This window comes from Erpetoichthys calabaricus, chromosome 12 (assembly GCF_900747795.2).
Source record: "Erpetoichthys calabaricus chromosome 12, fErpCal1.3, whole genome shotgun sequence".
Taxonomy (NCBI): domain Eukaryota; kingdom Metazoa; phylum Chordata; class Cladistia; order Polypteriformes; family Polypteridae; genus Erpetoichthys; species Erpetoichthys calabaricus.
The window spans coordinates 110707671-110772183 of record NC_041405.2 but is presented as its reverse complement, the minus strand read 5'-3'; the positions used below and the strand labels follow the sequence as shown (position 1 = coordinate 110772183).

Genomic DNA, 64513 nt, shown 5'->3' with positions numbered 1-64513 from the left:
TATTGGGAGAAGGATGTTAAATATAGAGCTGCCAGGGAAGAGGAAAAGAGGAAGGCCTAAGAGAAGGTTTATGGATGTGGTAAGAGAGGACATGCAGGTGGTGGAGGTAACAGAACAAGATGCAGAGGACAGAAAGATATAGAAGAAGATGATCCACTGGGGTAACCCCTAACAGTAGCAGCCGAAATAAGAAGATGATTTGGGGTTGTAAATAAAGTTTGAAAAAGTAAGTTTTTAACCTGCTTTGAGTGCTGTTAAAGGTGCTAATGCATATGTTATAAATGACAATGTAAAGAAGGAAAGTCTACAGCCAGAGACAACAGATGGAAGGAAAGTGCAATTCCACATATCTGACTTCAGGGGGTTAACAGAAACCAGTCACCAAAGAGCGATGTGGCCTGGTGGCATCAGTTTCTTACAGGGCATCCACTTACCCAGAAAACTACATTTGGATGACCTGGAAGTAAATCCATAGGGAGTAAAGATATACAAATGACTGAACAGAGCATGCCATTGTTTCCAGGCTACCGAAATGAAGAAAAGATAAGGGGAGAGAAAAAATTACAGTATAAAATTGCTAGGTAGGTGAAGAAGATGAAAGAGTCGGAGTAAAGCAGGATAGCCATCCCCTTCATTGGACAGTAGCCCTAGTATGATAGGTTAATTTGGTAAAGGCCATTGAATATGTTTTTCTGTTACCAGATTTAGAAGTTTCTTTGTTATTATCCCACTCCTGACACCATTTTGTCATGCCCCAGAGTCCCTATCATAGGCTTTATAAGGAACTTGGGGACATGAAGTATCAGGACCTAGAGTCAGTGGGACAATAAGGGAGGCAGACACGGCTGAGGAAACAACTAAAAAGGTGTAGTTATTGAAGAAAATTAAAAGTCCATGAAGAAATTAAAAAAAGCACACAAACACTGGAATAAAAAAATTTTTAGCCTTCTTTCTCCCCCTAACCAAAAACGCAGGGTTAAAGCTGAATTGTCAAGGCAAATCAGAATACCAGTCTATTCCCTGCCAAAACATCACCCTGCAGCATGCGTATTGACCACCTCCTGGTCTGAACTGAACTCCCCCGTTTCTGGCGTAAAGACTGGCTTTAATCCTGGGTCAACCATCACCTGACTCGGGTCTAACAGGCCTTGCACTCCCTAGTCACGCGCCTAGCCTAAGCGTTACCTGTGCCGACTGTGCCGCCTGCACCTATGTTGCTGACACTTTGTACCATGTCCTTCTCTTATGCTGTCAACCGTCTTCGTTGTGATTATAAATTAAAATCATTTTGTTGCTTTAAATACTGCAGTCTGAGTTTGGGGAAGAATTAGTAGCCAAATATGTGAAATCAATTGGGTTAGTTAGAGCAAAAATGTTTATCGAAAGCTGGCATTTCCAGATATGTGCGGTAGTTGGGTTAATGTTTTGTCTGCCTTTGGGTCATGTATTAAAAGGCTATGCAGACCTGATGATTGGCTTCAGTTAAGGCTATAATAGCATGGGTTCTTAAATGTTTTAATTGAAAGATCCAAAAATGAAAACTGATACCATACTGGGACTCAAGAAGAGAATCCTTAATACTACAATAATCATTCAAAACAAGGAGTAGGTTACTGAGATGTGTCACTGCCAGTGCCAGTTCTGGGTTAACTTTTGACTTAATGGAGTATCTTGGAACCTCTCAACAGCATGACTCCAGTTTATGCTCCTGTTTGACAAAGCTGCTGGGCAGAAACCAACAAAAACAGGTGAGCAGTTTATTATAAAGGACAGAATTCTTTATCATAAGGATGAGTGTGGAAAAAGGATAGTTTTACCTGTATGCTTGAGAGTGCAGGTACTTCAAATGGGTCACGGTATACCTTGAGTGGGTCTTTTTGGAACAGCAAAGACAATAGCCAGGGTGTCCAAATATTTTTACTGGCCAGGTTCGTCTAGGGATGTGACTACATTTTGCAAAGCTTGCCCCGAATGTCAAAAGGTAGGAAAGGTGAAGAAGGGGTATAGAGAACCATTGCCCATCTATGAAGAGCCATTTTCCTGAATTGCCATGAATATTGTTGGTCCCATAGTGAGGAGCACAACAGGTTATAAGTACATCACAGTTGTGTATGACTATGCCACCAGGTGCCTGGAAACATTTCCCATTATAAAGACAAATGTCACCCACATAGTAAGGGCCCTGATTCAATTATTTTCTAGGGTAGGGATACCAAAAGCAATATTAAATTTTCAGGGAAGTAATTTTGCATCAAAATTGTTGAAATAGGTCTATGAGGTGTTAGGCGTAAAGGGGTTGAGAATCACACCCTACCACCCGCAGACGGATGGTCTGATGGAATGTTTTATTGGAACACTCAAGCAAATGCTTTGGAAATTTGTAACAGAGTCTGGAAAGGACTGGGACCTTTGGCTTCCACTTTTACTATTTGCTTATTGGGAAATGCCATAGGTTTCAGCTGGGTTTTCACCCTTTGAATTGTTGTATGGACGTCACATAAGAGGACCATTGGGGCTGCTAAAGGAGACTCTTGAAATGGAAAATGAAATATTCTGACCTTTATTTTGAGCATGCAAGACAAATTGTCTGAGCTGGCTGAAAAATTGTAGGTCAATATGAAGAATGCCCAACAGTTGCAGAAGGCCTGATGTGATAAGGCTGCAAGGAAATGAGTCCTGCAGGTAGGACAGAAGGTACTTTTGCTATTGCCCCCTTAATGAAAATAGCTTATTGGCCAAGTGGCAAGGGCCATATGAGGTAGTGGCTCAGAAAGGTCCTGTCACTTATGAAATCTATATGCCAGACAAGCCTAGGACACAGAGGCAAGTCTTTCATATACAGTATGCTGAAGGGATGCCATGAAAGAACTGAACCTTCTCTACAGTTTTTAATCCGTAGAGCAGCGTTTCTCAACCTTTAAGTATTTGCGACCCGAGTTTTCCTAAGTATTAATCTCGCCCCCCCTAACGTTTTTTTGAAACCCTCATAAAATTTATTCCTATATTTTTTGCTGCCGATACACTGCTACAAGTTTAAAATTTCCCTACGAACAACAAAATCACGCCACATATGGCAACACTGCCCACCTCTTCTTATTTCTCGCGCTTTCACGGAAAGTTTCAATCTTTGCCGAATTTACTAGAGATGCACCTGCCAGTATAAATGTGAGCTTCGTCTCGCTGAGGCCATATTTCAGTCTGGTTGTTTGACTTAAGTACTCGATAGTGTTCATAGCAACTCGAATATACGTTGAAAAAAACAAATATTTTTAAGCTCACCACCATGGATAAATTTTTAATTGGGCGCAAACGAGCATCAGACAATTGTGAAGCATCAACAAGCGTGGAAAAGAGCGTCGTTCCCAGGGTTAAATCAAGAAAATATTCTAAAGAGTATTTAAATTTTGGATTCACGAGAACCGAAGTAGCTGGCGAGGAGAGGCCCCTTTGTGTTATTTGTTCGAAAATTTTGGCGGCGGACAGCATGAAACCCAACAAGCTTAAGCGCCATTTGGAAACAATTCATAGTGAGTACGTAATAAACCTCGAGAGCTTTTTGCTGATAAACTAAAATCGCATGAAAAGCAAAAATCTGTTTTTTTTAAAAAAGCTTTGTCTGTCAATGAAAAAGCTTTACTAGCTTTTTACAAAGTTTCGTATAAAATAGCTAGATCCAAAAAGCCGCACACTACTGAGAAGAACTCATTCTGCCAGCTGCAATTCAAATTGTGGAAATTATGCTTGGAGATAATTTTACCAAACAACTGCAGTCCATCCCTTTATCAAATGATACTGTTGCTTGTCGAGTTGGTGATATATCTGAAGATATACAGGAGCAGCTATTGTCAAAACTGTGTGGAAGATTAAGGCGCGCTTCAAAAGGGCGACCTCAATTGGGCGCGGCGAATAAAGGCATACGCAACAAAATTATTACAGAAAATTTATTAGATAAAATCTACTATTATTATCTATCTATTATTATCTAAATTATCAACGAACGCCTTTATTCGCCGTGCCCAATTGAGGTCGCCCTTTTGAAGCTCGCCTTTTTGTGCGCGCCCTTATTGAAGGATACCAACAGATAGCAACAAGGATTGTCATTTAATTGCATATGTTCGATTTTGTGATGGATTGTCTGCAGTGGAGGAGATTTTATTTTGTAAACCAGTATAAGACAGAGCGGCATCACTTGCTTTATTCAATATATTGGATAATTTCATTACTGAGGCTAACATACAATGGGAAAACTGTGTTGAAATATGTATAGATGGTGCTCGAGCAATGTCTGGAAAATTCCAAAGTTTACAAACATTAGTAAGACGGTGGCGCAGTGGTAGTGCTGCTGTAAGGAGATTGTGGAAGATTGTGGGTTCCCTTCCCGTTTCCTCCCTGTGTGGATAGCGCTTTGAGTACTGAGAAAAGCGCTATATAAATGTAATGAATTATTATTATTATTATTATTATTATTATTATTATTATTAAGACAAAAATCTCCACAGTGTATCTGGACACATTGCATGATTCACAGGGAAGCCCTAGCTGCCAAAGAACTAAGTTGTGGTCTGAACAATGTGTTGACCACAGTTTATATCTGTATTGAATTATATAAAAATGAGGCCCTTAAAATCAGACTTTTTTCTGCTCTTTGCAAAGATATGGGTACAGAACATACAGTTTTACTTTTTTACTGTGAAACAAGGTGGTTATCATGTGGCTCATAGCATCATGAAGAAGGAGGCACCTATGGCTTTCAGGCTGCAGTTCTTGGCAGTCGCATCTATAATCAAGGCTTTGAACAAGGCCCATTCTGACTCAATGTCCCCAGCCTCCACAGGATGTGGGAAAGCCTCTTCTGACTTGGGAGACAATGATTATCTCAGCACCGCTGGGTGTAAGGCAAGAAGCATATGTGATGGATGGTCCTGTGCAGAGCTTAATCACACAACCAAGCTAAAAAGAGTATGCTGCGAGAAATCCAGTAACAGAAACCTATAAAATAAAGCATCAGTTTAATTTTATTTCAGCTATTTGCATAGATATGTTGAAACAGTGGAATCGGGTGACACAGCAGCCAGTGTACATACCATACATCTTCAGGGGTTCATATTGGGGAAGGATTGTCTTTTTGTGGGGGAGTTAAATCATAACCAAATGAAACAAAAATATCCTTTAGATCATATCATTATTTTTAAAGACTCACATAAAATCTTTGAAAAGTCTTATATGAACCACATATCCTAACTTTGTATTTTACAGTGTTCACACATTATTCAGAAATGGCATGACTCTGTATTGAAGGACTAAATGCACTTATAAAACACAAGAAAATGGTCAGATTTGACTGTTTCTGGTCAGTTACATTGGTTTAGAATTTAACAAAGGCAGGCCAGTGAAATGTGCAGTTTTCATGCAAAAAAAGAAAAAAATAAAGCAATGTTTGCAATGTGTTACATTTTATAATATAATAAAATAGAATATATACACTTAATAAGCAATGAGTTATGTAATTAAGTTACTTTTTACAAGAAATGTTCCCCAACACTGCTTGTCTATCCAAAATATTATGTTTGTGATATAAAAACAGAATGGAAAAAGAAAAGGATGGATTAAAACGTTCTAGTTATGCTGGCTGAATTAACCATAACTAGAAAGCACCGTCGGCCATCAGATTAATTGGCGGTCAAAATGAGAAACGCTTAAGATAATTTTATGGCTCAATACAAAATTTAAATTGCATCAAAAAGTTGTGAAAAACCATCATCTCCTGTGATTCCCAGTAATGTAATCTGATTTGCAGAAGGCACTGAGATACAGCAACTGTAGTCATTAAGTGTGACATGTTCTCTGATTCACTGTCACGGTGTATTGTCTTATTATCTAGATTTGTTTCATTTTTGCAAAATACTAATTTCTTTTTAATCCTTCATTTGAGGAAAAAATATTACACTAGAATACAATTTAATCAAACAAATAAGATTAAACTGGCAAACATGCTCCAGAATTAATTCAATGAAAACCATTCAGCTTTCAGCTCCCACCAAATACAATATTTGTTTCTTAGGCCAAATAGAGTAGGCTAATAAGTGCTCAGAATGCAAGCATTCACTGATAGAGTTGAGTCAAGGAGTTTAAGGTGGGCAGAAATAAGAAATGACTGTTTCACTTAAGTGGTCATGAGGCCCTAAAACAAATTGTTAAATCATAAACGGAGAAAGGTTGTATAATCCATCAAAAAAATGGCTTCAGCTAAGGAGCCTGCTATTCCAAATAGTCTCCTTTTGCTGGCAAGTCATTTCTTTTTCTATTTTTCTTGGATATTTTGGGGTCCATCCCAATGTTCTTTATAGATTTATTACTGAATAAATATTTACATCTTTTTTTTTATCCCTGGAGCACTGTCGTCTGAATGAAGGTTATTAAATCGGCTCGTACGCCTTCAGGGAGTAGGCTACCTTGCTTCCTGCAAATGGCCTTTTCCAGATCAGTTTTAAGATAAGATTTATCCATTATTAAGGAGAAAAACAAAAACGACGTATCTTAAGTTTGCATCATATTCTAGATATACAAATAAAAATCTCTACAAAAGGAAGGTGTCCTATTTTTTTTCGCTCATTTTCAGTTTTAAGACTTTCTTTCATCAGACACACCCAAAGAGTATCGTCCGACAGAAAGCGCTTACAACGAGGCGACATTAAATGATTGACAGGGTCCTCTACAAATCGACATGGAGGTAATGAACGGTGCAACCAATCAGATGTCTAAAGGCGAACTCCTAGTGAAGCAACATTACCGGGATGATAGGATGCTTAGATACAGACTGCATCTTGTGAAAGAAACGGACAGCGAAAGGTGCTAGAAACATTTGTGGAATTAAGTGACAAAACAGCCCAGCTAAAGAACGCGAATTTATTTCATCGTTGTACTTACTACTCAAGCAGAAGTGGTGAGTAGACAAGGAGGTACCCTAACGGAACCGGACCTCTTCGCAGGTGAGAAAGTGCTGCTTTCGATTATTAAGCAAACAAATGAAGCAATGTTGTGCATACATTTTGTATGCGTTTTATTATCGCCTTTGAATGTGTAATGAACGGTTAGCCCCGCAGCGTTTAGGCTCGCGGAGGTTCAATCTTGGCCGCTTTCTCCCCTCCCCCCTCCCCTCTTCAGCGAACCTCCAGTCAGTGTTGTGCACCACGTATGGCGCCGTCCACGAGCACAACCCTAGCCCATTTACCCATCCAAAGCAGAGTGATATTCATTGTTCTTTAAGCAATCATTTTGTCCTGGATACTGGTAGAGATTTTTTTATTTGTTTTGGTAGGCGTCTTGTGTTTTAAACTTCTCTCTGTCTGCTTGTAAGAAACCATTGCAATAGTAAGAAGGTGTTATGTGAGCTGCTATACAATTTATTTCAACTATTATTTTAAACAGAACCTTTCACAATATGAGGGATTTTTTTTGTCATTGATGGAGTGAATATTTTGTACGAAACGCCGAATTCATTTCTGTGATTAGCTGCTGTACCTTCAATTTGTCAACTGAGGCGAATCTGTCAGAGCTTTTCCTGTAAGGTGCGCATCACGCTGAAGCAAATACAAAAAGTGACCCTGCGCGTCAGTAAAGTAGTTACGCTTTTCAGTAAATCCTTTTTTAAAAAATATATATATTGTGCTTTAAAACGCACTTTGCGTTGCAATGCAAGGTCAAAAAGTCATAATATTTATTGACAGTAAACTCGGTAAGTCATGACCTTAACATTGCAAACGATGTCAAATGGGTGTGACTAAACATGTAAGAATGTCAGTCTTAGAAAGTAATGGAAGGCAAATCTGTTATAAGGTTATATTGGTAGCAAAGCCGTTTTCAATAGGATCTGGTTTCAGTGTCTTAAGTAGCAAAGATTTTTTTTTTCTTTTTTTTTTTATGAAAGGCACCATGTAGGTAGTACAGTACTGTATTTGTCCTTAGGGGAAATGTTGCTTTTTACTGAAGCTTATTTTAGAAATATCACAAATGATCCGCTCAAACACATTCAAGAATGACAAAAAAGAATAGAAAACATCTGATGAGGAGAGAGTATCCACATTAGCAGTATGTATAATCTCATATAGCACTAATAAAGTTTAGTAAAATTGAATCATAGGCCAGTATGCAAGAGAATGCAAAAAACCTTGCAATACATACCTAGAAATCATCATCTTTTGTAGGCATCAGCTGTCCACTGCTGAACAGAGGCCTCTATCAGCTTTCATATTAGGAACAGCTTGCTCTTCTGCAACTAGATTGTTCCGGCTAAACTTCTCATCTCGTCCACCCATCTAGAATGTGTATATAAATATGCAATTAAATAAATAAATATTCACTTTTTAATATTTAGTTCAAAATGACTCTATAATTATATAAAGAATTATGCATATTTCAAGTTAACACTAAACAGCAATATTATCACCAATTTAACTGTGTACCCAGCTAAGTCTTTTGGTGAGACCCATCCTTTTTATATTATCTGCCACCATCTGTTATAGTGGGTCCGCAGCTCAGAGAAAGTGGCCTGTTTTAATAAATTAATAATTAATTGTCTGTTTCATTCTCCGTGGGTGCATGCTTACGCAGCTGCGGGGAATTGGTAGAGTAATTGGTGCAAGACGCACCTGTACAGAAGGTGTGGTTTTCTCAATTGCTTCATTGGCTTCCTGTGATGTGCGATTGAGACACTGCGCCCACAGAGCCTTACAAGAACGGGATGTCATGAGAAAACAAAGGGAATAATCGATAGGAAAAAGGCTGAGCGGAAGAAATGAATGAAGGTTAAGAGATAGAGAGAGAAGGCAGGAGTGAATGAGCGTGCCGGTGCTGGGGTGAGTGAGCAAACGAGCTTGATAGAGAGAGAGAAGGCAGGCAGCATGGATGAGGCTCTGGAATTGAGCATACGGCTGTCATTCTGGGTTGGTGAAGTGGGTTAATCTGGCTGAGAGATTTTCTGGAGCTAGAGGGCTAGCGGTAGTGGTGACTCACCGCGAGTCAGTGGGAGTCAAAGGATCAGATGGTGAGCCTCTCTGGAGCCATGGTCCAGGGAGGACCTGAGCCTGAGTTTGGATTGGGAGCCCTACTGGGAGCCATGGATCAGTAGGAACCCTGACTAATAGTGGACAGTTAGCTGCATTTGACGGTAGGACGACTCCTCCTTTGCGAGGTCCCTTCAAGGATGAACAGAGGACACTTCAGTTTAAGAAGAGGCACCAAGCATTTAACAGAAGACAGTTTCCTGCCAGTTGTTTTAACCTAATTTTTATGGATTCTTTATTTATTTGATTATTTTAACTTCCATCAGTTCATGTTTTATGGGATTATTTATTTTTTGACAATTTTTGGATCACTGCACTTTTTGGACACTATTTTTTTGATTTGTTTTAATAAAAGGACTTATACTTTTTCACCATCCATTTTGCTTGGTGTGTTTGGCCTCATCTGCTCAGCTCATCCCGATCATGACTATCGATGGTGGTGGGTTGAAGAGGCGCCCCGTGGGTCCCGGTAGCATGGGGCCGACCCACACCATCTCTAACCACATCTTCTTCAGCATTCTTCTCAACTTCAACTCATCTACCTCCGTCTTTACCCAATTACCCTCTGCCTTCTGTTCCACATACCCAGCACAACAACAATTTCCTCCACATCCAATCAGGCTTCACCTTGGTCTCAATCCATGACTTTCCACACATCCATCTGATTATTCTTCTCTCTTCTTTATAGCTTTGCTAAAAAATATGGCCTTCATCTGCCATGTCTCACTCTTGCTGCACGTACTACACCTCAAACAGCTTTCATAAACATTTTCCTTCAATGCAAGGAGGCTACTTTAGAAGTCAAAACTGCGAGCAACTACTTGAATGTCTTCTATGTAACTCTTACCTTCACCATCACAGCTGTGCCTGTACCTCCATCTTTACTCTACATATCATCTAAGTAGCAGAACTTCCCATCTTTCTCCAAAACAACTTCAATGCAGATGTTTTCATTTATGCTTACTACATCAGCATCCTACACCCTACCAAGGTTATTATAGTTAACGAAAACTAAAATCAAAACTGAAACTATTATTAAAAAAACATTTTCGTAAACTGAAATAAAATAATTAACAGAACCGAAATGAAAAACTAAAACTAAACGAAACTATTAAAGTAGCTGGAAAGACTAACTGAAATAAAATAATAATTTACCAAAATATTTTTAGTTTTCGTTTTTGCCGTTAGTCTTTAACCCTTGTAAGCTTTCTCTAAAACAGAAAGTCGTCCACCACGAGCTGCCCGCATATATTCATCCAGTGAACGGGGGCTGGTGACGGAGGGTGGCTGTTCACACAGCATTTGCGGTGACAGAGCAAGCTGAGTGCGGGTGCGTCAAGCGTGAGAAATAGAAAGCGATTTGCGTGTTGCCTTTCTTTGTGCTCATTGTATATCAAGATGTAATTCATACGGCTGAAATCAGAATTTACTGGTCAACAAAACGTTTACCATATGGACAAAAAAATCACGAGTGAGTAACGTTCCAGTTTATTTCTCAGGTGTCTGCTTTTTATTGACAGCAATTCACCTGCCACTTCGCACTGGAGAAATCGTTTTTACTTTCTCATATATGAAGTATAGAGAAAGTATAGTAATCATGAAAAAATTCGACCTCGATATTTTGATGAATCTTGACGTTATAGACTAACCAGTGTCCAACAATACTGTTTTTTGGAATTGTGTGTGTACGTGCGCACATGTATGTGTGTGTCTGTTTGTGTGTAAACACGATAATTAAAAAACGCAACTAGATAGATGGATGAAATTCGGCATGTGGTTGTTACACCACAATTATAGATCTGTATTAACTTTTGGGCCAATCCATCAACCGGAAGTGGTACTTTACCTGAACACATACTCAATTTTTTTTTTATTTATACAGCTGCAGAGTTCAATTTATTTAACTTTATAATAATTGTCCATCTATCCATTATCCAACCCGCTATATCCTAACTACAGGGTCACGGGGGTCTGCTGGAGCAAATCCCAACCAATACAGGGCGCAAGGCAGGAAACAAACCCCAGGCAGGGTGCCCGCCCACCGCAGTATAATAATTGTTCAATATATTATTAATTTGATTTGTTGTTGATAGTTCCTTAATGTACATAATATAAAAATATAATCATTGTCTTGCGGTTTACTCCTCAAATATCCATCCCCATATCTGAGTATACAAGAAAGTCAAGGGGAGAGCACTCCTGGTTTTTGAAAATAAAATGGCACTGATTGAGAGACTGACTAGGTCATCATATACAGGTAAGATCAGCATATTGTTGCTGACCAATCACTTTTGCTTTAAAAACATCGTTTAACAACGAAGCAATACAAACAAAGGTAGAGAGTCTGACAAGTGATGAAAAACCAAACATGCTAATGGGTTTTTGTATTTATTCCATATTTATTAATTTATCTTTTTTAGTTCATATTCACAACTGAAAATACCTGATACTGTGAAAGTAATCCATTAGCAGAATTATATTTTAAAATATTTGTCTCCCTTTATTCAATGTTTTTCTCTCTCTCTCAAAGTAGATAGTTGAAATATCATATTCTTTTTGTTCTTAACATCAGCCTTATCATACATATTGCATACCAGGGATTTTTCCTGCCTTGCATCGAAACCTGCTGCAGTAGGCTCCAGATTTCCATCAATCCTACTCTGGATAAACAGGTTTAGATAATGCATATATTGTTCTTAACTTCAGACGCGGTCTCTGTTGTTTTATGCCTGTCCGTACTCCTATTACCTGCTCTTGCTCTGCTCATTATGGGTTTACTGTCCTTTATGGTGGTCTATTCAAGACTCACTGCCCCTAACCTTGACACTACATGCTTGTTGTTCTTTGTTTCCGTCAATACAGCTAGGTGGGGTCTGCACACTCATTCAAGTCTAAGAGCTCTGTTCGTCCGAAGCCCCTGTGATTTTCATGAGAAAATATTTTAAAAATTATAAAATGGTGTAAAATTGTTCATATTCAGTGTCTAGTTTTGATTATGCTTGTTTTTATCAGACAAAAACAAAACCAGATAGTAAACCAGGCAGTGTAGTAAGCTTCCACTAACATTAAACTCATATCCAAATCTGTTAAGTGTACAGTTCTGACTGATTGTGACACAAAACTAACTCCGTAGGCACTCCATGCCATAATTACTAAAACTAAAACTGAAACTAATATATATAAAAATAAAATAGAAATGTCTTTGTGAAACAAAAACTAAACTAAAACTAAAAATACACGATGAAGGAAAACTAAAACTAAACTGAATTTCCAAGTAAGGTCAGAAAAAATATAGAAATAAAAACTAACAGAAAAAGGCAAAACTATAATAACCTTGCACCCTACAGACTCCTTTTCTATAAACAAAGTTCACATTTGCTGCCTACAGACTACACTTCATACCACTGTATCTTTTATGTGCCCACACTTTTAATAATCATGCATTAGGCTGAGTTTCTCCTAACACATCTACTGCATATACCATGCGGCCATGCACTCACCTCTTCCATGCATCCTGCCCTACTCACCTCCCACAGTCACCTTGTTCTTTTCTGGATTTACTCCCAGGCTTTTAGCATCCAAACTAGTTTTTTATTTCTGTAGCTTTCTTTTGCTTTTTTGCTGTCATTTGGCATGTAACAGCTTCCATGACAAATCTTCACTCAGTTCTCTGGTCACCAGAAAGCTCAGAACAAATTCCTTGTGCATTTTCACCTTCACCTAGACATCTACACTATTCTTGAAATTGCAATTGATAAGAGAAAATTAAACAATAAGATTCTCAGGCCTGTTTTGGAGAGAGATGTAAAAGACTCTGTCTGAATCTGGAAGTACAATGATGGTAGAATTTCCTTCATTAAAGGATATGACATTTTTGTTTTTGGTTTACTAACACACTAGAATTGGTTCAGTTGATAAAATCCCCTATAATTTTAATTCAGCTGTCAGTAGATCAACACTTTTTCCATTAATATAAACACAATACACTTGATTTTTCATGTTTGCCAAAGTGGCAAAGACATCTGTCTAAACTCTATTAAGAATAGCCCTCATGAATCTTTGATTTTACACAGAGCTCTTGCAGCAAACACTAGCAATCAAAACATTTAACTTAAGTCATTACAATCTGAACTCAGTTAACACTCCTTTAATCAGGTGTAAAATCTAATCATCAAATCTTTTTACTCAGCAGTCAGAACTTGAGAATATAGATAGGGTCAAAGATATTTCAGTGTTTACGAACAATGAATCCAAACTTTGAGAGAGAAGAGAGTCTATGGAATACAATGTCAAAGAAAGAGATAATGAGGAGGAAAAGGAGAAGGTGGTAGCACACAGTTTATGTCAGATAAATTTCATTCTACATTGGCACACAATGTATTTATTTAGACACACACAAGCATATTTTCCTCACATATTTTCCTCATCTGGAAAAGGTTAACATTCAGTGTGATGTGGATAAGGTTTTGTGGCCTCACCCTACCCAAAGAAGAGATGGACATGAAGCTGGCTAGTTTGCATAGCCCACATTAGTCTTTGACCTTCTGTGTTTTTGGAATAGTGCAATGCTTTGTGTATTGTATTTTGTTCACAGTGAGGCTTGGAATACTGTAATAATAATAATAATTCATTACATTTGTATTGCACTTTTCAAGGTACTCAAAGCTCTTTACACAGTAAGTGGGGAGCCATCATCACTAATATGCAGCCTCCCCCAGATGAGGCAGCCATTTTGCATCAGTTCGCTCACCACACATTAGCTGTTAGGGGGCAAAGGGGTGAAAGGTGGACAGTTTAGCCAGGACATTGGGATATACCCTACTATTTACATAGGAGGCCCAGGGATCTTTAATGACAGAGAGTCAGGACCTCAATTTTATGTCTTATCTGAAGGACAGTGCCATTTTTATAGTACAGGGTCCCCATCACTGCACTGGGGCATTGGGATCCACATTCAGAGGTTTTTTATTTTTGATTCAATAGTTCAAATAAAACATGTACCCTAAAAGATGATTTGTTGTATTTTTGCCATACATGCAATTTTATGTCAGTTACAAATAATTTCATAATAATCTGAAAAATAGGCATTGATTCCTGAACATGAATAGTTTTTGTTGTAGTGTTATTTTTTTTCTCTCTAGTGTGTTGTGGTTATTACTAGCATTTGTGTATTTGACTTTTTGTATGTGTCATATGATGACAAATTTTGATTTTAATGGAAAAGTGAATGTTTTCAGTGGCTATATTTAATTTTAACATGAAGACACAAGTGTGTGGTTTTGAAACTGTGTTGACAGATTTTGGAATGGGGGAATTATTTCCTGAATAATATCTTAGCTCATCAAACAAACTATATAACGTCATTCATAACACAAGTTAATGCTGAAAGGAATAGTATATTTGAAATCCATCTATAGTTAGAGCTATAGCTTGTGTAGGTATGTGAAACAGCAAAGTTTACCTAATTCCTATAGTGCCACAAGAAAAATCTGATATAAAGTAAAAAGTGAAAAACCATATAAATGTGGTATATCATGGTACAACTTAACAAAAGTAAGCATGAATGTGCTGATGATGGACAGTTGTAATGAATTCCTGTCTTTTAGGAACTGTTAGTAATAATGTGCTAAAAATAAAAAAAAATCTCATTTGTAGAGGTTCAGGCAAAATTGAGATTTGAATCAGAAAAAATATTTTGCTTCAGGAAGTGTATGTATAGGGTTTTGAGTAAAATGAGCGGATACATATACTACATGTTTAAGATATGATCAGTATCAAAAGAAATAAGTCAGACACTGTCATCTTGGCTACAGACACCACAGCCTGTTATATCTTAGAAGATTTTAACAAAACTGCAACATTTTTTGAATTTTTTGAATTAAGTACTACATTGATAATATTGCACAGAAAATGGAGAGACTCTCTGCCAAACACTGGTTTATGTAGACTGCTAGCTGCAAAACCTCTGAACTATAAACATATAATGGCTATCAGATGTACAGTATTTGCTGTCAAAAAGGACTGTGAGCGTTATTTCAGCTGGTCTAAATGTATGGCTCAGCAAAACCCTCACTAGCACAAACGCAAATGGATTAGCAGTCAAACTAACGGACATTAAAAGAACTTTTTTTACATTGTATGTTATCACTTTTTATATAATTGTTATTTGTATATTATAGGTTGGCAAAAAAGAAGTGGGATAATCAGAGAAATGAAGAAACTAGACGAGTACAAGGAGAAAAGACATTGGGTGAAGAGAGATGTGGCAAAGGCTAAATATAAGGTGTATGATGAGTTGTATGAGAGGTTGGACATTAAGCAGGGAGAGAAGGACAGTTACCAATTGGCAATGCACACGGACTGAGCTGAGAAAGGTGAGAAGCAGGTTAGGGTGATAAAGGATAATGATGGAAACATACTCACTAGCGAGGAGAGTGTGATGAATAGTTGGAAAGAGTACTTTGAGAGGTTGATAAATGGAAAGAATGAGAGAGAGAGAAAGTTGGATGATGTGGAGATAGTGAACCAGGAAGTGCAATGGATTAGAAAGGAGGAAGTAAGGGCAGCTGTGAGGAGGATGAAGAATGGGAAGGCTATAGGTCCAGATTACATAACTGTGGAGAATGGAGGTGTTAAGGAGAGTTGGCAGTGGAGGTTTTAGCCATAATGTTTAATGCAATCTTGGAAAGTGAGAGGATGCCTAAGGAATGGAGAAAAGTGTACTTGTACTGATTTTTAAGAAAGGGGTGAACTGCAGAGCTGTAGTAACTACAGAGGGGTAAAACTGGTTAGCCACAGTATGACATTATGGGAAAGAGTAGTGGAAGCTACGTTAAGAAGGGAGGGGATGATTAGCGAGCAGCAGTATGGTTTCATGCCAGGAAAGAGCACTATAGATGTAGTGTTAGCTCTGAGGCTGTTTGATAGAGAAGTATAGAGAAGGCCAGAAGAAGTTTCATTGTGTCTTTGTGGACTTGGAGAAAGCATATGACAGGGTGCTTGGAGAGGAGTTGTGGTATTGTATGTGGAAGTTGGGAGTGGCAGAGAAGTATGTAAAAGTGGTTCAGGATATATACAAGGGAAGTTTGACAGTGGTGAAGTCTGCAGTAGGTGTGGGTGGGATTATACCCTGGATCATCTTTGAGCCCTCTCTTATTTGCAACGGCGATGGACAGGTTGACAGACGAGATTAGACAGGAGTCCCCATGGACTATAATGTTTACAGATGACATTGTGATATGTAACAAGAGTAGGGAGTAGGTTGAGGAGATCCTGGAGGGGTGGAGATATGCCCTAGGAAGGAGAGAAATGAAGGTCAGTTGGACCAAGACAGAATACATGTGTGTAAAAGAGAGTGAGGTAAGAGGAATGGTGAGGATGCAGGGAGTAGAGTTAGCAAAGGTGGATGAGTTTAAATACTTCCGATCAACAGTACAAATTAATGGGGAGTATAGAAGAAAGGTAAAGAAGAGAGTGCAGGCAGGGTTGAGTGGGTGGATAAGAGTGTCAGGAGTGATTTGTGACAGACGGATACCAGCAAAAGTGAAAGTGAAGGTCTACAAGATGGTAGTGAGACCAGCTACTGTATGTTATATGGCTTGGAAACGCTGGCACTAACGAAAAGACAGGAGGCAAAGCTGGAGGCGACAAAGTTAAAAATGTTAAGACCAAAGTAATGTAACAAATTGTACCTCAGATGTTGCAAGTTGCTGGAATAAAGGCATAAGTCAAATAGATAAATATGTATTATACACATAGGAACTATTCATTTATTTTCAGTTAAGTCATCTGCAGCAAACCTTTATAAATGAGGGTTTCTCCTTTTTAGATAGTGCAAACTGTTTCTTCTTCATTGAGGTTTTCTCTTGGAGAGCTTTTTCCATTTCATTGAAAATTAAAGCAGCAGCTGCTAAAATATGTAGCTTTCTTATTAATTTTTCAACATTGTGTAAAATAACTTTATAAAGTAACATAAAAGGTTTAAATACTCGTTATCCTTTTACACTAAAATATTACTAAAGAGATACAAAAAAAGTAAAATGCATATGTTGTTTTTCTTTAAGGAGATTAAATATTACTGAAGAAAAAAAAAAAAAACTTAAACAGCCAAATGGGGTATGCATACGAACTTAAAAGGTTTAAATAAAACAGAAATATATACCTGTTATTTTTACTTCCTTAACTTGTGGAGGGTGTATCTTGTAGCAAAGCCCTAAGTTTTTTCATGAAAGCCCGTTTCAGTCAATAAGTCTTAAAAAGAGGTGTAAAGATATTGACAATAAGCTATGCAAACCCACCAAGACATGCAATCGTTTAAATCAAGGCGCGAGTCGAAAAACACCATCCGATACTATTAGTTAACGATTAACACATTTCTATATGTATTGTAAGCATACAATACAACTGATAATATGTTGCGCTTATTTATCTGGTGTACCGACATTTTTGCGCGTTTAACAGCTGAAATCTAACATGGTTTGTGCCCTTCCGAATGAAAACAGTTAGCATTTACCTTTTTAATAAAAAGCGAACTTTTAAGCCTGAGAAATCACTCCGTAAATGCACACGTTTAATTCTTGATCACTTCAAACAACTGAACTATCCAGAACATTTCAGGCATACATCCAGCATTCAAACTATGTATAAAAAGCACAACTGTTAAAGGAATTCAGCATTTCTTAATTGAAAATGTTCCTTTAATCCTCAACATGTCTCAATGAGTCGTTCTGGTGGTTTTACTTGACATTTTGATATTCTGGTTAATTGTGTTTGCAGTTGAGATGTTCTTTCCTGATTTATACTTGTTTTCTCGTTAATATTTGTTTCGCTGGTGTTAGTGTTCTGATTAGAGGTTATTGGTCCTTTGATGTCTTGACGGTTTCTTCTTAGAACAGCTCCTATTACGCAATTCCGTCACATACTGGTCTATTGTTTCTCCGCTTTTCTGGAAACATGTAAAAAAACTTGTGCCGCTCAAACGTCACATTGCGCTTTGGGTTGCAATACGTTTCGAATTTTTCAACTATTTTGTTCAATTTCATATTGTCTCCATCTTCTTCAAACTGAAAATTGTTATACACCTCTAGCGCCTCTTCACCAATTACATGTAGAAGCATAGACGCTTTCATTTTTTCACTTTTCCTATCCGCTTCAATCGCAGCAAGATACAACTCGAATCTCTGTTTAAATCTTTTCCAATTTTCAGCTACATTTCCCTTTAACTGGAGATTTGGTGGGGGCTGTAATCGTAACATATTTTTTTTTCTCTTTTGCTAGAACGTCTTAGCGCTTTCTGATCACGTTTTCGGGTTACTAACAGACACGCGACTCGTTCAAAAGCTGAACCTCTTCTTCACATTCCTCTTCCAATCCGCCACTTCTGACACCATGTAGTGATCTTGTTAGGTACGTAGTTTAATCAATACACAGGATTGAAAGATATAATAACTTTTTAATAGACAGACTTTAGAGACATTTACTGTACAAGTTACTAATCGTTCTTTAGTTCACGCCCGTTCTCCTACTTGCATCGGCATTCACAGGCATTACTAATCATTCTGTAAGTATCCCTTAATAGACCTTACTAATCAACTATCATTACAAAATCCAACGTGGTTTGTGCCCTTCAGAATGAAAACAGTTAGCATTTACCTTTTTAGTAAAAGGCGAGCTTTTAAGCCTGAGAAATCACCCCGTAAATGCACACGTTTAATTGCACATGTTTTAATATGTATGCTTACACAGTATTAAAAGACACTCAAAAATTAACGTCATTTACCTTCGTTCCCGCTTTTGACTTGTGCTGTAAATCTCTTCCTTGTTTTTAGTTCAAGTGATTACGTAGGAGGTGTGATGACGCGATACGTGACTCCGCCTCCTCCATTAGAGTATATGGACAAAAAACAGGTTCCAGTTATGACCATTACACGTAGAATTTCGAAATGAAACCTGCCTAACTTTTGTAAGTAAGCTGTAAGGAATGAGCCTGCCAAATTTCAGCCTTCCACCTACACGGGAAGTTGGAGAATTAGTGATGAGTCAGTCAGTCAGTCAGTGAGTCAGTCAGTGAGTCAGTGAGGGCTTTGCCTTTTATTAATTAGTATAGATTATCCTAACCTGCTGCACATCTTTCCCAGCTCAGTCCCTCTGTCCAGTTAATCGGTACAGGTCCTTTTCTTCCTCCTTAGGGCTCATTTATACTTCACGCTTAGAACACGTACGCTCCCGCATCATGGCCACCACACATTCTGAGCGTTCATTTGATGCGTCCTCTGAGCAGGTCCTCAGAAATTAACGTGATGCGTGCGCGAGTTGCAGTACCAGCAAAAAATTAGGGGGCGCAGTGTGCTAAAAGTTGGAATGTGACGTCAGAGTCTCTGTTTACTATCTACATGTGACAGAAAGCCGCTTTGCGGATGCTACGAGATCGGTGTGCGCGCTTCAATATTTGATTACTAGTTCGATGTGGTGAAGCAAACTGCCGAAATACAGATGTATTCATGGTGCTTTTATATTCAAGCGTCGCGTATTCTCGATCGTAATGAGACGATACGTTTTAAAATTCTCACACTGTGCCATCTTTTTTCTAGGGCTTCCTCTGCTCCTGACAGCAGCGAATCACCAGCAATAGATCGCCACACTGAGCACATTAAATATATGATATTCCAACTCTCTGCACATTTAGAATCCTTAGATTTATACTTGATTTCACTTTCATGATGAAAAGCATTAAAGTATGTAAATTACATTTTACAGATAAATTGGTAATTTCGTTTAAATAATGAATACTGTTAATAGGATGGAGTGGTGGCTCTGAGGCTAGGGATATGCACTGGCAATCGGAAGGTTGCCAGTTCGAATCCCGTAAATGCCAAAAGGGACTCTGCTCTGTTGGGCCCTTCAGCAAGGCCCTTAACCTGCAATTGCGAGCGCTTTGAGTAGTGAGAAAAGCGCTATATAAATGCAAATTATTATTATAATTACACACATGGGGTGACACAGTGGCGGAGCGTTAGCGCTGCTGTCTTGCAGGGAGTCACGTCGCTGATATTCCCTGCCTGGAGTTTACACGTTTTCCTGCTGGGTTTCCTCAGTGTGCTCCAGTTTCCTTCCAAAGATATGCAGATTTGGGGATTTGGTGCCGCTAAAATGACGCTAGTGTATGTGTGTGCTTGTATTCACCTTGCGATGAGCCGAGGCATCGTCCAGGGATTGTTTCTCACTCATGCCCAATGCTTGTTGGAATGGACACATCCCTGGATTTAATCAATAAACATCCTGTTCAGAGATATTGCGGTAAGGTGTCATCGGAATTTAATGGGTGTTCTAGGCAATTCACAACACAGAGTAGCCGAACATGTTCTCACCGTGATAATATCTCGCACTGCCACCTGGCAGATTCCTCCAGATTTACGTAAAGTATGCGCGCAAGTATAAACACTTCAACGCTTGCGTAGCAGGAGCGTCCGCTGCAGCATGCGTCGCGTGAAGTATAACTCCGGCCTTAGTGTCCAACCTCTCATACAACTCATCATACGCCTTTTCTTTAGCCTTGCCACCTCTTTCTTCACCTTGTGCCTTATCTCCTTGTACTTGTGTCTACTTTCTGCATCTCTCTGACTATCCCACTTCTTCTTTGCCATCCTCTTCCCCTGTATACTCTCTTGTATTTCCTCATTCCACCACCAGGTTTCCTTTTCTTCCTTCCTCTTTCCAGATGTCACGCCAAGCACCCTTCTTGCTGTCACCCTTACTACATCTGCCGTAGTTTCCCAGCTGTCTGGTAACTCTTCACTGCCACCCAGTGCCTATCTCACCTCCTCCCTAAACTCAACTTTGCAGTCTTCCTTTTTCAACTTCCACCATTTGATCCTTGGCTCTGCCCTCACTCTCCTCCTCTTCTTGATCTCCAACGTCATCCTACAGACCACCATCCTATGCTGTTTAACTACACTTTCCCCTGCCACCACTTTGCAGTCTTCAATCTCCTTCAGATCAACTCTTCTGAACAGGATGTAATCTACCTGTGTGCATCTTCCTCCACTCTTGTATGTAACCCTATGTTCCTCCCTCTTCTTAAAATATGTATTCACCACAGCCTTGTCCATCCTTTTGGCAAAATCCACTATCCTCTGACCTTCTTCATTCCTCTCCTTGACACCATACCTACCTATCACCTCCTCATCTCCACTGTTCCCTTCACCAACATGCCCATTGAATCCGCTCCATTCACCACTTTCTCTCTCTTGGGTACACTGTTCATCACTTCATCCAACTCACTCCAAAAATCTTCTTTCTCACCCACTGCACACCCAACTTGCAGTGCATATGACCTAACAACATTCATCATCACACCTCCAATTTCCAGCTTCATAATCATTACTCTGCCTGACACTCTTTTCACCTCCAAAACACTCTTGACATACTGTTCCTTCAGAATAACTCCTACCCCATTTCTCCTCCCATCCACACCATGATAGAACAATTTGAATCCACCTCCCATCCACCTGGCCTTACTCCCCTTCCATTTAGTCTCTTGCATGCACAATATATCAATCTTCCTTCTCTCCATCATATTTGCTAACTCTCTCCCCTTACCAGTCATACTGCCAACATCCAAAGTTCCTACCCTCAGTTCCACTGTCTTTACTTTCCTCCTCTCCTCCTGCCTCCGGACACGTCTCCCTCCTTCTTCTTACGTCTCCCTGCTTCTTCTTCTTCGGCCAACAGTAGCCCAATTTCCGCCAGCACCCTGTTGGCTAACAGTACTGGTGTCGGTCGTTGTTAACCAGGGGCTCGACCGATCCGGTATGGAAATTTGTATTGTTGTCCACATATTGATTTGGCAAAATTTTACACCAGATGTCCTTCCTGACGTAACCCTTCCCATTTATCCGGGCTTGGGACCGGCACAAAGAAACACACTGGTTTGTGCATTCCCTGTGGCTGGGTTTCTTTTGTGGTCTAACTATGCTGGTGCAATTACCCACTTGAACTACTTAGAGTGGATTACAGAGAGTTCCAAGTAAAGTGGATTTGTGTGAAATACACTGCTTTTCTTTTTCAAGAAAAAGAAATTGATGTAGCAGAAGAATAGAGTTGGAGATACTGGATAGTGCATATCCTGTATACCATCCATCCATTCATTTTCCAACCCGTTGAATCCGAACACAGGGTCACGGGGGTCTGCTGGAGCCAATCCCAGCCAACACAGGGCAGGAACCAATCCCAGGCAGGGTGCCAACCCACTGCAGGACACACACAAACACACCCACACACCAAGCACACTCTAGGGCCAATTTAGAATCGCCAATCCACCTAACCTGCATGTCTTTGGACTGTGGGAGGAAACCGGAGCGCCCGGAGGAAACCCACGCAGACACGGGGAGAACAATGCAAACTCCACGCAGAGAGGACCCGGGAAGCGAACCCAGGTCCCCAGGTCTCCCAACTGCGAGGCAGCAGCGCTACCCACTGCGCCACCGTGCCGCCCTGTGCTAATATTATTTTTATTTTATTTAAATATATTTTTTCTTGTATATTGCAATGTATTTAATGTTCAAAAGGCAGATGTGTGACCAAAGAAAGTGAAAATTCAAGATCAGTTTGAATCCAGCAGATATAAAAGTTAAATGCTGCCCATGTTACGTATTTTCAAATCATCACTTTCAACATGTGTGGTAATATATAAAGAATTCAATTGTTTTGAACAAGGTTAGTAGTCTTTATAGATGAAGAGAAATAAGCCACTGGTTATATGTTAATAGCTGATCTCCTGGACCAAAAAAGAACCTGGGTAAGCATTGAGGATCAGTAATTTTTTGGGAAATTTCAGAAACAGCTGTTGGGGGCAGAAGAGGTAGTGCATGAAATTAAGGCCATTAATGAAATCACCATGTTAACCTGAAATGTGTGTCCTTATGTCTATAGAGCCTCTGCTGTGATGTGTCATTAGTAACCAAGGTAAAGCGCCATCCCCAGAAATAAAGTAGATACAAAGCAACTCAATTTCCCATTAAATAGACAGATACAAGTTATCAAGAGCAGAAAAATGATGTTCAAGCTGTAGTAATTTCCTACTCAAGGGCATACTCAGATGCTCCTGCTGGTCAAAAACTTAACACAAAATCATTTCAAGTGTACTTGTAGCCTTTTTCTGTCCAGTTCAGTGTTGCCAAGAGAGATAAAATGTTAATGTTGGTATTTTGCTGGTATTTTGTGGTTTGTCACACTGAAAGTTGCTTTGTCAAACATTGAGACAAGCTGAAGTGGAAGAGATTGGGAAACCACAGGTCTTGCTCCTGTAGGATGCTATTATAGTGAGAAAGCACATCTTAAATATTGTTGGTGGTTCTACTACAATTCTTATCCGTCATATTATGACAAATCTTTTGTTAGTGCCTGTTTCTTTAATGTGAGTGGTATTTCTCCAGCCATAGTTTTCTGTCTTTCAGATGTTTGTTAAGTATGGATGGAGCTTTTCAGCTTCATTGCTAGGTGTAGTAATGTTTCATTTAATTTAATACTAGAATCCCTGAAGCCTACGAAAAAAGTTGAAATCCCGGACCACCTTAAATTCCTTCTCACCTCTCCATCAGTGTCTTTTGTTTTGCAAATGTGTTAATCAGCACAAACAACAAGCAGCCTGCTATCCTGTTCCCTACCGGCGCAGCAGAAGTTCTCCCAGCTCAAGTCTCTTTATCTGGGTGTGAAGTGCCTGGAGTTGTATAGGGTAAATAATATATTGTTATTTGGAACACATGCATTTCATGTGTGTTCCGTGTCTACAACGATCTGGATAAATGTAGGATGACAGGAAATGTGAGGCAAGAAATGCAGAATACATACCTAAAACAAACTTTTTTAATGTTATAGTAATAATGATGTGAAGTGTACAATGTGTGAAGACTTTAGTCTAAATATTAAATAAACACGTGTGCTTTTATACAAGAATAAAACAAACTTAAAAAAAAAATCATTCAATTTACATGTTTCTGTCAATGAGTTAACCCAAGCCCAAATGTCAATCGACAGAAAGTTGATATGTCTTCTTGGATGGTGCAGGGGTAAGAACTGCTGTTTTATAATGAAAAGTTTGCGGGTTCGAGTCTGGGTGCTCCTCGGTTTGAGTAGTGAGCTGCTATTATTATTAGAATAATATAATTTATTATAGCATTTATTATAGGACTATTACAATAACATACATTTAATTTGAATCTGTAACACCCGGTGTAAATTTTGGCTACTTGTAAAGTTACAGCTTTTCTTTTTATTATTCAGTTTTATTCAGTCAGTGACGTTCATGTGGAACAACAAACTTGCCTGTCCCTCTCTGAGCTGATGGTGTTTATCTCCATTCTTTAGTGTGGTTGATGCCTGTTGTTTGTTGTAAAGAAGAAGTCTGTCTGCATTCTCAGTACCATGCACCATAACGTGGAGTACGAGCAAGATCGAAAAAAAAAACTTTCCTTCTATATTGATACTGTTTACAATCTCTACCTGAACGATTTGTCACATCTTCTTAAACTGTACAGTAAATCATTTTAACATTTTGTGTTTGGTCACTGAGTGTTTGGTCTTGTTTGTACTCTGCATATTAACATCATTGTTTAAGAACATTAACATTCAATACGACTGTTCTACTTTGAGCCACACAATAAACTGTCATTTGCTATATCTACAGACTCTTGTTAAACTTATTTTTATCACTAAAATAACCTGTTAGAAAGACACATTTCACTTTTAGATTTACTTTATTGGTAATATCATTGTCATTTCTACTGGTTCTGACATGTTGCTTTTCTTAACTAACAGTCCTCATTCAAACAAGAGGAGTCATGTCTATGCAAAACATATAACTCTAAATAGACGGGGCTAATATCAACGCATTGTTCATGTTTGTGCATATGGTTTGAAATAAGAGGCAGAAGCAGTGTCATAAGTACAGTTTAGGCCATTGCTAAGTCACAACTGTGGGAAATGAATGTCTAGTCCAAAAAAGTGTACTGCTGTTGGTCAGAAAGCAATAATAATAAAACTTTCCTATTGAACCATTGAATCTACAGTACATACCTTTCTGTATAAATGGAGTAACATTTTAGTAGAGGTAGAAGTCTCAGTTCTTGCTATTAGGTATACAGTACATATTATCCAGTTTTAGAACTGCTTCAACTCTTTGCTGCCTCTGAACAAATGTAAATTTTTTTATGAAATTTAGGAAAAGTAGTTTTTGTAGTAATAGCTTGTAGTGCCCTGAACTGGGGTCTTTTTATTAGGATCTTTTTTTTTTTTTTTTTTTTATTTTAGTTTGATTGACTGCTTCCTATTGTCTTACATAGTGTGGTGCATAGAATAAGGAAAGGTTTAATATGTTTGGGACGTAGAGTGATTAAAGCAGAAAACATGTTTCATGGGTAATGAGAGAGAATCATCAGTACCAAGCTGGGTTGTTTACCAAGAAGGCTATATTAAGCTATCTAATCAAAAGGGTATGTTGGAGTCTTTCCGTTTTGAGAGTAGTAAAGTGGAGATGTTTTTTGTTCACATAGCTCACATATAAATAAAATGGTGCCCATTATGCCATATGCATGCACAAAAGCATCTGACAAGTTTCTGGTAACATTACTTGGTGACATCAGCAACTAGTGAGCAACTATTGGTAAAAGTAAATACAGTCATGTGAAGTCAAGTTAACGTCATTGACTTTTTCAACATCAGGCAAATATTTGATCTTCCTTCAAATAGTGTCTACAGATAAAAGTGATATACTTGAACAAATGATACATGAAATTGTCATGATGTGTTTATTCTCATAATTTAAATTAATTTAAACCATAGATATCTAGAGTCACATATTCTCTTTGTTATGATGTGTGTGGTATCATCATGCCAAAATCGAAAAAGCTCTCTAAGGCATTCAGAAAAATGGTTGTGGAATGCATATGAATGCATACAAGTCTGGCAAGGGATTTAAAAAGATTTCCAAATTATTTGAAATAAATCATTCAATTGTAAGGAAAATCATCTACATGTGGCATACATTTCAAACAACTGCAAATTCAGCCCAAGAACTGACCATTTGATGCTAAAAGAAGTCTCCAAGAACCCCAGATTTCATTGTGGGATCTGCAGGTAACTCTTGCAAATGTTCCTATCAAAGTGCATGCATCTAAAATTAGAAAGATATTGCACAAATATGACCTACATGTGAGGTTTGTCAGTAAAAAGCATTTGCTGTCTAAAAAGAACATTAGGACAAAACTACAGCTTACCAGTGAACAAGCCTTCTGGAACAGTGTGCTCTGGACAGGTGAATCAAATTTAGAGTAGTTTTGCCACAGTAACAGTATACAGTGGAACCTGGGGTCACGACCGTAATTCATTCCAAAACTCTGGTCGTAACCCGATTTGGTCGTGTCCCGGAGTAATTTCCCCCATACGAACTGTATGTAACTATATTTTTTTAAAGATTTTTAAGCACAAAAATAGTTAATTATACCATAGAATGCACAATGTAATAGTAAACTAAATGTAAAAACATTGAATAACACTGAGAAATCCTTGAACAGAGAAAAGTAACATTGTAAGAATTCAGGCTATAGCCTTACGAACCACTCGCTGTAAACACTTTTTTTAATGAGTTTTAAGCACAGGGAAAAACATGAACATTTGAAAAATCCGTAATTTAATAAACAACCAAGAAAAGTAACATTGCAACAATGCATGCTACGAAGAGATCGCTGTAAATAGAAGTGAAGTGGAGGTTAAAATCCAATAGAAAAAAGTCTTCATTAAAAACAACAAGGTTAAAACAATGCCCAAATCAGTCTCTTTAAAAACAAGCCCGGTGCATTCTTTAACTGCCTTCACAGCCTTATACAGCCAGCCCTCTCTCTCTCTCTCTCTCTCACTCTCTCTCTCGCTCGCTCACTCTCTCACGCTCTCTGTCGCTGCACAGGGAATGCACAGGAAGAGATGAACACGTGCAGAAATCATCAGCGTGTACGAACCGGAAGGGAAACTGGCTTGTTCATCACCCAAGTGTCTGGTCGTGAACAGATGCAAAAGTTTGGCCAACTTTTTGGTCGTAACCTGATTTGTACGTGGTCCGAGATGTTCGTGACCCAAGGTTCCACTGTACATGTTTGGTGCAAACTGAAGACAGCATTTTGTGAGAAGAACCTTATAACAGTTGTGAAGCATGATGAGGGAAATGTTAGGGTTTGGGGTTGTTTTGCTGCCTCGGGTCTTTGGCAGCTTACAGTCATCGAGGCAACTATTAATTCAGCATCATATCAAAGTGTGCTTGAGGAGATTGTGAGGTCACCTTCCTGAAAGTTGATGCTGAACTACTAAAGGACCTTTAAACATGATAGTGATTCAAAGCACACTTGCAAATCCACCAAGGCATGCCTCAAAAACAAGAAAATGAGGGTTATGGACTGGCCTAGTCAAGCCCTGATTTGCTTCCATTGAAATGTTGTGTAGGGATTTGAAATGGGCAGTACATGCTAGAAAACAAGTGAAGGAGCATTACATAAAGGAGTGAACACAGGTGATGTCAGTAACTGTGGACAGTTATGTAAAACACTTCCAAGAAGTCATTTCAGAAGGGAGCAATACCTGAATTTCCACGGACTGTACTTAATTATTTAACTTAACATGACTATACATGTTATACATATTCATCATAGATTAATTGTTCGCATACAATATTTAGAAAGAATCCCCACCAAAGTAAAGTGTAAGGTGTAATCCACTCTGGTTTACTAAATATTTTACTGATTTTTCTCAGATACAACATAAAAGAGGAGGAACAAATGACCTAATTAATTGACACTTTTAATTGACAGTAACAAGTACCTGGAAAGATACTTGAAGAAAAATATGCAACCATTGTTATCACCCAGGTCTGGGATTGCCATCCTATGATCTGTCTATTCATCAATTGTTAACCCATTTCTTATAGTCCTTGCTGTTGATCAAAGCAAAGCTGGGATTGTTTGGTAAATTGATGACTCTCAATTGTGTAGTAGTATAAGTGAATCTAGGTGAGTTTGTGAATTCCATTTATGTGCCCTATGCTTCCTGAATAGGAACCAGCTATCAATGATGCCAATTTGTTTTAAGTTTTATGATTGCAAAGTCATTCCATTTTTATTCACGTAGAAAATTTTTTATAACTTATCTACTTATATGTTTCAAGTTTTTAAACGTCGTAGATCATTTTTGTATGATTGTTTTGTTACTGTTATTTATCTACAATTTTATTTATTAATTTTTTTTGTATTGACATTCATCAAAATGACATTTTGCTTTGTTTATGGGCACTGGCTTTTTAGGACTCCCATCATTAAATTGCAACACCTGGTAGCTTGGGGGCATAGTCTCATAAGTTGCACTCTGCTTTATAAAGCAATATGCTTTATAAAGCAATGTCACAGATATGGATTCATCTGAGATTGTGGATAAAACTTAATATAGTGAGTTCTGTTGTTGAAAACTTTACTGAATTTCGGCCAGTTTTAATCCGACTGCCAAAATAAATCTCAATACGGGGAGCTTTGTTCAACAATGGTGTAATCCTGCAGCAGAGTGCCCATGTTCATTTGACCTTGGCTTCAACTAGTCTTAAAGGCAGAGCACTGTGCTGTGTGTGTTCGAGCTACCCAAAAGCCATCATGAAGTTGTTGTTGTTATGTCAGCATCTATCTGTTGCAGTTACTGTGTAATTTTCAAATTGTCTTTACTTTTTGATTTATACTCATACCTATATAAATATAATATTTACTTACTGTAAATGTTTGTTACAATGGCTAATAGCTGATGAAGTGTCAACTACTGAATATGAAATTTGCATCCCTACTTACCTCCAACAGGTACTTTTGTGTTACCTCCAGGAATGTTTGAAGAGGGCACATATCAGTAAATCAACATATGCTTCACTGACAGTAATACTCACAAAACACTGATGTAAGGTAAAGAGGAAATCTGTTCATAATCAGAATTAAATTTCTTGTATTCTAATTATAGTGTCTGACTTTCACTTGAAACTCACCAGATTAAAAGGCGGATTGTTTTTATTCTTTACCCTTAATCATGAAATGTTTTTTTTTTTTCCTAATAGGCTTTCTGAAGGAAAAAAGAATGCAGGATCGATCAAACCGCCAAGGGCTAGACAGGGGAGTAGGACTTGTTGATTTATTTCGCAATAGTTCCTTTAGTGGAGCGGCCTCCAGCTTGGTAACAACTTTGATAACTTTCCCAATCTACAAGACCACCTTCAGGCAACAGCTTCATGCCTTGGTAATACGAGAAGCCTTAAAGCAGCTCTACAAAGAAGGACCACTGAAGTTCTACAGAGGTGTTCTACCTCCAATGTTGGCTAAAACAGTTCAGGGAACAGTATTATTTGGCACCTATGAAACTGCCCTACATTGGCTGTCATCTAGAAGTGATGGTAGATCACAGTCCATCCTTCTGTGCTGTATCTCAGGATTTTTCTCTGGAACCATTGAGGCTCTCATCCTCGCTCCTTTCGAGAGGGTCCAAAATATACTGCAGGATAGCCGCAAGGACTCCAAGTTGCCCAATGTCCGTAGAATCCTGCAACAATTTAATAGCTGTAGTGGATATCAGGTTCTGACTAATGGCTACTATAGAGGATTTCTTCCCACAGTGTTAAGAAATGGTGTTGGAAGTGCCATGTTCTTTAGCTCTAAAGATCCAATTCGTGACCACTTGACACAAAGAGGCCTAAGTGCACATGTGTCGTCCTTTGTTTCAGGAAGTGTGAACAGCATAGTCATCAGCTTATTGTTGTACCCATTATCTGTTCTGATTGTCAACATGCAGTCCCAGGTTGGCGGGGAGGTACGGAACTTAAAGGACTCCATCACTGCTGTCTGGCGTTCCCGTCAAAGTCGAGTCCATCTCATCTACCGAGGAGTTTTGTTGGTCATTCTTCGATCTTGTATAACATGGGGACTCACAACCACTATGTATGAGTCCATGAAGGGGAAGTCTTTCAAAAGTGATTAAACCAGAGAAACTGGATTTAACCAGTGCCACTCAGATAATCCATGGGAGAGCCACAACAGTTGTAGGTTTACATTGTATTCATACTCCTTATTCAAAGGTTCACGGATTACTGTTTGCTAATCTATTTTTTCTTAGTACTTGAACTGTTTGATTTTCACTATGAGGCATAAGAACAGAAGAACCAATATGTCTCTCTGTGGTGTTGAAGTCTCAGGTATAATTAAATAATAAACAACATTTCTATTATAGCATTATTGTAGCCTAAAGTTTAGTAAATGGAATTGTGAAGAATGTTCATTAAAACAAGGTATTTTTTCCTTAGGTTTTTTCAAGATGATATCAATAAACCCCCAAAGCCCAAATTCATTACTTGGTGATGTTAAAGATGTTACGTTAAGCACTAAAGCATTATTTCATTTGAAAGCTTTATTGTTTTAAATACATGTTTAGCTAATATCAATGAGTTGCCTTCTTTTTAGCTTATCTGTCAGGTTAACACTATAACAAGAATGCTGCTAATGGTTATAGGAACCTGAAACCAAGTCAGGACATTGTCTGACATGACCCATGGGCAGGGTAGTCTCAAAGAAAAGTGCAAAGTGGAAGACCACTCAGGGAACCACATTTTGGGGGACCCACGCAGGAAACATCCACAATCCCTTCAATCCCTTTACAAATACACATAAAAATATAAATATATGCATGTTAAATATTTTAATAAAGCAGCACAGAAAACTATTTATGATGGAATCTAAAATTAGTGGAACATCAGGTGCATTATTCAAAACTGAAGGTTCTGTCCTGCATTATCTACATCAACAGTTAGAAGCTGAATAAAAAAGGTAGTGGAAAAATGGCAAGCTCAAGCAGAGATAGTGACAAATTATTACAGCAAGTGAAAGCAGAGAAAAACAAAGCAGAAGTGGAACGTTTCAAATGTGCCAACTAAGGAGTCTTTTTAAAACTTTGTTATTAAAAATTGGAAGCAAAAAAGAAATGGAAATGAATGGTATTTTCGATGAGTGATGGCCATGATTATAGTGAGACAGCTGAAGGTTACCACTAGCATTAGTATCAACTGTGCAGGCCAGTTAGGTATCAGTTTCATCACCTCAGAAATATTCTCTGCTTCTGCTGCTCCACTCACTTGCCACATGATAACACCCTGTCCCTCCCAAAACTAATTCCATCATAGGCCCAATTTCCCTTTGAGACAACCCTGCCCACAGGGGTTTCAGCACTAAAAATGACTATTGCTTGACCCCATTGTCAGCAATTCAGAATCTTATTTTGCATCACTGCCGTAATCAGAGTTTAGTTCAAGAAAACAGACGGAAAAGTACATTTTTCTAAAAAATAACAGAAATATGACTGCAGTATTTGGGTTTATTTATCTGTTCACACACTCTGAGCCAAAGAAGTGTTTGTGTAAGAAACATTAGTTTAATAATATGGAAATAATTCTCAAGAAGATTTGTGTGCTTCCCACAGTTCAAGTGACAAGGCTTTGATTACTCATCTGGTCATTGTCTTTAAGGGAGTATACTTTTTTTAACCTGGAAAAAATTAAAATTATTAGGTGGTATAGAAAGTAACAGGCCACATAATTAGTTTCTTTAGCATGCCCAAAATTGTACTGAGGGGTTACAGAAAATGTTCTGTATGTATCTGGCAATTTTTGAAACATCTTACACTAATATAGAGATGAAGGGGTTCTGCATGCCCTTAATTATTATTCAAAAATATTTGTGTATTGTTGATTTGATAGTGAAATGGGACTCCTTTTTGGGGTTACTATGATGCTTCCTTGTTGACTCAAATTTTACCTTCTACTTTTATGGTAAGGACTTTCCTGAACTGTGGTGGGCTGGCGCCCTGCCCGGGGTTTGTTTCCTGCCTTGCGCCCTGTGTTGGTTGGGATTGGCTCCGGCAGACCCCCGTGACCCTGTAGTTAGGATATAGTGGGTTGAATAATGGATGGATGGATGGACTTTCCTGAAATTCTTCACAAATACGGCATTTTTATGGAACTTAATAATTATGCATTTGAAAACATAGATATGGTTAGACTTGCAAAGTAAATCGGGTAAATGCAGCCTTCAGGTATAATGTCTAAATCTTCTTGCCACAATGCCTGAGGTCTGTGAAATTAATTTAAAAAACCATTGTTGCTTCTGTGCTACCACTAAGACTTAGAATAAGGCTGACAGACTGATTATAGGTATGCCATTGCAAAAAAAGAACTTCAAAGGAGGTGTTTTTTTACACATTGATGATGTCAAATGTAAGCAACAGGTATTTGGACGCTTAATTTGGGAAGATATAGAGGAGAATGTTAAAACTGTTGCTTTCATTGATTTTTAAAACTGATATTTTAGCTATTACATTCTGTCTCTACTGTTCAACAGTACACTTGATGCCTGTTCAATCCACTTTCTTTGACTTCTGCCTAAATAATACCTAATTACAAATAAATGTTTTTAAAATCATGACAAAAACTTCAGCAACTGCTTGCATTTTGCTGTAATTCTCTGCACACAAAGTAAAACCAACTCAGACCACCAAAACAGCATTTCGACTCTAGTTTTGTCATTGGCATAATGACATGGGCTGAGAACACTCGATCGATGATCATTACTATAAAATTATAATGAAAAATATTTTCTTACATTTTTCAGGTAAAGAAGACAGAGTTAAGGTTGTTATACTCTCTATTCATGGCACTGGAGATTGGTTATATCTTAAATGTCAAATGGTACATGCAATTAAGAATTAAACTGTACTCTGTATATGTGATAATAATTACTCTATTAACATATAAAATGTGTCATAATCAATACACCATGCAGGAACCAACTGAGCAATTTACATTTTCACGAGTGATTTAAGGAACATTTGAAAAATTGTAGAAGAGGTAAAATAAAAAGCTGTCTTTTTCTGGTTCCTGGTGTATAAATACCACAAGAAGTGTTTGTGCACCCTTCTGCCTCGAATCTGTTGCTGATGAAATGAACTCTAGCAATTAAGGGAGTGAGGCTAATGTGGTATCAGTATGGAGTTTTCATGCTCTTCTTCCCATGTTTGCATGTTTTTTTTTTCTTTTTTCCAAATACTCCAGTTTCTTGATTCACCCAATATGTAGTACTGTATGTCTTGGGTTAATTGGAAATTGTAAAATATGAAATGGACATCTGTCCTGTTGAGTGATTGTTCCTGCCTTGATCCCTATGCTTTCTGGGACAGGCAACAGCTGCCCTGAAATCCTGCCCTGGATAAGCAAGTTAAGAAAATGAATAGAAGGATATAAATTTTTTGTAATGGCCCTTTATAAATGAGCATGGCAACATGCATATGTGTGTGCTGTGATGTAGACTGGCATCCTGTGTTGGGGTGACTCTCTCCTCGCTCCCAGTTCTGGTGGAATCACCCCTGGTTTATGGCAACACTAATCTTTGAAAATCCATCAATGAAAAGTCTTGGAAGACTTTAAAATCAAATTAAAAATGGGTGTAGTCACACATAGTCCAGTAGAGGGTACTGTTGATCCTTTTAAGTTATTCATTTTATCCAGTAAATGTAGGTTTTCACTTATTGCACTCATAGATTTTTCTCTGGTTTTATACTGATAATTTCGACTATTGTTCGATTCACCATTCAGAAATATGACGTCAGTTTTTCAGTAGGCAGAACTTTGACCATTTTATCTTTTCATTTTTGTGTGAGGTAATATTATATTCAGCTGTAAGCACTAAAGTAAAGCCTTTCATTTTGCTCAGGATCATATGAAAATATCACTGATATTTATATATATTTTTTTAACTGGCCTACCTGGTGCTGAATGAAATCATACCCTATGATGTTGTCCTGTAGAAATGAGGAATCTGTGCAAAATTTGCTGGAGATAGCTTCAGCGGTGTGGATTTGCATACCAGACAAACATACATCCAGCTTATATATTTGATATAGGCAGTATTAAATAAAACACGTTTAGTTTAAAGATCTGCTGGAACCATAAACATAATGGTTACATGGGTATGCATATACTGTCTATAAACACTGCATTTCATTTGTTCAATTATGTATTTAATTTTATAATGTTACATATGCAGTTGTTGGCTTTTTTCTGTAATGCTAAAAATTGAGGCTAGGCTGATCCAAAATTACATCTTAAAATTTTTGCATTGTCCTGGAAACATACACCTATAGATATAGGTGAAGAATGGATACTGACCCTCCAATTAATTGTATTGGAACTACGTATTCAATTCTGCTTGTCCTGCACAACAGATACACATGCCAATAAACATTTTGTATATAGGAGTTAGTAACTATTCTGGATATTTAGACGTGGCTAACTGATACACATTGTTCTACAATTTCAAACATGCTATGCGGATGTAATGTTTGTAAATTAAATTTTTATTTGTTCCATATCTGTGCATTTCAGAAGAAGCTTTAAAATATGACGCATATAAGTTTCAGTAAAACAAAACTACAACATTTAAGGAGGTCATACAATTGATCCCATATATCATAAAACCTGCATTAAAAACCCCAACTTCACAAACAACAGCAAGCTAATAAGTAATAAAAATGAGGCCCACTGTGTTATACAACCTCTCATTAATAAAAACCATAGGAGTTTAGCAGAAACAGAGGCAGGAGCTCAACAAACTTATTTTAGAATAACATTAATTAAATCTTGCTAAAATCTAAAGATACTCTGCACTGTTCCCTGCAATTAAAATTGGATTGTTCAAGAAAATGTAACATTTTCCCATTGAGTTATAGTCTGTGCATTCACCTTTTTCCAGCTGGGTACAATTAGTTGATGGGCTAACAATGTAGTGTAGGAAATAATGGTCAGTCAGTTTTTCACCAGATAGTCTACGCTCATCAGAAATAACTCCAAAGGCTGCTGTGAGAGGATTTGTGATATTTGTAAATCCTATAATATCTGATAGTAAGAAAAAATCTTTCCCCAAAAGGGATTTAATTTTGGAAAATTCCAAAATATATGGCTATGCAAGGCTGGAGTTGTCTGGCATCATTTACAAATAGTGTATTCAATGCCAAATAAATATTTATTTTAGGAGTCCAGTGTACAGTTTTCAGCTGAATTGCAGGATGTTTTGCAAATTGAATGCATGGTGTGAATTATTGAATTTCATTCCGTGCCTGATATATTGATAAAGAGGTCTCCATCCCAGTATTGTCAAAGGTGGTCTAGTGGTGAGTTCATACGCATATGGGTGATTTACTGTAGTTGTGTTTATACGAATTGTTGGTGATTACCGTTTTATATGGAAGGGGAGTTTAATCAGTTTTTGAATGATAGTTTTTGATTGAGAAGATGTTCAGGTAGAAGATAAGAGATAAGATAAGCCAAGACAAGTTAAGATAAGGTAAGACTTGATGAGATAAGATAAGCTAAAATTAGATAAGACAAAATTCCTTTATTGTCATTGCATAACACATATAATGAGATTCCAGTCACTTCACACTACCTGAAACAATGCTCAAAACTATACTTTTGAAAACCACTCATTTAATATTATATACACAGCACACAATTCACAGTTGTCATATATACATTTTTTTTAAATATTGCACAAGTTAAAAAAATAAATAGATAATGATGAATCTGATATTTCACAATTATCTCTATAAGGTGTGTTATTTCAGTAGAGAATGTAGTGTAGTAATCACTTTGGGTAGAAACTGTTCATCAGCATAAAAAATAAAGTACATAGAGCTTTTAAAATACTCTTTATTATATATTATATATGAGAAAATTGATGAAATAGCACCAACATATTTCAAATCTGATTATTATCTTAATATTGTGAAGAGCTTTTCTGATTCCTGAGTTGGTTTAGGTAGCTCGAAGTTCTTTTCTTAAACAATTTATTTTTTCTAGTTTTCAAATAGCTCTGGTATGTACCAAAATCCTCCAGTGCAAAAAAAATGATGTTCGTTATAGATTTAGATGTGCCAAATCCATTTCTGAAATAGGATCACAAATCGTTTCTGTGGGATATCAGATGCAATGATGCAAACACTCTGCTCTTAGTCTTTCAAAATAGCTATGAATCTATATTTAAAAAGTTAGAAAGATGCCTTTTTACTGTCTAGAAACTGCAGAAATAAAAGTAGGAATCTCTCTCGGGCCGTAAATTTGAGAGCTATCCGTGAACACAAACCTCAAATTTAACCTGTGCAGTGATGGGAGGCATTTGAAAGCCTGTGCCACAATTGTCTTGTGATTTGGGAATACAAAGGTGGAAAACTATGAGGGACTGGTTGAGGGGCTTTTATCTTCCTGCCTAGAATATGGGTGCAACTTGTCTTTAAAAATCCATTTCCTACATTCTCATTTGGATTTTCTCCCAGAACGTGGGAGTGACCTCTGATGGACATGGGGAGAGGTACCACCAAGAGATACGCTATGGTGGGAAGTGGAGGGAGTCCATGTTGGTTAGCAGACATCTGTTGGGCAATTCATTGTGAAACACCTTCAGAGGATTATAAAAAACAGCACGTTCCTACTTTTTTTAAATGAAAAATATATTTTAAACAATTATATTTGTAATGTATCATGTTTCCAAATTTAATTAATTAATTTTAAAAATATATTACTTTTTTATCCAAAATAATGTTTTTTTCATTTTAAACCTCAAAAACTGGATATGACAGAGCATGTATTTTTTCTGACCAGTGTAATTATGTAGATGATTTTTAATATACTTCACATGTTTTGCAGCTAAATATACGGTATGTATTAAAGAAACATGTTTAGTTTAATTTGAGATTGCAGGGTGCTGGGGTCCGGGTGCCAGACAGATACTAGTGCTGGAAAAGGTGCCAATCTGTCATGTGAGCCCACTCATGCACACAAGTTTTTATGATTTGTTTTTACTTTTTTGTCCAGTCAATAAAATTCATCTTCTAACATTCAACAGTTGTCACTTAAAAAAAGCACAACCATATCTGGAACATTTATTTAAAAAGAAAAAGCGGTGCTCCTTCAATTTGCAGGTTGGTTGCTAATAGAAGCTTAAAGCACATTCATCCTGCATATCCTGTTACAATTCAGTAGTTCAGATGCACTCAGACAAGTTGTAAACTACATGATAGGGAAAATATTTTCCAGGCAGATGGAATGATGGTACATTACTTTAGATTATGGAAAAGACTGGATTTTACATTAGGTATACACTGATCTCAAAGTTCTACTTTTGTATTAAAATGCATAATTGTTAATAATATCAGTAGAGAATTGACACCTACAGTGTGCCAACTAAAAGAACGTTTGAAGAGCACTGCAAAGACGCCATTCAGCCATTGCCTTATCCACTTTCTCTCGTAAGCATCCTAGTGTTTTTAGTGTCCAGTTAAAGTTTGCCTGAGATGTTGGAGTCATCCATCAGCCAGTTAAAAAATATATGTGCTCTTTGCTTAATTTATTTGCATATGTAATTTGAAATGTAGCAAAAAAACAAAAACGAGGAATCCTAAAGTGTAACTGATAAATTTTGTTGTAAACGTTTGGTAACAATGAACACAGCATTTATTTCCAAGGAAGAAAACCACGTACAAAGATATAAATTTAATCCACTGCTCTTAATTGTTAAACCTCACTGGAATCGCCTTCAGATTATTTTTTTAGGACTAGGTATATATTTTTTTCTCTGCATATTTTTGGAATTTGGTTTTCATATTTTGGGAATGCAGAGAATTGAAATGTTGAGAGTATTGGATGAGGGGCAGGAACCAACCAGGGACAGAATTCTAGGACATTGCAAGACACATTTACACCTACATGAGTTTAATGCTTAGACACCAGTCAACCTAACATGACATGTTTGGCATTCTGCATACACACTGGAATTGCACCGGGTCCGTGGATTGGCCTTTTGGGGTGTCACAGTTAAGTAACAGCCAGAAGATAAAAAAAGATGAAGTGAGGTGATTATGGTGGCTGCTGTCAAAGTTGCAAAAGACTGCAGCAGTATTGGGTGGGAACCAGCCTTGAAGAGGGCACCAGCTTATGCTCATTAATACTGGGCCAATTTGGAACTGTCAGTCTACCTAGCGGGATGTCTTTGGGATGTAGGAGGAAAGCTGGGATACCTGGAATTCAAATCATTCAGACACAGGGCAAATGTACAATTCTCACGCACACTGACCGGAGCAGCATTCAGTCCCAGCCTCCTTGGTGGCTTTAAGCAAAACTTGACATTGTGACTGAACTCGGTACCCTAGCGTGGAACTGAGAACAAAGGAATCAAAATGCAAATAACAGCAGCTGTTAAAATAAACCCAAACTGCAGATTCTTTGCCGACAAAATCATTCTGTAGATGTTTTGATCGCACCTTGTAAATGTCAGGCCTGAAAATCTTGGCAGCACAAGTGATATCTGTTTCTCATTGCTTACAATATGTGCATGCACTAAAAGAACAGGAATCTTATTGATCTTCTAAGATTAAATATTGGAAAAGAAATCAAAGATGATAAATAATAATCAGTTGAGCTCCATCCTGATGGTGACAGAGTGAATGCGAAAACCTGATAATATTTCAAAAGATGTGCTTTTTTACAACCCAAGTAAGTTATGATGTTGTCAGCCCCCCCAAAAAAAACAGTCAACAGTGCCAGAGGTACTAAAGATGGTTACACAGATGATGTGAACAAGAAACTGCCATAATGTTTAATAACGCCTGATATTATGGGTATTATATATTAAAAAGAAAAATAAAATGAGACGTGCCAGTGGTTTGCAAGGCCTTCGGCTTGCCGGTTATTTTATGATGCAGTATATGGATAGACTATTACCAAGCATGACTGCGTTTCCTTGTCTCCCCTGCACAAGCAGTGAATTGTTCCTTCCAGATAAGTCTCATCTTGTACTCAGGACAGCTGGGGACTGTGTAGCCAAGAAGCTCTCCACCCTTTTCATTTCAAGATCAGAGGAGCACAACAACTCCACACAGAAGTGATCTGGGAGCAGGTGCACTGGGACATCAACACTCCCCAAACCCACACACAGTATGACGGTCAGTGTACATATCTGCAATGTTTTACTTAATGAAGTGTTGAACAAGAAGGTTTAAAAGTTGAGCGACAACACTAGCTTAGATGAACAGGTGATCCCCATGATCACCTAATATAGTGGTAAAAAATGCCAGTAAAGATGGTCTAACTTAAAAACACAACGAGGCATGCTTTGGGGCCAGATGAGTTCTAGGAATTAATTTAATTATTGTGACTTTTAATTTATCAAAAACATCAAATATTACTTTAAAAGGGAAGTACGAGAATGTAAAATAATAATATAAAAATGGAACAGTGGCATCCTTGTAAACGCTACGGCCTGCCAGCCGCAGGACACTTAGCTTGACTCTCAGCTCGATTGATGCCTGTGTGTGATTGTTAGACTGTCCACATGTTTTTCTGGGCTTATCTCCAGGTACTCCAGTTTTTTGTTTTCACAAAACCCTAATTGAAGTGAATGTGAGTGTCCTTCTCAGGGGTGAAGGCCTGTTTATACTTTGCATTTCTATGTAGCTGCAAGGGTCTACGTGACATAAATTTTGTCAATAGTCACATTGTGCGGATATTCACGTCTACGATTGTATGCTTCCAGATTCATGTGTCTGTGTGGTCCTGTTCACGTCTGTGGGTGTAAACTGTGCATGCACTAGACAACAAAACACAGACATATTCAGAGAGAAACTGTGCGCAGTGCCGCAAACACGATCGTACCATAAACAGATTATAGTGTGCCTCCACTCTCTGGAACTGTGTCTGAGGCAGTCTTCCTCTGTTCAGTTTTGGAGTATAAGCTTATCTTGACACTCAGTCTAGGGCTCATGCTCATGAATACATTCTGGCCCTCTGAGAACCTAGATGTGGATCAAGTTGGTTTGGAAAATGCACTGTCTTGTGGTGCTTTTTAGTTTTTGCCATTGTTTTTTTCTATTGTTGTTTTGGGACCAAAGCCAATAAAGTGACGCTGGACAGTCTGTAAAAGGTGCCAGTCCATCACCTATCCCAAACACAGGAATAACTAGATACAGTATATTAAATCCAGATAAAGTCAATGTAGATATGAGATGAAAATATCACTGACATTTATATATATTTTTTTAACTGGGCTACCTGGTGCTGAATGAAATCGTACCCTATGATGTTGTCCTGTAGAAATGAGGAATCTGTGCAAAATTTGCTGGAGATAGGTTCAGCGGTGTGGATTACTGAATAGGTCATTATACTAAACCACTATGGAAAGAAAACAGCTTTTTTATGGAATTTAAAATCTGGTTTAAACATGTTGTGTTTAATTCACTTTCATCTTTTGAAATCATGCTGTAGAGATAAATTGGTCTAATCAAGCCTCCAACAAAGGCCCAAGACAAGTCTGCCTCCAAATTGTAGTCATATGTATTAATGTCGCTTCACATATACGTCGCATTTAGTTAATCTTTTAAAGAAATGCACAGTTGTTAAGGACTTGAATTTAAGCAAATCCTTCTTTATTTATTATCTGACTCCAGGTTGAGACTGGATCTTTGATCAAACCTGACTTCAGCTATAACAATGTTCATGTCTACTGCAACTTATTGATTCAGGGAAGCTAATCAAGAATGTTTGTAATGTTTCTCCTTGATACTGCATAATGACAATCGGGTTACTCTTTTAACTGAATTCCTATTTCTTATATTTTTATAACACAAACTGACATTTTTCTCTGTAACAGTTAAATGTAAATGATTAATAAATGGTATGCTACATGAAATGTTTTCAGTTTTGTATGCTTTGTGAAAGATTTTGTCTTTGTTGCGTGACTGAGTCTATACTCTATCACAAATCACTTACTGTATTCACAAGTCAGTCCTTCTTTTGACCCTGATTTGGCCATTGCTGAGTTGGGGAATACCAGAGAGTATCTTAGGAACTTTAGGTAGAAACCATCCTGCATGAGCTCCTAGTCCATCACACAGTACACTGCACTAATGAAGACACACTAATTTAGAATCACTAGTTAACTAATTTTGCATTTCTTTGGATAGCGAAGAAAACCGGAATACCCAGAGAATTCTAATGTGAATACAGGGAAAACAGACATACTCTACCGGTAAGCAATAAAATCCAGGCACCTAAAATGCTGAAATTATTTTAATTCTCATAAAAATAATTAGTTTAGCCAACAACTGTTTTAATGCTAGCATCTTTATAACAGCCAAACATGAATCAAAAAGTGGAATAGTTGACTCTGTCAAGGAAAACTGGCCATTTTTACATTTTCTTTAGTTGCCCATAATTTTATGGAGCTTCAAAATAAATAGCTTGAAACAAGAAAGTAATATTTTGGGGCTTCTTCCATTTGGTTTTTAAATCATGATACATTCGCATTTTGGCTAAAGGATATTTCCCTCACTATATGTCACCATATTTCTCTACATGTTGCCCTTTTTATCATTATATCCGTCTCGTTGTGCTGAGATAGTGTTGCATGATTAGCTTGAAATTTCAGTGTCTCCTAAAAGAAGCCATTATTGCAAATGACTATAATTGTGTTACTGATTGAAATACAAACAGTAAAATGATCAAACTGATACTAGCTTTTTGTTCAAGGAAAGTCTTTTTCACAGTAATCTAAAGTATTCATTTGGGACAACTGATGCAAACATTTAGGCTGCACAATTGCCAGGGATAGGTAAAACCCAAAAAACAATAGTGGAAGCCATACGGTTTGGCCATGTTCCTTTAATAAAAAGGATTTGTGGGAGTTGTGAGTCATCGCAATTGCTTTATTGAGAAATTTGAGTACCGCACCTTTCAGCTGTGTAGCACATTTATTAAAAATGTTGCATGGTGAAGTGAACACCTAATTATTTGCCAAATCAAAGTAGATGCTATTCTCAGGCTCTCTACTGAAATCTCCAGATTTATCAGAAGGAATGTGTTGAAACTTATAATTTGAATAACCAAAACAACCAGCTGGCATATAAAGGAGTAGTAAAGAATATGTTACTTCACATAAGATGTGTGGCTGAGTTGCTCAGATTTTACAGAGACAAGAGGACAGACTTAGCACGTTGGGTTGTGACTCCTTCGGCAAATACAGAATACCGAGGAGAGATGATCAAAGGGAGAAGATTCAACTTGTTGATTTTAAATTTAATAACCAGGAAATACGAGGTTTTCAAAGAGTAAACCAGAAGAAAAGTTGATGAAGAGGCAGGATCTGGAGAACATTAAAACTGAAAAACCAAATGTCAAAGCCAAAACTCAAAGTCAAAAACAAGGCAGGCATCAAAACCTTAAAATTACCCTTTCCCTTACTAGCACTAGTTCTTTGGTTGTTTTTTTTAGCCTTCATTCCCAAAATGGGGTAAATTACTGAGTAGGCCATCACCTGTTATAGGAGTAGTGTGATTACATGATAGGTTACAAACCATGTGATTAGTAATGGGGGATTTTGCTTCAAACAGTATACTGTAGTAGTAGCGCCCATGACGCAAAGTCATAAAATGGTAATGCCTGGGAAGAAAACAAAATACAAAATATTTGTGTGATCACAAGTAACTCAACAAGAAAAACAAGTTGGTAGAATTGCCAATAAACATTCAAATGATTCATTCAGACACTAAACACGTTCTCAAAACATATACAGGTATATATTTTTGAAGGCCTTTTGGAAGAACCCGTTAAGATTGACTTCACTTTTTTTTGAAAGCATGGATAGAGACTGCCTGGAATAAACTGGTTCTTAAAAACAGATCTGTGGAAGATGAAATAATATATAAAAAAGGACTATAACAAAACATATAGTGGATTGACCAAAACAGACATTGAACAATGAAAGTTGTAGTGGTCAGATTCGCACTGTTGATGGGACGGTGATTTATTTATTTTTTCGGTGAGGTTCCAGGAATGCATCCATCCTTGATGCAACCCACACACACAGACAGAGACACATAACAATCAAATGAATAAATAATATATTAAATGGAAAATCAAATACAATCAACAAAAATCAGACAACCCTGCCCTTCCCCTTCAGCGATACAATTTTAACGCAGCAATCAATCCTGACAATAAACACACACACACGACAATATCCTTATCACAGTTCCAATGCAGCAGAAATGGATGAATTGGTATGGTGTAAAGATGGTGATGACAATCCCTGGATCAGCTTCTGTAATATATGAATTAAACAGTCCCTCTGAAGATGCACAATGACTAATCCACCACTATTCACACGACAGGCAGGCATGAGACTGTCCATTAATCCTTGTGAGAAACAGTCCAGGGTACAAATGACTTTACAGTGGTTACTTCGGATGGGACACACGGGTTACACAAAAACACAGATCTCCCTTTTGCTGCTTCGCCGGGCTCTTTTCAAGTTTCCCGCTGGCATTTCTTGTCCCCAGCAGGCCCTGTGCCCGTTTCAGACATCCAATGAGGGCAATCCCCTTTGGGGCTGCTGGGAAATGGAGTCCTTCCAGTGGTTGCAATGCTACAAATGAATAGTTCTTGAGTAATGTCACATTAATAACATCTGACTGTCCAAAATAATCAGAAAAACTTCTGTCCTTTCCTTGTTTCTTTGCCATTTTTACTGTGAGTTTGATTGCTGAGAAGACAGACACTCAGGTTAGTGCTCAGGACCAACAATTTATCACATTTTCCTGTGCCTAAAAATGGACTAACGGACTCACCCTGCCAATTGAGCGTGATATAAAAGGGACCATGGAAGCATAAGACTACTGTACTAAACAGATAGAGCCTTCACTGTATTTTGTTTTCAGTAAGAGTGTTATAAGATATGCAGCCAAGTCTATTCAAGAGACAGAGGACGTACAAGAAACCGTTAGAAAGAATGAGAGGTAAAGGAAAGTTAAGGAAAGAGAAAAGGTTGGAAGAAACAATACAACAGATGTTTAGCAATATGACAACACTTAATAGGCACTTGGACCACCAAGTGACGTTCTGAATAAATAATAAATAAAATCTCTCTATTATAAAAGAAAATCTTGAGATGAGACAAGACTACTGTCAAGAGATTTTTTCAAGTCCCGTCTTCCTCTTAACCATTTATGTTTAACGGCCCACACCCACGATCCTCTCATCTCTCATTCTTGTGAATGCTTTTGTCAGACACAGTTCCTGCACTCTCAGCTCTTATAAATTTTTATGTTTTCCTCTCTTTAAGACTTATTATGTCCAAATCTTACTGAAGAATTTCATCCCGAATGGTTATCAACAGAAGAAATGAGTACACAGGCAATCCTAGCACCGGGAAACGATGTTAAGTCAAACGAATTAACGCAAAAATTGTAGATCGGTTACATGGCAAATAAGTTAAATGCGCATCAATAGACTATATTGAAACAGTTGGTGGTGATAGTGCGTAAGATAAAAACATCAACTTACAATATCCCATAGAATATCTACAAGCGTTAACACCGTCCGGTCTTCCACTGGCCGAATTACTTTTGCAAGAAGGATGTATCGTAATGTTATTGCGTAATGTATGTCTGAGTGATGGGCTATGCAATAGGATAAGATTAGTTGTATTCAAAATTGGTCAAACAATTCTGATATGTAAAATTTTAACAGGCGACAAGAAAGGTAATGTAGTACATCTTCTGTGGATAACATTAGTCACAAAAGGAGATCTTGATATGCCATTCGTATTAAAATGTTTACAGTTTCCCTTTAGAATAGCTCTTTCTATGACAATTAACAAATCACAGGGACAAACATTCGAAAAAGTCAGTTTATTTATTAGAGAGAAAGAAATGGTATTCACTCACGGGCAGTTATACATTGCATTGTCATGATGTAAGTCCAAACATGGAATCAAAATTCAGTGCAATATTGATGAAAAGTTAATTCCAAATATTGTTTTTACTGAAGTTTTACAGTAAAAGTGTAAGTTTAAAAAGTATTTGTGTGTTAATTTCAAAGCCAAACTGAACGAAAACGTATAATGCAACAAATACCTTTAGCACAACATGAAACATAATTTTCTTTCGATTTATTATGTTTAACTATTTTTTACTATGGTTATGGTTATAAATAGTTATATCTATTATGCATATGTACTGTAACATTTCCCATGAAAATAACAATCTGTTTAAATTGAACAGACACTTCCCCATATGCGAGCGGCAAAGTAGCTAGCGTGTAGTGCACAACCAGGGATTGTTGAGCGAAGCGAGCAGGGGGCAGAACCCCCTAGTAAATAAATAATAATAAAAATGTGCTTTTAAGCTTGTAGTGTAGGAGAAAAGCATTGTCTTCACTACTGTTCCAGGATTTTCCACAACTGACAGACTTGATTTGAATATAGTGACAGAGATGGTCATTACTTGTGGAAAGCCTGAATGTCATGCATATCTAAGTATTGATTGACCACACAGGCTCAGTGTGTAGAGTCACTGTTATTCTACAAGATATGAAATGAGATTTAAGATATGAGATGAAGGTGATTTTAGAATTGTTTTCATCTTCTAAGAGGACAAGAGGACTTTAACCACCCTTTTGGTGCAAGAATGTTTATCTAATCATAAAGGCCCTGATGGATTGCCCCTGGAGCTGTTTTCAACTTTCTGGAAGCAGCAGACTCCCTCGTATCATCATGTGTTGAATTCTGCTATCCGTTTGGGCAAACAGAACCACTCTATATAAAATAAGCAAAGATCACCCTTTCCTTAAAACAAGCAAAGACCCTGCAGGCTGTTCCAACTATCCCCTCATACCACTGACCAATGCAGGTTCAAAATTTTTAGCAAAAGTCTTAGAAAAAATGATTGGAACACATAATTTCTAAATTAATTCTTCCTGATTGGACAAGCTATGCTACAGAGGTTGTTGCTAGCACCAGTAGCTATTCTCTCACTTGATGCACAGGAGGTCTGGCAGGTTATGAGCATGATGGGTTTCAGTGAACAGTATGTTAATATGACCAAAAATTATTACTCTTCACCTACAGCTAGCTGTAACACTTACTAACTTGAAAATTTCATAACCCTTTCTGGTCTTTAAAGGTGCAAGACAATGTTGCCCCCTTTCACTTCTACTTTTTAACCTTCCCCTTGAAAAGGTGAGTGCTCGAAATGTTTCAAGGAAAGTGTGAAATGCTGGGACAAGTGTATCGCATCTCAAGGAGAGCATTTTAAAGGGAATTGCTGTAAGTGTTTATAGTAAAGTTATTTTAACAACTCGGAGAACTTTTAGGTCCCCAATTGTAACAATAATGCATTGCCACCAATTACATAATGGGCAACGAGCTGTGGCAAAAATAAACAAGATAGCCATACCCTTGAGAAAATGGCACAAAATGGCACCTCCTGAAATCAAAACCCTCCGCAACATCCCTGCAAAATAGAAAAATGCATTTCTTGAGTGTTTCATGATTATGGTATTTTTTTCTGTTGAATTCACAGCAAGATTTCTTAGCGAAACTGACTTCTCATATACAACTTTTTAACTTAATATTGTATGATTGAGTTGCTTACCATTTTCAGCTTCACTCTTTTAGCTATATCTGCCCTGACATCATTCTCTCTAAGCTCCGTATTGACATCTCTTTTGATGCTGATCTTCATGAACATCACTGAAGCTCCTGGCAAGCGTGCCCCAGCTATCACTCCTGTTTCACATTCAGTGTCATCTTTTCAGTTGAGTCATAATTATAGACAGCAAGACTTGCAAAGCATGATGGGATGCTAATTGCTTTACTAACTTAAGAGCCACACCTGTGTGAAAGTATCTTCTTTCAGTATACTTTGTGTGCCTCATTTTCTAACATACAGACACACACACATAAATGTGCGTGTTGTGAGTATCTACTTTCAAAAGTTAATAAACTAAAAAAAAATCACCAAATCTTCTTCAAACAATTCTTTCATTTACTGAACCCACCTATTGCAATCTCATGAAAGTCATACCTTACCTCTGCAGCATTGAGTACAAAGCAGTAGCAAACCCTGGAGGGGACACCATTCAGTTGCAAGGTGGACTCACAAGCTGACATACTGATCCAGTTTAAATGAGCCCAGGAAAACCAGAGTACCAAGAAAGAAAAGCCTGCATGGACACAGAGAGAACATGCACACTCCACACAGACAGAAACTGAACCTACTCTCCTGGAGCAGTATGGCTCCGGTGCTAACTACTGTGCCACCAGGCTGCCAAAAACAAAAATATTATTATTTTTTTTCTAAACAAGGTCTTGCCTCACATATGTAGTAGAAATGAAGGACATACTAAAAGAATAGCCTGTCCTTAAAATGATTAATATTTAAAAGTTAATTGTTCCACAATGAAATAAAAATCCCTCATGTGATAACTTCAAGCCCAGTCTGTCAATACCAGCCTCAAGTTTTGCAGGACACATAAGTTGCACCGAGAAGACCAGAGTTACAGTAGTTTATTCTGTATTTAGGGATAAGACGTCCATATACTGTATCGTGGTGGCACAGTAGTTCACACTGCTGAGTCACAAATTCAGAGTCCTAGGTTTATGCTCTTCTTATCTTCATGTGGGCTTTATTCTGGGTATTCCAGGTATCTCCAAGATGTTTTGATACACCCATTATGAATCAGTGTGGGTATGTGAATGCGCGTGCCCTGTAACGGACTGAGATTGTTTCAATGCAGATAGGTTTACTGCATCCCTAAATTGGATTAAACAAGTCTGAATATGCATAAGACCAGCCTGCTGTAATTATCATTTTAGTATTGAAACACTAAATGTTTCACAATAATACATACATACAGTATGATCATTAAAGAAAGGGGTGCAGAATTTACTAAAAATAATTGTTTTATTCAACTCATTATGGTAAACGTGGATGGACACGAATTTCCGTATACCCGAATCATACATACTACGACGGGGGTCTTGAGCCTTCGACGCCACGTAAGAAAACGACCTGGGCGGGGCGCCACCCACTCTTCACTATCCAGGTACAACTATGCGCTTGTTACTGGTAAAAGCCACAGGGGGTCAGTCTTACAGCATTTTTGACCGCGTGAAACACGTAATATACGCACAAAGCCCGCAGCGACTCACATTTCAGCTTTATAAAAACGAGTGCAATTAAAACATGATAAAGACACAGAGAAAAACTTTTTAAACATGATGGCGATAAAGAGTGAAGCTCTTTTTCGTGCGTGTTTAAAAAATGATGAAGATTAGGCATGAAACTCATTTCGTGTGTGCCTTTCTACTTGCTATCAATCTTGCAGAAAAAAAAAGTTTTATTGATGAAACAATACACCAATCGCTTTCGGTGACGAAGGACTATCCGCCAATAATATCGAATGGGGCGGGGTTGTGGTTAAGGTGGAGTGAAGCAGGGTCGCGCTATTTAAATCTTCGGCTCGCCCTCTTCTTGGTGATTGACTTAGCTAAAGAGGGAATTTTGTGTCGTTCTGTTAGAAGCTGTAACAGGTACTGTTTTCAATTTATCCTTTATATATTGTGCCCATGTCGGATGACATTTGTATTTTCTTCTTCTTCTTATCTGAGTTTCGAATAATGGCAATTTTTACTCATTTATTAATAGCAACGTAAACTATTTTGTTACAGTGCATGCAGTGTAGTAAGTCAGGAGTTAATTTGATAAATATAATGTAACTCCATTAGGCAGATGTATAAAAATTGTAACGCTACATTTCTGAAATGTATAATAAAGTTTAAATATTGTCTATTAAGTATTGTGAACAGTTTAAGCATTTGTACAAATGCATTCACAATTCATTATACTTAAAACCTGCTGGCTGTTCGCTTTAGGCATGAAAAATTCACGTCGTTAAGAATTTCTACCATATACTGTATCAATAGCGGAGCGCGCCACAAACTTTTGCGAAATTGCGCAATCACCGTTAAATCAGGATAGGGAGTGGAAGCCTCACGTACTAAAGAAAGGCACGAAAGAAAAAGTGTGTGCAGGTAATGCATTCAGTAAAATCTGCGACACTGCCACCCACCCGCCGTGCCATCTGCTTTGGGCTCAGCGGCGCTGCGTGGGCGAGGGCGCGTGACCCTGGGTGGGTGTTGTGCCTGCAGCTACGTGGGGACAAAAAAGTGCGAGCGACTGTTTGTAAACTAAATACGTCGGTTGATCTCCCACGCATGTAGTTTTGAATGCGGGTAGACGTGAGCTGATAACCAAGAAAAGATTGCGCAGATAAACGGGGAGGAAAAAAATGTGCGTATGGAGTAGTGCAGATCAGCGAATTTATAGGATTATTTGCAATACGGGGTGCTACGTAATCACGATTGCATTTTTTATTTTCAAATGTGGTCATTTTATAATGATTACGCTTAAATGGATCGGGTGGTTGGGTTACAAGTAACATTTCTTTGCACTTATTCATGGGTGTGGCACGGCTATTACTTACACGTTTAACTTCGCAAGTTCAAGTACGTGTGAGCTTCTCGGCGAGATATCAGAGGTTTGCCTGCAGCTTTTGCTTTGTCTTTGTGTGATCACTCTCTATCGCTCACTCTCTCTCACACTCTTTTTTATTCTTTAACAGGTGGTTTCCATACGTGTGAATTCCAGGACTCTTGAGCTCATAACAGCATTTCACCCCTTGAGCAGACAATGGAATCAGGTGGTAGGTCCGCCTTTGCACCATATCCTTTAGTGCTGGGAGGGATTGTGGGTGCTGCACCTGTACAGCCATCTCTTTTAGCCACGAAGTTTAGCTTCATAAAGAAGCTTTGAAAAAAACTCAGTGTACATTTTGTATTGTCTTATTTTTAGATTTGTGTGTGTGTTTGTGGGTGAAGGAGTGAGATACCTAGTACATCTATGCCTAAAATATTTGCAGCTAATTGCATGCTGAATGAGGAAGCAGCACCAACAGATTCGATTACAAACTTCCAGCATGGTTTGAACATTTATCTTTTTTTCTGACCCTTCTTAGTGTGATGTTGAGGTGTCACCCTCTGCACTCGGGTCCCATTCCAGGTGGTTTGTCATGTGGTGGGTGTGGCAACACACTGTTAGCGTAAGCTCCCAGGCTCACCTCTCCTTAGAAATGGTTTGCCAGAACTGCTAACACACACACACACACACACTCTTTCACTTATGAAATTTAGAATCTCTAATCACAACCACATGCCTTTGGGCCATTGGCGTGGCTACATGTGGGAGGGGCTAGTCAGGCCCACCTAATAAAAAAAAGCAGTTTAAGTAAGGTTTTAGCTTATTTTGTCATTTACCTTCATAAGCAAATGCCCACACCCAAATGGCACACCAATAACTGATGGGTTATGGGATGAAATCCAGTAAAGTAAAAAAAAAAAAAAAAGAAGATTGAGAACATTCAGCTTTAGAACTGAACTTGACTTTCCAGTGCTGAGAGGAGATGTTATTCCTACATATTTTAGATTAAGAATGTTGTAAGTATCTCCTCCGGCAATGTGCTGTCACATTATGAACTATCAGTGTTTATCTCATGTGTAGTCATGGTGATCACTAAGCATTTTACAAAGCAATCAATATTATATTAGAGGATTAATTAGTACATTTAAGGTGTGTACATCTAACCAGTCACTCTGTTTATCCAATACGGTGGCTCCACAGCAGTGAGTCCAAGGCGGGAACAGTTCCTGGATAGGATGGCACAGCACACTCCAGTACCAGACCATTGCTCACTCATTGTGGGACAGTTTAGCTTTACTAAAATCAGCCTGCATGGAAATAGTCAAACTCATACTATCCAGAAAGGGTAGATGCACTGAGTGTTGGGATTTGAATCTTTTCTGGGCATGTATAATAGTTGTATAGCACTCTTTATAAACACATCAACTTAACTCGATAAATCATTGGTTAAAGAACTTTCTGTAGTAAGCAATTCTAGCACATACCATCAGTGAAATGTCATGGGCATAAGATTAATTTAAAACTTGTGTAATTCCAGAACTCCCACAAAGTTGTTGTTTCTTTAATCACAAAGATCTTAGGTTTGTTTAGAGCACATGGTAAGAGGGGGATTGCAGAGAGCTTCTGTATACTCTGCACATTTCCATCCTTACTTGAGGTCTCTCCCTCCTTTGAGCCAGAGATATGCTTTCATCTGTTTGTTTGGCTGAACCCCCATTTTCCCTTTCAATTTATAGTCTTTAAATGTTCTTTCTTTCACGTTGATTGACTTCAGGGCCACAGCATTCTATTGTGCCTGGGGTGTAATTCCTATTTAGACTGTTATCTCCCTGCATTCACACTCCATTCTATGATTCTGGCCATACTACCTGTTGATATAAAGACCATGTCTACAAACAAGCAGTGTGACAGCTGGCTATGAGTCTGTCTTGTGCTAACATGAGACAAGGACTTGCCTTCGTTTCCCTCCCTGAGCCTTGTTTAATCTCTGTTCCTGAAGGTAACACTGTACTATAGACCCTTCATCATGTGCTTTATTTAAACAGATGTTTCACATCATGAAATGTTCATATTCATTGTAGTCCAAACTTCACATCTTCCTGTCTATTTAGGTGTCTCCCATCTTCTTACTCCTTACTCTTGAACTCCCAGCATTTCATGCCTTATTTACAAAGTGGGGCAGCATTAAAGAACCCCTGAGGATCCATGTGCCCAATGATATACACTAGCACTTCATACACGTGCCCAACAAGTGATATACAGTATAACCACAATGTTAGAACTGTTTTTGGATTTCAGTGGGTTTGCTCGACCCGATCACACTCCATTACTAAGAGGTTCATTGGGATCTAGAAACTTGACAGTTTTGCATATGAATTTCTCAGCTGGGCAAACATTTCTTCTTCTAGTGAAATTCTTACTTGCATGTCCAACCACCCTGCAACACATCACCACTCCGTGTTGCCATCATCAGCAAGAATCATTTGTGCTGCAGTCTCCAGCAGTCCCTCCTTTACAGTGGTTAATAATCAACAAAATGGGTCAACTTAAAAAGGAAAAAGTTATAAAAAAGTTTTATATCTAATACAAGAACAGCATGTGGCAGAGTGGTTAGGGACCAAGTATGGAATTCCATGCCCAAGAGTTATCTGCATGGAGTTTTCCTGTTGTCTACATTTGTCTCTGTAATACTTCAGATTAGACATAAACCTGAGCTCTTGTCTCTTTGTGGCCATAAAGGATCCATGCACATCTTTTTCCCTACATACTTGTCCTCTAGTCATGCCCTGTCCCTAATTGGCCATCTCTCTCACCCCTTGACCACCTAATAACTAATGTGTGGTGAGTTTGCTGGTGCAAGAATGGCATCTGTCCCATCATCGAGATGGACACTACACGTTGGTGGTGGTCAAAGTCATTCCCCTCTGTCTTGCACTTTGAGTCAGTTAGAAAAGTGCTACAGTATATAAATGTAATTAATTATTACAGGTACACTGATTTCCTTTCACAACGCAGAAGGTATGTGTTTATGTAATTATATTACTAAGAAAGGTGCTGCTTAAAAGTACAAATATGAACTGTGTTATGTGAAGTAGGGTTGAGGTGAGAGGGAGGTGAAAAACAAAAAATAAATTGTTTTAATTGAGTAATCAGGGTTAACCTTTCTTATTGTTAAATCTCACCCTTGAAAGTACTGGCAGAGCTTTATTCTGCAAAAATTTGGTACTCAGCATAGCAAATGTGTGCCCCCATGTTAGATAAGTTTCAGCTATGGAACAAGGTGCTATCTATTTCGTTAATGGAGAAGTATTAGTTTACATGGCTTCTTTTGGGTTGAATGAAGGGAATTTGATGACAATTACTACATTGTTTGCTTTAGATGCACATTTATGTTGAACAGATTGTAGTGCATAAGCAAGTGCTGTCCTCAAAGGAATACTCTTTCGTCATTGTGGAGTACGACGCGTTATCTTGTGTCATGATCTAGACATTTGCCTTGTAAACTAACTGAAGGTGGCACTCCAATCGAAGCATGTTTTTGGACTGATTAAACAATTTTGAAATAGTACTTCCAACTGGGAAATAATTGTTTGGGCAGTTGTATATTGCTTGAATGTCAAACATGTTAAAATCTGTTGCAGCAGTGTTTTTAAGCCATATAAAAACCCGGGTCTAGTTTAATTGAATAAACTAGGAGACTTGTGAATGTATCACTGCAGCAATTGTTTATAATGCTAGAAATAGTACGTCCCAACTGGGAACTCCCTGTTTTCTGCAGTTGCATAGGGTTACAACAGCTGCTGAGCCACTGGATTGACAGATATAATCAGTTAAAAAATAACTGGTGTATAATTCATGAGAATAGAGAAGAAGCAGAATAAAAGTGATGGCTTACTGGTGTTCGTTCAGTCCACTATGAACAGTAGTCAAGAGAATTCATTCAGATGATTAAACATCTGTTATTATTCATCAGGTAACACAGCATACTCTTCAGCATTGAAGTATTGTAGCTCCAAAGACACAGGTTCATTGTCTGGTCCATCACTGTCAATGCAGGGTCTGCCTTTCTCCAGATGTGTGTGGTTTAAAGACTCTCCCAGTTTATAAAGTGTTGCCACACATGAAGAGTATTTGAACAGGACTGACATGGTCCAAGGAAAGGGAAAAAAAACACTCCTTTGCATTGGTCATGTACCTTCAAAGAAAAGGGATCACCAGGAGCAGCGTGAAACATTCATGTAAAGATCACCCTAGAGGAAACTCTCAAAGAGGTGCTCCAAGGGTGTTTCTTACACTGGGTGGGACTCGAAAGCAACTCCTTTCAAATGGCTCATTGAGTGTATTGTTGGGAGGTGAGCTGGAACAAAAAGTCCACTGGCTAAAAAGAAGAGGCCAGGATTTACAGAAAGGTTTAAAATGATGGTGCTTGGGGTGGCGCAGTGGTAGCGCTGCTGCCTCGCAGTTAGGAGACCTGGGTTCGCTTCCCGGGTCCTCCCTGCGTGGAGTTTGCATGTTCTCCCTGTGTCTGCGTGGGTTTCCTCTGGGCGCTCCGGTTTCCTCCCACAGTCCAAAGACATGTGGATTGGCGATTCTAAATTGGCCATAGTGTGTGCTTGGTGTGTTTGTGTGTGTCCTGCGGTGGGTTGGCACCCTGCTCGGGATTGGTTCCTGCCTTGTGCCCTGTGTTGGCTGGGATTGGCTCCAGCAGACCCCCGTGACCCTGTGTTTGGATTCAGCGGGTTGGAAAATGGATGGATGGATGATGGTGCCTGTGGTATTGTGGCATTCCCTGTGACAGACATGGATTGATGTTTGTTTGAGGAGGTCCACAGAGGCTGTTTATTTTATACTTTGGCCATCTCCTTTTGTGTACCCTTTCCCAGGTTTATTTGTTTACCAACACACACATTTCTACATTTTGGTCTCTTTGTCATCATTCCATGTAGGTGGGTGAATCCAAATTGTGCATTCTCCATGTACTCAGCTTTCCTTTCCTATCCCAGACACATGCATGGTAGGGTAACCTGCAGCACTCCCCCCAAAATAACAATGATTGTGAATGTCTGACTGTGTGATATGTGGGATGGACTGATGTCCCATCTGAGTTTGCTTCCTGCTTTTAACATAATAGTGCTTAGCTAGACTTCAGCCTCCTGTAACTGTGTAAGGAGATGTATGGATTATTGTAACAATAATAAAATAAAATCTTAAATATAGCATAATAGCAAACAAATTAACTTCATTTTTATGTAAATTCTTCATCCATTCATGCATGACCTTTCAGAAGATGAAACACACTTCGCCACTGTGATATGCATTGTATGGTTTTGTGACTTCCTTTTACCCTTCCACTAAATATTTGCAGTTTGACAAATGAATCAGAATCGACTGGTATCAGAAAAGTAAAGTTTAAAAATTTAAAAGGCAAAGCCATTGACAGCACAAACTGCTTTACATATAGTTGTTCACATACAGAATTCACAGTAATTTTCATAGCTGCCTTGAATGGTAAAAGCATGTGAAGATCAAAAAAATTACAGTCACTGCTGGTCCTCAGTTTTATTTGATGCAGGTTTTTAATTCTGTTATTATAATCACTAAATAACCCACTTAACTGAAGTAAAAAGTGTCCAAGACTTCACATTTGGGTGGACAGGCTAGCAGACAACATCATTCAGCGAGGAGAAGGAGTGAGTGGGTTGTTGCATTTGGCCGAGTCTGTGCAGATTCGGTGCAGAACTGCAGAGGAGAATGGGATTTATAATTTCCCAAACAAATCGATGACTGGAAGGTGTGATTTTTAAGTGAAATGTCAACTTCAACATTTGCAGATCGGAGACATTTTTAAGCAATTAATGCTATATATTAATTATTATTGTATTCATATTTGTGTCTCACCTGCATGCCTTTCATGTATAGTAACTATCATACTGCACTGACCCAGAGGACCTCCTCCTTACAATAACTTTTCTCCGTTTTTTTCTTTGCCTAGTAGTAAAGATTTGAAGGACTAACCAGTGTTAAAACTACATTTAGTTGTCTTTTGTACATAATACACAAATATTTCTTCATTGAAAATATTTTCAGAGGGGATAAAATGGCATGCAAATCCAACAGGTCCTGTTAGTTCTTCCTCTTAGTTCAGGGACACCAGTTTGATTTCTGGATCTCATGCCTTCTGTAGGCCACTGAACACAAGGATTCTGGTTTCCTTGTTTATGATCCAAACACCTGCTGTTCATTTCTTCTGCAAATTTTAATCACCCGAGTGTGTGCATGCTGTTGCTTAAAGGTGAACAGTCATAGTTTTCTATCTTTTAATAGAGAAAAATCCTTTTTATGTGGGAACTCAAAATGCTAAGAGACAGTGTGGCTTTTGGTGAACATGTTGAACATATTGAGTTCCTCCATCAGCTCAGCAATTTTTTTCAGAGCTTCCACATGAGAATACTTTTTATCATTAAGAAACAGAAGAATGTGTCTGTTCTCCTTTTAAGTGTTCACCATGATAGACTGGCCTCCTCCCTTCTCCATGTTGCTGCCTGTAAAGAGGATCTGGCGTTTTATGAGCAAGGGAAGGGCAGGTTGAGAAAATGGATAGGCGATTCAGTGGCCAGAAATGTCATTTGTGAAGTCAGTCAGTTCTAAGTAGTTATAGCATAGGTTTCAACTTGTCCCAAAATGTGCCTTTACTTAATTACTACTCCTCCACATCCACTCTCCTCACAACTCTGACTACACTGTTTGCACTGTTGGAAAAGTTTGGACAGGGGATGAAGAAATCACTTATACAGTCTAATCTGAGTATATAATATTACATATATTAGTAGTGCCTGCTAAGGAATCTTGGCAGCGTGTGTCTGTCAATGACAGTGGCATGCTGGAAAAAGCTTCAAATGTTCAAGGAAGGCAGCATTCAGTTAACATCCAGTTATGGAAATTATACTCTCAACGATGACTTGTTCCACTGAGAATCCTGTGCTGATTAAAAGTTCTTGCTGTCTGCTTACAATAGTAAGCTAACGATTGAGAAAGAGAATCTTTCGTCATTGTCATATTACACAATATGCTGCACAAAACGGTCACAACATTGCAACTGTTGTCTTCTCCTCCTTATATGTGCATAGCTATCTCTATGCCTTTGCTAGATTTTGCTGCTGCATCATCCTAAAAAGACCCTGAAGTGCAATCTGGCTTTAATTTCTAGGGCCAGGCACTCATGTGCCAGGAATGCCAGCCCTACGCGTTGCCAAACTGGGCCTCCGGATCTTCTTGCTGATGTTTCCTGCTGTTATTGTTCACAAAAGAGGAAGCTTGTACTTGAACTCTAATCAAGGAAAACTATAAGGACACCTTCATATTTAGGCATTTGTCTGCATTATTTCCTCACATAACGTAATCAGTCCACAACACTACAGTAAGGAGGTGTTTTGGTTTTCTTGTTTTCTTTTTCTGAAACTCTTCTGCCACATTGGGGCAAATACACTAGTCCAATGCTTTTGTTCTACAACCATATATATTAAAAACATGAGTGAGTGAAATTATGAAGTTATTAAGACAAGAAGCTTTAATTTGAAGTTGAAAAATTACAGAAAATTATGTTTACGTGCATGATTGGTTACAATAGACTGGTGCCCTATCCAGGGATTTTTCCTGCCTTGTACCCAATTCTGAGGGGACAGTCTGAGGAGCTCTGTGACCCTGAATTTGATGAAGCAGGTTTGAACATGTATGTATGTATGCATATGTCAATATGTTTTATACATTTTTGGAAACAGCATTTGTGCATTAAACAATTTTAACAGTTTTGAACATTCAAACATGGCTGACCCGTGTTTATTAAAATTCCTACATTTTCAATTATGTTTAAACATAACAAATAGCTTTAGTTGGAAAAAAATGCATTTTGTTTCATTGAAATTGGTATTTCACCTGTGTATGCTTTTTCTTAATTTTTAAACTGTAGACAAATCCCCAACCATGAAAGACAACCCTGAGCTTAGGGAAGGCATTGAGAATTTCAACAAAAAAGCTCTTAAAAAGACGACCACTAAGGAGAAGCTTGTACTACCAGATCAAAAGAGTGAGTATTATTTCTGTGAGTTCATTCTGCTTAGTGTGTCCATCCAAGATTAGCTGGAAAGATCACAATTTAGGGTCAAAGCACAACAGAGGTATCACTCAAGAACTGAGGTGTCTTATGAAAGCTTACCTGCCATCTTCAAAAACGTCAGCCTTTGAGACAAATAAGTAGTTGTGATTTCCTGCAGCGTAAATTGCACTTGCCTCAGTATGTCATTTAGCATCTTAAGCTGTTAGTATTAAGAAAGTAATATTAAAATATTCATGCAAAATGTGTTTATTAATGATCTGATGGAAGAATGACTGTTCACATTATAGGATGATTCATTGATTAACGCTACTACTTCACAGCTCCAGGAGGGTCAGTTTGAACCTTGGCATGGGCAATGTCTGTAGAGCTTGCAAGTTTGTGTTGTCTTTCTGAGGTTTTCTCCCAAATACCCAGGTTTTCCTCTCACACCACAAAGCACTTCGATTATTCTAATCTGAGGTTCCAAACTGATCATAGTGAGAGTTTTAGTGCCTTAAAGTGTTTGTGTCTGATGCTGAGTGAATGGTTCTGGCCCATCATTTGGATTAAGAATCAATTGATGCATTGCCTTAAAGTTTCTTTTGAAAGTGTGAGGAGAATTGGAGAAGATTAATAAATATTCTGTAAATCCCACAGTAGTCCTGGTTTCTGTGCCACTATGCCACTACGATGCCTATGCAGATTTTTCGTAATGGCTTGTATGAATAGCAAGCATGTCTCTTGGCTATAAGAATTAAGCATACTGTAGGACTAGTAGAGCAGTGTAAAATATATGACGGTGGATTGAAAAGTAACAAGTACGAATTTTTTATTCAGAATCGGATGACTCCTCAGGTGTGGAACATTTTTTCTTTTTTGAAGTAGCGTTCTTTTTATGCATATTTGATGCATTTTTTTTTTACAGCATTTCAAAAACGATTCAAAGACAAGTATCAGACATCACTTTTAGTGATATGGACATATTTTCACTTCATCATCTCTGTAAAATTTCTCTCCGTATAGTTTTTCAGTTTTTTTTTCCAGTAGTTTTGTTTCATTATCGTTCCTCCCAAGCATAACGCAAAATTCAATCACACACCCCTGCTGTACTCTTACAGGAATGTCTTCTTCATCCGCCATGACAACACATACAAGGTGCTTCCATTGCCATGACAGAACACTGAAGAATACGGCGGTCCAACAGTAGGTTCACACACGTCGACGTATGCCATTCATAAACGCCTGCCCAGCATTCCTATGTCTACCTCACTCAAAGAGAAACAGGGAGGGTCTCATTACTTGTCAATCAGCCCTGGTGCCATGTAAAAAGATTACACATTCAACAGAGGGCATCATTTCTGTACCATCTATGATGTCGTATCTTTAGTTAGCCAGGTCTGGATTTTGCTCATTAACTTATCTACTTGTTTTCTCCTGTGCTAGTTAATCCATGGACGGCATGGTGGCGCAGTGGTGGCACTGCTGCCTCGCAGTAAGGAGACCTGGGTTCGCTTCCCGGGTCCTTCCTGTGTGGAGTTTGCAGGTTCTCCCCATGTCTGTGTGGGTTTCTTCCCACAGTCCAAAGACATGCAGGTTAGGTGCATTGGCGATCCTAAATTGAACCTAGTGTGTGCTTGGTGTGTGGGTGTGTGTGTGCCCTGCCTGGGGTTTGTTCCTGCCTTGCATCCTGTGTTGGCTGGGATTGGCTCCAGCAGACCCCCGTGACCCTGTGTTAGGATATAGCGGGTTGGATAATGGATGGATAGTTAATCCACTTGTTCATTTTTTTTGTATACTTATGCAAACTAGCATTGCTGAATCCCAGATCCTTTTCTTCACAGCCACACTTAAGCGTCATTTGAGACGTTCCTAGATATGAGGAGATAAAAAAACATCAATGGTGGTGTTTAAAGTGAACTGGAAGTCAACAACACAAAATTAGAAAAGATATTAAGCAAAGAAAGAGAGAGTAAGCAAAAACATCACAAAAATAATAAGCAAATAACAAAATCACTAGAGAAAATAAATAGAATATTGTAATAAGAGACTAGCGAAAGACACAATGAATTGTCATGCCATTGACCAGCATGCTTAAATGGCAAATCACAATTATAAAATGGAGAGTGCATTGTGAGAAATGTTGCAGTCACTGCTGAGTGGATATATGGCAGAGCCTTTACAGAAAGTACCACAACATTACACATTTTAATTCTTGTGTATTTTTTTGTTTTATTTTTTGTTTTTTATCTTGTTCTACATTCTGCTGTTAATAGCAGAATTGTCACCAACATAAGATGTTCAAGAAACTGTTCTTGATTTTAAAATTGCATTCATAGGAAATATTTGTATATTAAGAAAATGTGTTAAGCTGATGAATGAAAATTTAAACTGACTTACTATATTGGGTGTTCTGGTGACAATTTCCCTGTTTTTCTTAATTTATTTATCTATTAGTTCTACAAATTTAATCAAGTAAGTGCTATCCAAAGCAGGTCTTCACAAGTTCTCATAATGACAAACTATTTAGAAACCAGATAAATCTATATCATGTAACTGCAGATTTTTTTTTACTAGTTAATCCCAGCAACAGTTTAGACTGCTTGTGTTAGTGGAGACAAAATTGTTTGACAAATGTTCTCCTATAATAGCAGATGGGAGTCTATCACTCATCTTAGCGACTGCAGTTTCTGGTTGTTGATTACGTAAGCACACCATGAACAACTGCTCATAAACTTAAAGCATCCAACTCATTTTTTGATTAATATGTGCCTGATTTCTGATCAGTTACCTGTAAAATTGAATATTAAGCAGAATCGGGCTGAATAAGGTGAAGTAATCCTGGACGGGGTGCCAATTCCATTATAGTGTACACTTTTGCACAAAACTAAACTCAGTTTTGAGTTACAAGACAATATAAAATTGAAGTTGGGAGGAAAACTCCCACACAGACACGAGGCAAACGTGCGGAGAGCACACAGACACAAGAACACTGGCTAGCCTTTGATTCTAACCTCACTCTGTGGAGTTTAAAGACTGTGGAGCTTACTACTGTAATATCAAGTCATCACTACTTTTCTGCAGATACGTTTTTTTAAATGCTGTATATAAATAGATGTTTCTCTAAACAATCTGTTTGACTTTTGTAGCTCCTGATACCTTGATTAGGATTGTTTGTCCTGTTACTTTTACAATCCAAATGTGTTAGACAAGAGAGGGAACTGTCACTGCATTCATTTTCAGCTGATGTTATTGTAGCTCTCCTGTTTACAGAGTTAACACTTTGTTAAACATCTTGCAAATGATTTTTGAGATAATATTAACATGAGCTGTGATTTTCATTTCTAGGCAGACAACAACTTGTTATACGGTATATGAAAGCCTCAGATGTCAGTGATGGCAATTTTTGTGGCAAAATCTTTTATTTTAAGCTAAACCATATTTTGTACTTGTGGTATAGTTACTAATGAGCTGGAGGAATTATTAGACAGAAGTTATCTAGAGAACTTCATATCGTATACAATTGAGTATTGACTCAATATGACAACTATTTTTGGTTTGCAATCATATCCAGTGGTGGTACGCTGCACAAGCAGGCAGGGTTACCACACCTTTGGGTTTCCGCAGAAATGTCCTCTTTTTAGGCGCGTGTTTCACAAAACTGTCAGCTTGTCTGTAACTGCGGCCCGTCATTTCCAACCAGGCTTGCTTTTTTCTTTTTTTTCAATTCACCTCCTTAATTTAAAGTTTCACCTACCATGTATTTCTTAACAAACATGAGATGAATCTGAAACGGCGATATCGTAGACGATTGGTTCTCAAACGGTGAACCATGCATATTATAGACATTATGGTAATTCTGTCTGTTATTAATTTCTAATAACGAAATGCTTTCTATAATTTTATTACTATCAGAGGTTTTGTACATACAGTTGCAAGTTTCAGCATTTTTAACATATAATTACATGTATTTAGATCTTTTTTTTTACTTACAGAAATTAATTAAAATGATACAGGTAATAAATGAGGTATATGTGGAGCTCCATTCTTGGTGCAGAGAATACATCAAATAGCGTTGTTCATGTTCTGCTGAAAATGGCAGAATGTCAGCTAGTGAGGCGTCTCTTTCTGTTACTAAGTAGCCAAAGCAACAGAATCACAAAAGCACTCCACTGCTTTTTTTCACATTTATTCCATGAAACTGTTTAATGTTGAGTGATCTTAGCTTAACGTAGTTATTTTTTTATGTACTAATTAATGTTATTAGTATTAGTAACTTCAAGAACCAAATATCCGCTACAAACACAATTTATACAGCAAGTGTATACTTCTGTTTTCATACTGCATTATGTTTTGTTTGATTTATTTTACATATCTCTATATATAAATTTTCCTCTGCACATTCAGTTGATAATCTCTTTATCCTTTTCATTTGTTTCTAATTTAGCTATCGAAGAAGAGAAAAAGTTATGTGAAGGAAAGTGAAGACTGGTGATGATTTTGTTCAGTAAATTCCATATGTCTTACACCTCCTTTACTGGATTTGCGCATTAACCTTCATGGCACTCAGAATTATGGGCGAGGCTTTGTAATTTGCAGACTGAAAGATGAGCTGTCAATGCTTTGTAATATTGAACCCATTGAGAGGAGGATTGAAAAAGAGAAAAAGAGTTGGAACCCAAAAAGTTAGAGGGGACATTATGGTATGCTGTTTAGACAAGTTTAAATGACGAGGAACACCTGGTAACTTCTGAAAGATAACTGCATTGTCTCTATCTGGTGCCACATTTTGTCTTCCTTTTTAAAATGATTAAATGTATATGTTAAAAAAAAATAATAATAAAGATAAATTAAAGAGACCAGTGACTGGCCTGTTTTAAATGTTGCTTGGTATACAGTGTACTGAATTTTGACAATTCTGTCATGAACTTTACAGGTTAGCCTGGTAGTTTTTATCCAGGCACAAAGACACGAACAGCGAGACTGCCATAGGAATTTAATTTCTAATAACGAAATGCTTTCTTTTAAAGGATGTGTCAGTACAACTGAGATGTGTGCCAATGCACAAAGCAATGGCAAAGTAAGTGTGGTTTCAGGTTCTACCTGTATCTATTTGCCTTCCAGGGCTCTTTCAGATGAATTTCTTACTGATTATTATATTACATGAAATATTGTCAAGTGTGTGGATGAATGAATAATACATTAGGAATTGTAAAAAAAAAAAATAGTACATGGTATAGTGGGCGGCACAGTGGCGCAGTGGGTAGCGCTCCTGCCTCGCAGTTGGGAGACCTGGGGTCCCGGGTTTGCTTCCCGGGCCCTCCCTGCGTGGAGTTTGCATGTTCTCCCCGTGTCTGCGTGGGTTTCCTCCGGGCGCTCCGGTTTCCTCCCACAGTCCAAAGACATGCTGGTTAGGTGGATTGGCGATTCTAAATTGGACCTAGTGTGTGCTTGGTGTTTGTGTCCTGTGGTGGGTTGGCACCCTGCCCGGGATTGGTTCCTGCCTTGTGCCCTGTGTTGGCTGGGGTTGACTCCAGCAGACCCCCGTGACCCTGTGTTCAGATTCAGCAGGTTGGACAATGGATGGATGGTATATCGAAAATGGAAAATAAAAAGTTGTAAATGTAAGCAGCAGTCGGCATTACAAATTCTGTGGTGCCAAGCTAGTGAAATGTGAGTTAGAGGGTTTTGCTGATAAGTTATGTTACTCACATAGTTGCAATATGTTAATCAGAATGTCGTAACTAATTGGAATATGCTGTCATAGTGAAGAGCAGAATAACTTGAAACCACCACATATTGATATTTCATACTAATTATGGTTTGAGGACATATAATGTAAAAATATGGTATATTGAAAAATCTGTATATACTAATTTGTTCTGACGATCTACATTAAAAATGGTGTATACAAAAAAAATCCATATTACACATATAAAATAAGTTATTATAAACATTTTGGTTCAAGGAAATCTTTGTTTAATCAGTTTATATGTAATATTCGATTAAGTAACAGTTTAACTACAATAAAAGGCAAAGTCCAATCATTCTTGAACAAGAAAGCAAAAAGGTTTCAATTTTAATTACATTTCAGAATACAAAAGCGGATGTCTGAACTGTGTCATTTTATCTCTGAACTCTGCCTGCTGTTCTCATTCAAACATTTTATTCATTTGCACAAAACAAGCTTACTGTAGCAGGAGAGCCATGAATAACGTAACATTTGAATAGCCTTCCAAAAGACAAAAGAAAATCTACCTGTAGTTTTAGTTTCTTTTTTCCAAAATGTTCATAAATTCTCTTCAAATTATCAGTTCAAACTATCAAGTCAGAAAACACACACGCTCTTCTTATTTCTAGTTTGGTGAACATTAAAGTTATTCAAATTTTCTTAATCAGATGTGAGTTGATATTCCTGCTTATGTTTCAAATCAGGTGCAGTTTGGTAGAATAATTAACAAATGCAAAATAATCCAGTATGAGCAAGTGTGAAAGTGGTGGCCTGTACTGGACTGGTCCCAGCCATATATCTGTTCTTGTGCAGTTGGGTTTGACTCCATGCAAACCCATAAGAGATAAATCAGGGTCTAACAAAGACTGGATGGAAGGAAGAACTGTGCCGTGATGTTTAGTTGCACATTTGCTTTACTCTGTCTGTCTGTCTATCTAATCAACAATGACAAAAAGACCAGAGACATTTTTAAAAACCATTAGTAAATCTCCTTTAGTACTCGTATGGGAGAAATATCTGGTGACTGGAAAGTTGCAAGTACAACTCAAACAGAGGGAAGGCCAAATGAATTATAATAATTAAAGATGAGGAAACTAGAGTCATAAAAAGTAGAACAGAATATCTTAAGAATGTATAAGACCTTTTAGAACAGGCAAAGAGAGTGGT

The 64513-nt window shown here is 38.0% G+C and overlaps 1 protein-coding gene across 2 annotated transcripts; it reads left to right on the top strand.

Moving 5' to 3' along the window:
• Positions 1-6688: 6688 nt before the first annotated feature.
• Positions 6689-30841, top strand: LOC114662508 (solute carrier family 25 member 53-like). Of its 2 annotated transcripts, XM_028816000.2 has the most exons (3): positions 6689-6989; positions 28940-29038; positions 29188-30841. In XM_028816000.2, exon 3 carries the CDS (start codon positions 29208-29210, stop codon positions 30099-30101), a length of 894 nt encoding a protein of 297 aa, XP_028671833.1. In that variant the 5' UTR covers positions 6689-6989; positions 28940-29038; positions 29188-29207; the 3' UTR covers positions 30102-30841. The 2 variants fall into 2 exon arrangements, with proteins under 2 accessions (XP_028671833.1, XP_028671834.1); XM_028816001.2 differs by lacking the exon at positions 28940-29038.
• Positions 30842-64513: the final 33672 nt, after the last annotated feature.

What these genes read in the sequence shown, in the direction of transcription:
- LOC114662508 (XM_028816001.2), top strand. Translation starts at nt 29,208, where the DNA reads ATGCAGGATCGATCAAACCGCCAAGGGCTAGACAGGGGAGTAGGACTT.